General features: G+C 41.2%; 3 protein-coding genes across 9 annotated transcripts in view; all 3 read right to left on the bottom strand.

Moving 5' to 3' along the window:
* Positions 1-33044, bottom strand: part of LOC109906211 (basement membrane-specific heparan sulfate proteoglycan core protein-like) — a 258730-nt gene extending 225686 nt beyond the window's left edge. The window contains exons 1-8 of the mRNA XM_031793088.1: positions 32926-33044; positions 26235-26279; positions 25812-26081; positions 25410-25691; positions 24701-24973; positions 23204-23467; positions 22727-23008; positions 22110-22382 (exon numbers count right to left, since the gene is read on the bottom strand). Coding sequence (XP_031648948.1) covers positions 22110-22382; positions 22727-23008; positions 23204-23467; positions 24701-24973; positions 25410-25691; positions 25812-26081; positions 26235-26279; positions 32926-32956 — 1720 coding nt within the window. The 5' untranslated portion in view covers positions 32957-33044. The remainder of the gene's footprint in view (positions 1-22109; positions 22383-22726; positions 23009-23203; positions 23468-24700; positions 24974-25409; positions 25692-25811; positions 26082-26234; positions 26280-32925) is intronic.
* On the bottom strand, positions 4591-16184 carry LOC109888005 (uncharacterized). 7 transcript variants are annotated; one of them, XM_031791866.1, is made up of 18 exons: positions 16069-16184; positions 15628-15900; positions 15179-15451; positions 14759-15079; positions 14387-14665; positions 13589-13831; positions 11718-11843; positions 11579-11597; positions 11417-11490; positions 11118-11168; positions 10925-11008; positions 9482-9532; positions 9238-9312; positions 6100-6174; positions 5670-5732; positions 5289-5363; positions 5061-5117; positions 4591-4873 (listed from the first exon to the last, which is right to left on the bottom strand). In XM_031791866.1, the coding sequence occupies exons 2-17, from the start codon at positions 15803-15805 to the stop codon at positions 5068-5070; spliced, it is 2037 nt and encodes a 678-aa protein (XP_031647726.1). In that variant the 5' UTR covers positions 15806-15900; positions 16069-16184; the 3' UTR covers positions 4591-4873; positions 5061-5067. The 7 variants fall into 7 exon arrangements, with proteins under 7 accessions (XP_031647726.1, XP_031647727.1, XP_031647724.1 ...); XM_031791867.1 differs by having other exon boundaries at positions 6100-6171; positions 9238-9309; positions 16069-16181; XM_031791864.1 differs by having other exon boundaries at positions 5289-5360; positions 9238-9309; positions 15628-16118.
* An 18863-nt stretch (positions 33045-51907) lies between the features above and the next one.
* Positions 51908-64601, bottom strand: LOC109906402 (uncharacterized). The gene is made up of 5 exons (XM_020504078.2): positions 62929-64601; positions 56420-56716; positions 56032-56277; positions 55733-55878; positions 51908-52779 (listed from the first exon to the last, which is right to left on the bottom strand). The coding sequence occupies exons 1-5, from the start codon at positions 62993-62995 to the stop codon at positions 52417-52419; spliced, it is 1119 nt and encodes a 372-aa protein (XP_020359667.1). The 5' UTR covers positions 62996-64601; the 3' UTR covers positions 51908-52416.
* Positions 64602-72089: the final 7488 nt, after the last annotated feature.

Genomic DNA, 72089 nt, shown 5'->3' with positions numbered 1-72089 from the left:
GTTTGATCAAATAGAAGTTTCGTAATGATGAGGTTGTTACGAGTGTACTGATGGAAGTAGGAGGAATAAACACTATTCAGTAAGAAGGTTCTAGAGCTCAACATGTCTTCTCCATGCAACACATTACTGAGATCTGTTACAGTATCTGACAACAACACCATGACATTGATGCACTGACACACATCTCTCTTTTTGTTGAGTCATGCTAGAATAACACAGTGGGATATAAGGATATTTGTAAAATGTATTGTAGGACATGGTGATACAGTAGTAGTAGTGGTAGTGGTAGAGGTATTAGTAGTTGCATTGTTCATACACACTGGTTGATATTTTGTCATTTTAAAACCATGAAAGAGGATCAAAAGACTAATACCTTATATTACTACACCTCACCACATCATTTACCTGCCTTGGACAACAGGCTGCAGATACAGTATGTAAATATGAGAATAGAGTCACTGTCACCAGTTATATAAATAGATTCAATGAAAACAGATTTCCACAACTGTCAGTATCACCCACAAATCGATGCTGTTATGAAATTAATACACACTGTAACTACAGCGAGCTAGAATCCTACCTACAGTACACATCAGAGGCAGAGCTGTTGTGAGGTCACTCCCACAGACCAGAGACTCAATGAGGAAGACAGTATTCAATCAAAAACTATAACCAGTAACTGGTTTTCGAGGATAAGCCATGAAGCTGAATTGTTCCTGGTCTTTTAGCAACCCCCTCAGAGCTGGGCCTGTAAATACCACATATCCTTACATCCCATGCATTTAGTCATGATCAAATATGTTTTTGTCACTGACATTTCATTGTGTTTGAATGTATGACAAACATATTTATTACTGGATGGGAAGAGTAAAACTGGAAATTGTACTGTAAAATTATTTGATCTTTTTTGGGGTTAATTCATGACAATTAATATACTGTAGTGAATGTCCCCTATTGATCCCTTTCATGATCTCTTTGTTTTGAGGTGTTTCTCACATACTGTGAAAGTGGACACTGAGCACTGAAACATTCTATTTTGTCTAGATGTTTTCAGAAATACTTCATAAAACAGAGGAAATGTCCATTTCAACACCTTTATTTAAAATGAATGATGAAAATCTCAATTGGCAACTAATCTCACGAGGCATTTGCAAGTTATATTCTTTAAGATTCCCAAAGTGTATGTACTAATCACAGATTGTCCCTTGAACTCACACATTGGGAGCCCCAAAACTATTTTAGGCTGAAAGGAAGGCTGAAAGACGGTTGTATGGATGAGTTGACTATAACTGTTTACTTGTGCATTCATGCCCTCTTGTGGATGATTGAAAAGAAAGTGAAATACAAGAGCAAATACAGCGCCTTGCGAAAGTATTCGGCCCCCTTGAACTTTGAAGCCTGAAATGTGGCAAAAGGTCGCAAAGTTCAAGGGGGCCGAATACTTTCGCAAGGCACTGTATATTGTAAAAGTAGTCTTTAAAAAAAAGTGTATAATTCTAATATTCTGTGAAATGTATATACTAATACACTGAATTAAAATATAAACTCAACATGCAACAATTTCAAAGATTTTACTGAGTTACAGTTCATGTAAATTAGTCAATGTATATGTATATTAGATATTAGTCAAATTTAATAAATTCATTAGGCCCTAATCTATGGATTTCCTATGACTGGGAATGCAGATATGCATCTGTTGGTCACAGATACTTTTTAAAAATGTAGGGGCATGGATCAGAAAAGCAGTCAGTATCGGGTGGGACCACAATTTGCCTCATACAGCGCGGCAGTGTTGATCAGGCTGTTGATTGTGGCCTGTGGAATGTTGTCCCACTCCTCTTCAATGGCTGTGCGAAGTTGCTGGATACTGGCAAAAGAAAGCTCAATGGCTGACATGTCTGAGTATGCAGGCCACTGGGACATTTTCAGCTTCCAGGAAATGTGTACAGATCCTTGAGACATAGGGCCATGCATTATCATGCTGAAACATGAGGTGAAGGGGGCGGATTAATGGCATACAATGGGTCTCAGGATCTCAAATTGCCAATAAAAAATGAAATTGTGTTAGTTGTCCATAGCTTATGCCTGCCCCTACCATAACGGTTAGAGTGTGGTAGGGGCTGACAAGGTAAAAACCTGTCATTACGCCCCGGAACAAGGCAGTTAACCCACGGTTCCTAGGCTTTCATTGTAAATTAGAATTTGTTCTTAACTGACTTGCCTAGTTAAATAAATGTATGTAAAGAAACAATAATTAATATACAATTAAAAACACTGCCACCATGGGGCACTCTGTTCACAACGTTGACAAAAGCAAACCGCTCACAAACAGGATGCCATACCCAATACAGTTTTAACCGTTATTAATCTGTGAAGAGCAAACCTCTCCAGCGTGCCATCGAAGGTGAGCATTGCCCTCTGAAGTCCGTTACAACACCAAAGAGCAGTCAGTTCAAGACCCTGGTGAAGACGACGAGCAAACAGATAAGTTTCCCTGAGACAGCTTCTAACACATTTTTTGGTGGAAACCCAGAGTTTCATCAGGTGTCCGGGTGGCTTGTCTCAGACCATCCCACAGGTGAAGAAGCCGGATGTGGAAGTCCTGGGCTGACGTGGTTACACGTAGTTGTGAAGACGGTTCTCTGAAACAACGTTGGAGGTGGCTTATGGTGGAAAAATAAACATTAAATTATCTAGCAACAGCTCAGGTGTACATTCCTGCAGTCAGCATGGCAATTACACGCTCCCTCAAAACTTGAGACATCTATGGCAATGTTGTCATTTTCTTCTTTGTTTTAGTATGGTCAGGGTGTGAGTTGGGGTGGGCAGTCTGTTTGTTTTTCTATGTTGGTTTTTGTGTTCGGCCTAGTATGGTTCTCAATCAGAGGCAGGTGTCGTTAGTTGTCTCTGATCGAGAATCATACTTTAGGTAGCCTAGGTTTCACTTTTGGTTTGTGGGTGTTTGTTTCCGTGTGAGTGTTTGGGCCACACGGTACTGTTTGGGTTTTGTAAATTCACATTGTCATTTGTTTAGTGTTCTGAGTTTTAATTAAACTTCATCATGAACACTTAACACGCTGCGCTTTGGTCCTGACCTCCTTCCACCTACAACGACACTCGTTACAGAAACACTCACTTCTCCGCCTCTCTATTCGCCTCCGGCTCTGCTTTGGAGCGGCGATATTCCCCTGACTGTGCCCAGGGTCCTTTGCCGTCCAGAATCTCCTCCCAAGTCCAGTTGTCCAAATATCGCTGCCTCTCCTGCTGCTGCCCGTTACCATGCTGCCTGGTCCTCTGGTGGTGGGTGTTTCTCTTCCGTGTCAGTGTTTGTCGTCACACGGAACTGTTTTGTTCATTTCACATTTATTGTTTTGTATTTCGTAGTGTTCAGTTTATGTTTTAAAATAAACATTATGGACATTTACCACGCTGTGTTTTGGTCCTCCGATCCTTCTCGCTTATCCTCCTCAGAAGAGGAGGACGAGATCCCTTACAATAGTGTTGTGTGACAAAACAGCACAGTTTAGAGTGGTATTTTACTGTCCCCAGCACAAGCACCACCTGTGTAATGATCATGCTGTCAGGTATACGGATTATATTGGCAAAGGAGAAATGTTCACTAACAGGGATGTAAACACATTTTCCCAAAACATTTTTGAGAAAAAGCTTTTTGTGTGTATGAAACATTTCAGCTCATGAAACGTGGGACCAACACTTTACATGTTGTGTTTTATATTCTTGTTCAGTATATACACTATATGGCCAAAAGTATGAGAACACTTGCTCGTCAACCGTCTAATTTCAAAATCAAGGGCATTAATTTGGAGTTGGTCCCCCTTTTGCTACTATAATAGCCTCCACATTAATGGGATATCTTTCCACTAGATGTTGGAAAATTGCTTCCATTCAGCCACCAGAGCATTAGTGAGGTAGGACAATGATGTTGGGCGATTAGGTCTGGCTCGCAGTCGGCGTTACAAATCATTCCAAAGGTGTTCAGGTAGTGTTCTCCTGCATCCGCAAAACCCAGATTCGTCCGTCTGACTCCCAGATGGTGAAGCGTGATTCATCACTCCAGAGAACACATTTCCAATGTTCCAGAGTCCAATTGTGGCGAGCTTTACACCACTGCAGCTGATGCTTGGCATTGCGCATGGTGATCTTAGGCTTGTGTGCGACTGCTCATCCATAGAAACCCATTTCATGAAGTTCCCGACTAGCAGTTCTTGTGCTGACTTTGCTTTTGTGAGCACGTGTGGCCTACCACTTCGCGGCCGAGCAGTTGTTGCTCCTAGACGTTTCCACTTCCCAATAACAGCACTTGCAGTTGATCAGGGCAGACATTTTAAAGAACGGACTTGTTGAAAAGGTGGCATCCAATAACGGTTCTACGGTGAAAGTGACAGTTCATCAGTACCGGCCATTCTACTGCCAATGGTTGTCTTTGGAGATCGCATTAATACACCCGTCAGCAAGGGGTGTGGCTGTAATAGCAGAATCCACATGTGTGTCCACATACCTTTGCCTGTGTAGTGTAGTATTCTATCATCTGAGTGACTGAAGTAATAAACCAAAGACAATACATGCCAATAGATTTACAACACAACAACTCAATACACAATTTAATACACAATACACTTGCTGTAGCTACAGATAATAATCATAACACCATATCATTGTTTCAAAACCTGTTGCAGTTATACACAGTTAAACCAATATTAAATCAAATATATTTGTTGATATATATATAAATCCTTTATGTGTGTGTATCTGTGGGTGTGCTTGTGTGTCTGTGCGTGCATATGTGAATAATCTATATTCCCAGGTATTTCCTGCTCCTCTGATGATGTGTCCCTCCATCTCCCTCAAGGACCTGTAACATATCATCACACAAAGTTATTTATCCCTACATCTCCTTCAAGGACCTGCATGATGTAAAAGAATCCCCTAAAAATAAAACTGAGATATACTTCAAATGGATTCATTAGAATATGATATCAGAACATTAGTTCCATATTTATATCATTTTAGTATCAATACCATCTGGCTATTAGTCTTACCGGGGCATTAGCGTGGCTTCAATCGAGAATAGATTGTATCTGCCTCGGGTGGGGTTACTGTTTTTGTAGGGGGATAAACATCAGCATAATATAATAGTTATATCCAGAATCATTAACAAAATAATACCCAGACTAATATACAGAATAACATCCATTTATTCAATATGGGGTCAAAGAGATATGAGGTTCTGATAAGGGGAATATGGAGGGAGGGATGTCCAGACTTACCTCTCTTCTTCTTGGCTTTGTTCTTCTTTTGGAGATCAACCTCAGCATAGGTCACATCAACAGGTCTTGCTGCTGCTGACAATGGATATTTCCAGTCAACAAATGGATGGAATTAGCTTAATGCATATTCTGCTTCCCAATTGGCCAGCCAGTATCTTCAGACAATTTAGTTGCAAAATAATATTTGCTTTGAGAGTGCAAATCCAAACGTATGTTAACATCAACACTAGAATCTAACATTTGTCACATGGATGATAAAAATGTAACATGTGATCAGAAACCTTTTCTCACCAGTTTGTCAGGACATACTTAGATATACTCTAATATGAGAGATATAGTGTAGTTTCATACACTATAATAGATTTGCTGATTTAGTCTTACCGGGGACTGTGTATGGCTTCACTAGAGAATAGACCGAATCTGTCTCTGGTGGGGTTGCTGTTTCTGTAGGAGGATAAACATCAGAATAGTACACAGTAATATACAGAAATATACAGAATAATGAACAGAATAATAAACAGTTATATACAGAATAACATCCAGGTGTATACAGAATAATATATAGCTATTCAACACAGGGTCAGAGGTGTGAGGATTCAACCTTGTATTACAGTGTAGAGAAACTTGCAAAACTTTCCGGATGGTTGTACGAGGTTAGTGAGGATTATGAAGGTTGGAATATGGAAGGAGAGATGGCCAGTCTTACCTCTTTTCTTATATTCAGAATAATATATACATTTAACCACTATGGGGTCAAATAGATGGGAGGTTCTGATAAGGGGAATATGGAGGGAGGGATGTTCAGTCTTACCTATCTTCTTCTTGGCTTTGGCCTTTCTTTGGAGGTCAACCTCAGCATAGGTCACATCAACAGATGCAGCTCCTGCTGACGGTGGACATTTACAGTCAACAACCTAAGAAATGAGCTAATCGCATATTCTGTCTCTTTGTCCCAAACATAACAATACCATCAGATCTCAGAGAGGTAATGTAGGTGTAGAGCATAGTAGTGAATTTGAGAGATTCCAGTCCAGCCTTCATCTACAAATTAAATCGTATTTGTCACATGCGCCGAATACAAGTGTAGACCTCACCGTGAAATGCTTACTTACAAGCTCTTAACCAACAATGCGGTTAAAGAAAGAGTTGAAACAATATTTACTAAATAAACTGAAGTAAAACATGTACTAAAAAGTAACGTAATGAAATAACAATAACGAGGCTATATACAGGGGGTACCGAGTCAATGTGCGGGGGTACAGGTTAGTCTAGATAATTTGTACATGTAGGTAAAGTGACTATGTATAGATAATAAACAGCAAGTAGCAGCAGTGTGAAAACAAAGGTCTGGGTGGACTTTTGATTAATTGTGTAGTAGTCTTATGGCTTGGGGTAGAAGCTGTTAAAGAGCCTTTAGGATGTAGACTTGGCTCTCCTGTACTGCTTACTGTGCGGTAGCAGAGAGAACAGTCAATGAATTGGGTGACTGGAGTCTTTGACCATTTTTTGGGCCTTCCTCTGACACCGTCTAGTAAATAGGTCCTGGATGGCAAGAAGCTTGGCCCCAGTGATGTACTGGGCTGTACGCACTACCCTCTGTAGCGCCTTACTGTCAGATGCCGAGCAGTTGCCATACCAGGCGGTGATGCAACCGGTCAGGATGCTCTCGATGGGCCAGCTGTGTAACTTTGAGGATCTGGGGACCCATGCCAAATCTTTTCAGTCTCCTGAGGGGGGAAATGTGTTGTCGTGCCCTCTTCACGACTGTCTTGGTGTGTTTGGACCACGATAGTTTGTTGGTGATGTGGACCAAGGAACTTGAACTCTCAACCTGCTCCACTCCAGCCATGTCAATGTGAATGGGGATGTGTTCAGCCCTCCTTTTCCTGTAGTCCACGATCATCTCCTTCATCTTGCTCAAGTTGAGGGAGAGTTTGTTGTCCTGGCACCACCCTCTGCAACTGGATGTTGGACTTCCTGATGGACCGCCCACTCCAACACCATAATTAAGTTTGCTGATGACACAACAGTGATATGCCTGACCACCGACAATGATGAGACAGCTTATAGGGAGTAGGTCTATTCTCTCATTGAGGTCGGTGATCAGGCATACCACTTGTGTTGTCAGTAAACTTAATGATGGTGTAGGAGTTATGCTTGAGCACACACTCTTGGGTGAACAGGGAGTACAGGAGGGGACAAAGCACACAACCCTGAGGGGCCCTCGTTTTGAGGATCAGTGTGGCAGATGGGTTGTTGCCTACCGTTACCACCTGAGGGCGGTACATCAGGAAGTCCAGGATTCAGTTGCAGAGGGAGGTGTTTAGTACCCGGGGTCCTTAGCATAGTGAGGAGCTTTGTTGGCACTATGGTGTTGAATGCTGAGCTGTAATCAATGAAAGCATTCTCATATACGTGTTCCTTTTGTCCAGGTGGGAAAGGGCATCTGTGGATCTGGGAAACTTGCAGCTGGGTTTCCCATTGTAGTCCATAATTGTTTGCAAGTCCTGCCACATCCATTGAGCGTCAGAGCCGGTGTAGTAGGATTCAATCTCAGTCCTGTATTGATGCTTTGCCTGTTTGATGGTTAGTCTGAGAGCATAGCGGGATTTCTTTTAAGCATACAGATTAGTATCCCAGTCTTTGAAAGCGGCAGCTCTAGCTTTTAGCTCGGTGCAGATGTTGCCTGTAATCCATGGCTTCTGGATGGGATATGTACGTAGGGTGGCTGTGGAGGCGACGTCGATGCACTTATTGATGAAGCCGGTGACTCAGGTGGTAAACTCCTCAATGCCATTGGATGAATCCCGGAACATATTCCAGTCTGTGCTAGCAAAACAGTCCTGCAGAGTAGCATCCGCGTCATCTGACCAGTTAAGTAATTGAGCGAATCACTGGTACTTCTTGCATTAGTTTAATCTGGAGAATAGAATTATGGTCAGATTTGCCAAATGGAGGGCGAAGGAGAGCTTTGTATGTGTCTCTGTGTGTGGCGTAAAGGTGATCTAGACTTCATAGATATAGGACATCGCTCACCAGCTGTTATTCACAAAGACACACACTCCCCCACCCATGTCTTTACAGAGGTAGCTGTTTTGTCCTGCCGATGCACGAAAACCCAGCCAACTGTAAATAATCTGTGTCGTCATTCAGCCACTACTCGGTGAAACATAAGATGATACAGTTTTTATTGTCCTGTAAGTAGGATAGTATGGAATGGAGTATGTCCTTCGCATCGGACTCTTTAAAGAAAAAATCGTCATCCAGTTCAAGGTGAATAATCACTTTTCTGATATCCAGAAGTTATTTTCGGTCATAAGAGACGGTAGCAGCAACATTATGTTCACAATAAGTTAGAAACAATGCGAAAAAACACAAAATAGCACAGTTGGTTAGGAGCCTGTTAAACTGCAACCATTCATCCCCTTTTTCACTGAACATCCGCAATACGGATTGAATCAAGTCCTTAGTCTTACCGAGGGCTGTGCATGGCTTTACTTTAGAATAGACTGAATCTGCCTCAGGTGGCGTTGCTGATTGATAACATCATTGGCATTGTTGAATTTGATTTTCAGAAGCTAGGAGGATGGTTAATTAGCTAAGCTAGCAAGTCTCTGTTTGGTTAGCAAGGCAACTACTGTAGCTATCTAGTAACTTGCTAGCTAGCTACTTCATTGGATCTTGAATACATTTCTACCGGTAAATGAACACATTTTTACTGTGTTAAATTATAGCCGTGGGACAAGCGAGATAATCAACTCAGGGCTCTATGCGTTCTCTGGAAAAAAATGCAACTCTGTGGAAGGTTGGTGAATTTGTTTTCCTGCAACCTTATACGGAGATGCATTATTTATAAAGAACAACCTTTCACACCGTGCATCATTTTCCAAAGAATGCATAGCCCCTCGTTGGTTATCCCTTAGAAATATAGCTATTCAACAATATTTACCTCTCTTCTTCTTGGCTTTGGCCTTGTTTTTGAGGTCCACCTCAGCATAGGTGACATCATCAGGTCCAGCTGCTGCTGACAATGGACATTTTATGAAGACAGCGCCCGGCATACAAACACATGAAAAACATAGTTCAACCAGACAGGTGTGACAAAGTTTATTGCATATTCTGCCAATTCATCTGAAACTACAAAATTGCACATTTTGATTTGAATGACTGCCAACTTGCAGACTGGGTCTTACCTGTCGCTTTGCCTATTTTCACCACAGAGTAGACTGGATCAGCTAGTTTTTCTGAAGAGGAGGAACAAGAGCAGAACATTTGTCAATTAGTAATTTTTTTTTTTATATATATATATATATATATATATATATATATATATATATAATTTTGATACTACAGCTGGGGTGATAAACCAAATATGAGCGACACCAACCACATTGTGGGAATTTCGCTGATATTGTTTATTACGATAAGTAGCTTATACTAGAGAAATGTGAAGTTTAAAATGAAATAGCTTTGCTAAAATGTGTGATTGTTAATTGGACAATAGATGGCTACAACCATCCAACTAGTCATATTAGTTAACCTCTTGGGTAGGTGGCAGTATTTTGACGTCCGGATGAAAAGTGTGCCCAAAGTAAACAGCCTGTTACTCAGGCCCAGAAGCTAGGATATGCATATAATTGGTAAATTTTGATTTTAAAAAACGAAAGTTTCTGAAACTGTTCAAATTATGTCTGTGAGTAGAACAGAACTGATATGGCAGGCGAAACTCAGAGGACAAACCATCCCCCCCAAAATAATTTCAGCCTACAACTATTTTCAATGACTATCACTTTAATTATAAGGCCAAGTCCTCCCAGATTGCAGTTCCTATGGCTTCCACTAGATGTCAGTCTTTAGTTTCAGGCTGGTTTTTGGAAAAATTAACCAGGAATTGTAGTTTTTCTAGATGGCTGCCATTTTGGCTGTAGGGTTTCCAAGTGCGTGGAAGAGAGCGCGTTCTTTGGTATTTTTCTCCGGTAAAGACAATAACGATTCTCCTTCTTAAAATGTATCGTTTATTTACGTATTAGGGTACCTAAGGTTTGATTAGAAACGTTGTTTGACTTGTTTGGAAAGTTTATTAGTAACGTTTGGGATTCATTTTGTATGCATTTTGATGGATGGAAACTGGTGGATTATTGACTGAAGCGCGCCAGCTATGGATATAAAAAAGACCATTATCGAACAAAAGGACCATTTGTGATGTAACTGGTACATCAAAGGTAAGGCATTTTCTATATCACTATTTCAGACTTTGTCACACCTGTCTGGTTGAACTATGTTTTTCATGTGTTTGTATGCCGGGCGCTGTCTTCAGATAATCACATGGTCTGCTTTCGCCGTAAAGCCTTTTTTGAAATCTGACACCGTGGCTGGTTTAACAAGAAGTTAAGCTTTATTTTGATGGATTACACTTGTGATTTTTTGAAAGTTAAATATTTATAATACTGTAGTTTGAATTTCGCGCTCTGCAATTTCACCGGATTTTGGCCCAGAAGATGGTAAACGTACGCAGTACATTTATCATAAGACAGATTTTTTGTCCACATCGCCTGGTTCTTTTTTGTACATAATTTTAACTCTTCCTGGACACACTGCACATTTTTTTAAATAAATGTATGTCACAGTTGAGTCACCTTTCTTTTTGTTGTCCAACTTTTTCAGTTGAATCTGGACGTAAGTCACATGACTTGGTCCAGCAGCAGAAGCACCAGTAACATCTGAGACATAATACACAAACACCTCCACTTAGTCAAACTCTACATGTCATATTAAATGAAGAGCAGCAGACTACTACACATTCATACTGAAAACATTACATTACACTACCATTATCATTGTTGTCTGAGGAATTGATCGTATCGTAGATGTTAGCGTCACCTGTTGGTCAAAGAAGAGAGAGACAGGTTAGTTAGGTTGGTTGCCTTGGGACATGTTATCAGGCTTGGGGTCAGTTCCATTTAAATTCCAGTCAATTCAGGAAGAACAATGCATTTGGTTTACTTTCTGAATTTACCAGAATTAAAATTTTGACCTCAAAGCTGGATGTTATAAAAAGTACATGTTTATGAGTCAGTGTATGAGGTTACATAGAGAGGAGTGGTAGAGGTTTGGGATGAGATACTGACCATGCTGCTGATGTGTATACCCAGATCCTTGGTCCTGTTGGGGGTCATGGTTGGTGCTCTGGGGCTGAGGGGGCCTACAGGGAGAGAGATACTCAGCATAAGAAGCACAAAGACAATGTTATACTTTATGTATCAATATGCTTGAGAGACAGCTGTACTCACCAGAATATTCTGTTGGAACCTGTAATGACAAACACATTGTGTTATGTACTGAAATTTCTTCACCTATTTCTATTTAGACATTTTTGTTCCAAACGTAATAATACATTTTCCATTAAATGAGACATAGTAAAAGTCTCACCTTTGCTGTTTTGATATCTCACCAGCAGGACCAGGAGAATGACCAGTAGGACACCAGCAACAAGCAGACCCACAACCACTCCTACTAGGACTGATGCAGAGGATCCAGGAGATACGACTGGAGAGACTGGAGAGGGAACAGCACAACACCATCAGACTGAGGTAGAACATACATACAGGAATTGAACTACTAAATGTATCTGAGACTGGCGAGACTGGAGAGAGAACAGGACAGACTCAGAGAGGTTATATGGGTTTACAGTATAGAGCATGAAAAGAAAGCAGGCTGGCCGGTCTTTTGACAATCGAGTTAAAATATCATATTTTCTAGGTCTGTAAATCGCAAACTATATTAAACTTCTCATGGTTGGGATCCCGTTAACGGGATCGATATGACAACAGCCAGTGAAAGTGCAGGACGCCAAATTCAAAACAATAGAAATCTCATAATTAAAATTCCTCAGACAAGTATTTTACACCATTTTAAAGATAAATTTGTTGTTAATCCCACACATTGTCCATTTTCAAAAAGGCTTTATGACGAAAGCACAACATATCATTATGTTATGTCAGCACTTATTCACAGAAAAACAGCCATTTTTCCAGCCAAGGAGGAGTAAGAAATAATCAGAAATAGAGATAAAATGAATCACTAACCTTTGATGATCTTCATCAGATGACACTCATAGGACTTCATGTTACACAATACATGTATGTTTTGTTCGATAAAGTTCATATTTATATAAAAAAAAATCTCAGTTTACATTGGCGCGTTATGTTCAGTAATGTTTTGCCTCCAAAACATCCAGTGATTTTGCAGAGAGCCACATCAATTTACAGAAATACTTATAATAAACATTGATAAAAGATACAATTATTACACATGGAACTTTAGATAAACCTCTCCTTAATGCAACCGCTGTGTCAGAATTAAAAAAAACTTTACGGAAAAAGCACACCATGCTATAATCTGAGGACAGCGCTCAGAGCCCAAACAAGCCATGAAGATATCCACCATGTTGTAGAGTCAGATGTCAGAATAGCATTATAAATATTCACTTACTTTTGATGATCTTCATCAGAATTTACTCCCAGGAATCCCAGTTCCACAATAAATATTTGATTTGTTCCATAAAGTTCATCATTTATGTGCAAATACCTCCTTTTTGTTCGCGCATTCAGTACACAATCCAAACTCATGACGAGCGGGCAAGTCCATGCGAAGGTTCGGACGAAAAGTCATATTACAGTTTGTAGAAACATGTCAAACGAAGTATAGAATCAATCTTTAGGATGTTTTTAACATAAATCTTCAATGATGTTCCAACCGGAGAATTCCTTTGTCTTCAGAACGGCAATGGAACGCAAGCCAACTCTCTCACGTGAACGTGCATGGTCAGCTCATGGGACTCTGCCAGACCCATGACTCAAAGAGCCCTCATTCCCCCCTGTATCACAGTAGAAGCATCAAACAAGGTTCTAAAGACTGTTGACATCTAGTGGAAGCCTTAGGAAGTGCAATATGACCAATATCCCACTGTATATTCGATAGGCTATGAGTTGAAAAACTACAAACCTCCTGGTTGGATTTTTTCTCAGGTTTTTGCCTGCCATATGAGTTGTGTTATACTCACAGACATCATTCAAACAGTATTAGAAACTTCAGAGTGTTTTCTATCGAAATCCACTAATAGTATGCATATATTAGCAGCTGGGCCTGAGTAGCAGGCAGTTTACTCTGGGCACCTTATTCATCCAAGCTACATCCAAGCTACTCAATACTGCCCCCAGTTTTAACATCAACACTTAAATCACGTTTTTAACACAGATAATACAAAGGTAACGTAGTTGTGATCATACACATTTTCTCACCTCTCACTGTCACCCAGCTCTCTGGTGATTCTCCTTCACCAGATTTACACTTATAGAATCCTTCATCTGACTTGGATACTGTAGGGATGGTCATCTCTCCTGTGGTCTCATTCTTGATGAGTACTCCGTTTTTGTAGAAATCAGCCTTGAAGTTTGATTTGAGTGTCCAGTATTTACAGCACAGAGTCACAGAGTCTCTTTCAGTCACAGGATGGACAGGGCTCTCAAGGATCACATCACCATCTGTGTAACATAATATTTCAATAATACTGTAAATCTGGAGTCATCACTCACAATACATCAACATCTTATGAGCTTGTATTTTATGATATGCAATCATTCAGTTAAAGAATGTAATGACCTGGCTAGATCATAAATGAACAAATATCTAGACAGAGGATTCAGTTGACGAATTCCCAGTTTATTAACCCAACTCAACACAGGTTACTGTTTGAATGTAGCCCACGCCAAATAAATCAAGGATCACAGTATAAAATAACAGTGACCATCTCTTGTTAAGGCAAAACTTGAGAGAGAACAATGGCTAAGCATGGCCTTCAACACCCATGCCAAACCCTCCCGCCACCCCACAAACCACAAGGATGCCTGGCACTGGAACATTCCAGGCTCGCCCGTGGTTGGCAGATAGCAGGTTGACTGACATGTAGGACCCCGCAAACACTGGGTACTGGTAAGTCCAACACAACAAACAAACAGCATAGCTTATATCACACAGCTGTCTGTGCGGGTCGCTACAATTATGTAAAAATGTTATTGAGTGTTGTACTATAGACATACCATTTACTGTGATGTTGACAGCATTACTGTACTCTCCTGATCCAGACTCACACCAGAACACTCCACTGTACCATGTGTATGTGTAGATGATGGTACATGTAGACCCTGCTATTGATCCCCAGTTAGAGACACACCCCGACTTCACTCTTCTCTCTCTGTAGCTCATCAGTCTCCATCCAGTAGAGTTCCCCTTCTCCTCACAGCTCAGTGAGAGAGACGTTGATGTAAAGTGTTGAGTTGTGTTGGGATTTACTGTAAGAGACACTGAAGGCTGCAGATCTGTAACAAAGAGAGACAGCCAAACCTATAGTTATATAGACACATGAGGGTGACATAAAGATGATTTAATACAGTTTAAATGCAGTTGGTTACCTCCTGACCAGAGAAACTGAGGTTCACTGTAGAGTGTGTCATAGACTGGGTCTCCTCTCCCAGCTCTACACACATATCCTCCTGTGGGAGTAGGACCAGCAGGGATCAGAGTGTAGGAGTCTTCAGTAGTCACATTGTCAGATAGGGGCTGTAGAGAGTAAGACTTGTCTGATAGGGAGGGTAACCCAGCTCTGTAGGGAACAGTCCTGTACCAGGAGAACCTCCAGTCTGTAGAAGTCTTGTCAACTTCACAGCTCAGCATCACTGAGTCTCCAGGGTTCATCCACTGAGGAAAGATACTCAGGACAGCCTTGGGTTGATCTGTGATCAGTCAGAGGACAGGTTTCTGTTTTCTAACTTTCAGTTTTAGCAATAATTGTAGTTACCAATGTAGATGTTTACATGATTAGATATACTTACCAGACACAGTCAGTTGTACAGCATCACTGGTCATGGAGAGCTTGCTTCCCTTTACACCCTCACAGGTATATGAACCACTGTTAGACCAGTAGACAGGACTGATTCTGTACTCAGGCTTTGTGTTAAATAGGATCCCTACCGGACTATTCTTATACCATCTGTAGTTCCAGTCAGTGTCTCCTCCTCCCTGTATGTCACATCTCATAGTAACAGTCTCTCCACTGAATATCTGGGTCCAGTTGGGTTGGAGGGTCAGAACAGCAACAGGCCTCTCTGCATAGACACAACACAGACAACTAACTGAATAAACAGTTGCACATTTTGAAATGTATTTATTTATCAATAGGTCTACTCATGAATATAGCTTCAAGTCATCAGACAAAATATTATACCCTAGATTACTTTCTATCCACAATAACAGCCATTTATCATAAAACTGTTTGACTCACCAGTAATGTTTAACTGGACTGGGTCACTGTACAGGGTGTAGTAGACTGGGTCTCCTCTCCCAGCTCTGCACCAGTACTGTCCTCCATCAGAGACACTGACCCATCTGAGTGTGTAGGAGTATCCAGAGGTTGTGGTTACTGGTGTAGAGTCTGGTCTGTGTTTGTACCAGTAAAACATCCATCCAGGAGACTCTACAGTACAGCTCAGTGTCACTCTGTCTCCTGTGAATACGTCCTCTTTGTCAGAACTCAGTGTGGCAGTCGGACGACTATCTGTTGGAATCAAGAAACGTGTGTGATGCATCTGGAAACCAGGAATCTGATCTGATGCATGATATGTCCTCTTGATGGATAACTGATTAAAATTCAGTGAGGCAGAATAGTCTACAGACACACAGAAAATGTCTACATGACTGACTTGGAGGCAAAAGAAATGCACACCTGTTTAGATGAGGTGCTGGCTAGTGGAGTAAAACACTTGAAAAAGAGTGTCAAAGGGCACACACACAGGTGTCTGTAATTATGGCCGGGTGTGGCTTGATATCATTGGTTAATTTAAAGATATAAATATAAAAACATGAATGAAAGCATATGATCATACAATGTGACTACATGGGCCTACAAACATGTACAATGAATAGAAAAATCACAATAATCACTAGAATGGCTTCAGATCAAAGTCTACATTGAGACTGAAGGCAGCAAGCATCTTGAAATTAAAGATCCAGGCAGCCTCTCATTTGAACAATACATTGTCGCGGTCACCCCCTCTCCTATGGAGGGTGGCGTGTTCGATGCCAATATAACGTAGGGACGAAATTGAGTGGTTCGCTTACAAAACGTCGGCCGCGATTGGATACGTCAAGTTTTTGGACCATCGTATAGAACATTGTCCTCACACAAAATCAGAATTGATTTGACGTGTGGCAGGTTGCATATTAAATCTCAGGTGCTCAGAACAAGAGGTAAGAAAAGCATGGAATGCCTGGAGCTGTGATTGTGAGAGTGATAGAAGAGAGTGATTGTGATTGGCTGCAGGTACAAAATAAGTCTTACTTCTAAAAGGAGTATGTGCAGGTGAGCAGCCTACATGTTCAGTTAAAATACCAAGATTAGGGTTTCTAAAACACTTTAACATGTCTACCTTACTGTAACTCTAAATCGTTGCACTGAGTTGAAGGCACAAAATATGACCGTTAATTAAGCAAGGAGTCTTGGGCAGGGTTCAATATCTTACTTGATAAATTAAACATGATTGACTCAACAACAACAACAGAGTCTATCTGTATGACAACATAACAAAGTAACTCACCTTCTACAGTGAGAGTAATAGCATTACTTGGCTGTGAAGATGTGGGTCTAGACACTCGGTTCCCTTCACACCAGTACTGACCCTGGTCAGACTCAGCAGCTCTACTGATGTGAGAGACTCCAATGTTACTGTAACCAGACTGGGATACTACATTATCATTCCTGTCTTTGTACCACTTATAGCTCCAGATACTGTCAGATCCTACTGAACACGTCAGAGTAACTGTCTCTCCAGGGAACACAGGGTTAGGTTTTACAGTCAGTGTAGCTTTGGGCAGAGCTGAGGAAACAGAGCAGAAATCATGTGGATACCTGCCTGGTAATTCAGCTGATGCTGAAACGTTGTGATAAAAGTATATTTTACATATGTTGACTCCATTCAGTTAGAATTTACAGTGTATATGTCTGTATTTAGATTAAACCTCATTGGCTCTGAATTTACAAAGTTCAGATTGAAGACAGTGAGCTCACCAGTGACAATGATGGGAGAGAAAAGCTGAGATAAGTACTTCTGTCATTTATATAAACTGTCCATTCCATGAGTACAACTGACCCACTCTTATCAGCAGGACGGGTAAGGACTGACATATCAGATTGTTAATCAAGCAAAGATGGTTTTTCATCCTTAGGTAAATTATGTAAAGATATGTACCCACCAGTGATGATGATGATGGGGAGAGCTGAGCTGTAATATGACATCTGGGGCCGATCTCTCCTCCTCCCAACACACCTGTACTGACCAGCCTGGTCAGGGAGAGAGATGGCGATGTTTTTTCTGGTCTGAATGGGAAGCTCTTCATTGTTTCTGAACCAGCGGTACGTCCAGTCTGTGTAGTCTGATATGTCACACTGCAGAGTGACTGTCTCTCCAGGGTAGAGGAGACCCTGTGGAGTGACTATCTTCACTGAGGCCATGGGCAGAGCTGTGGAAACAGTTATATGAAGACAAATGCAGTCAGAGCACCAATCTTTCCAGAGTATGATCTGACTTCAGTAAGTAGTACAGTAACTATTATTTTAGACATATAAACGATATATGCAAAAGTATGTGGACACACTTTCAAATGAGTGGATTCGGCTTTTTCAGCCGCACCCGTTGCTGACATGTGTATAAAATCAAGCACACAGCCATGCAATCTCCATAGACAAACCTTGGCAGTAGAATGGCCTTACTGAAGAGCTCAGTGACTTTCAACGCAACACCGTCATAGGATGCCACCTTTCTAACAAGTCAGTTCGTCAAATTTCTGCCATGCTAGAGCTAACTGTAGTCAACTGTAAGTGTTGTTATTGTGAAGTGGAAACATCTAGGAGCAACAACGGCTCAGCTGCAATGTGGTAGGCCACACAAGCGCACAGAACAGGACTGCCGAATGCTGAAGTGAGGAGCGCGTAAAAATAGTCTGTCCTCGGTTGAAACACTAACTACTGCGTTACAAATTGCCTCTAGAAGCAAACTCCGCACAATAAATGTTTGTTGGGAGCTTCATGATATGGGTTTCCATGGCTGAGAAGCCGCATACAAGCATAAGATAACCATGCTCAATGCCAAGCGTCGGCTGGAGTGGTGTAAAGCTCACAGCCATTGGACGCTGGAGCAGTGGAACAGATTCTCTGGAGTGATGTCCACCGGTCAAATCTGGGTTTGGCTGATGCCAGGGGAAGCTACCCACCCAAATGGATAGTGCCAACTGTAAAGTTTGGTGGAAGTTGAATAATTTCCTGGGGCTGTTTTTCATGGTTTGGGCTAGGTCCCTTAATTCAAGTGAAGGTAAATCTTAATGCTACAGAATACAATGACATTCAGGATGATTCTGTGCTTCAACTTTGTGGCAACAGTGTGGGGAAGGCCCTTTCCTGTTTTAGGATGACAATGCCCCCCCGTACAGAAAGCGAGGTCCATACATAAATGGCTTGTCGAGATCGGTGTGGAAGAACTTGACTGGCCTGCACAGAGCCCTGACCTCTACCCCATCGAACACCTTTGGGATTAATTGGAATGCCGACTGCCAGACAGTTCTACTCACCATTCAGGGTGATAGTGACAAGATCACTGTTGATTGTTGATATGGATCTGGACTGGATCTCTCCCCGACACCAGTAGAGACCCTGGTCAGACTCAGCAACTCTGCTGATGTTGAGGGTGTCTCCTGTTATAGTGTGTCTGACAGACTGGGATAATACATTATAATTCCTGTATTTGTACCACTGATAGTTCCAGATACTGTCAGACCCTACTGAACACGTCAGAGTAACTGTCTCTCCAGGGAACACAGGGTTAGGTTTTACAGTCAGTGTAGCTTTGGGCAGAGCTGAGGAAACAGAGCAGAAATCATGTGGATACCTGCCTGGTAATTCAGCTGATGCTGAAACGTTGTGATAAAAGTATATTTTACATATGTTGACTCCATTCAGTTAGAATTTACAGTGTATATGTCTGTATTTAGATTAACCCTCATTTGCTCTGAATTTACAAAGTCCAGATTGAAGACAAACAGTGAGCTCACCATGGGGAGAGAAAATCTGAGATAGGACTTCTGACACTCACTTATATAAACTGTCCATTCCATGAGTACAAATGACCCACTCTTATCAGCAGGATAGGTAAGGACTGACGTATCAGATTGTTTTTCATCCATAGATAAATTATGTAAAGATATGTACTCACCAGTGATGATGATGGGGAGAGCTGAGCTGTGATTTGACATCTGGGGCCGACTTCTCCTCATCCCAACACACCTGTACTGACCAGCCTTGTCAGGGAGAGAGATGGTGATGGTTTTACTGGTCGGACTGCGAAGCAGTTGGTTGTCTATAAACCAGTAGTACTCCCAGTCTGTGTAGTCTGATATGTCACACTGCAGAGTGACTGTATCTCCAGGGTAGAGGACAAACTGAGGAGAGATACTCACTGATGCTCTGGGTAGAGCTGTGGAAACACAGTTAAATATGAAGACAAATGTAGTCAGAGCACCAACCTTTCCAATGTAGGGTCTTTCTTTAGTAGGTAATATGGTAACTTATATTTTGGATTTACATACACACTGGAAATGTCCCCTATAAACTGTGCGCAGGCGGGCACGGGGAACTACCATGTGCATAAGAAATATCAGCCCAAGCCAAGAAGCATGAGATTGATTTTCCATTTAGCTAACACTATCAGCATGGCGATCTAGTCTGGGGATTGTGATCGAATCAACGCAATGTTAGCCACTTTCAATATGACATACCTAAACAACACGAACTATGCAAGCCATAGTATGCAAAACTAACTGTACAAGAGATTTTCCTGTAGGCAGAGCACACTGGTGTAGGATTGTATTACACTGACAGGCACAACTCAGACCCATACACTACACAGACCGGTGCGCCATAACCTATCAGGGCTGCAGTAGGCCTATTATGTAAATAGAAATTGCCACATAAAATATGGATCTGAGCCATTCAACAATGGGGGACTGGTGGCTTCCTACAAGAGCACAACATGTGTGCATTTCAGTCACCTCCTTGTCTGAAGTACATTAGAGGGAACATTTGCACACAGACCATGTCGACATACACTGAGTGTACAAAACATTAGGAACACCTGCTCTTTCCATGACAGACTGACCAGGTGAAAGCTATGATCCTTTATTGATGTCACTTGTTAAATCCACTTCAATTAGTGTAGATGAAAGGGAGGAGAAAGGTTAAAGAAGGATTTTTAAACCTTGAGACGATTGAGACATGTATTGTGTATGTTTGTCATTCAGAAGGGGACTGGGAAAGACAAACTATTTAAGTGCCTTTGAAAGGGGTCTGGTAGTAGGTTCCAGATGCACCGGTTTGAGTGTGTCAAGAACTGCAACACTACTGGGTTTTTCACGCTTAACAGTTTCTCGTATGAGTCAACATTGGTGCACCACCCAAAGGACATCCAGCCAACTTCACACAACTGTGGGAAGCATTGGAGATAACATGGGCTAGCATCCGTGTGGAACGCTTTGGAAACCTTTAGAGTCCATGCCCCAATGAATTGAGGCTGTTCTGGGGGCAAAAGGGGGTGCAAATCAATATTAGGAAGTTGTTCCTCATGTTTTGTACACTCAGTGTATGTAAAAAACGAAACTATGACAGAAAAACACACTACAAAGTAACTCACCATTCAGGGTGATAGTGACAGAATCACTGATGATTGATGATATGGATCTGGACTGAATCTCTCCCTGACACCAGTAGAGACCATGGTCAGACTCAGCAACACTACTGATGGTGAGGGTGTCTCCTGTTATAGTGTGTCTGACAGACTGGGATACTACATTATCATTCCTGTCTTTGTACCACTTATAGCTCCAGATACTGTCAGACCCTACTGAACACGTCAGAGTAACTGTCTCTCCAGGGAACACAGGGTTTGGCTTCACAGTCAGTGTAGCTTTGGGAAAGGCTGAGGAAACAGAGATTAGACACATTTCATAGTACACTGATATAGTGATACAAGCAATTGTAGGGAACTTACCAGTGACACTTATGGTGACATAATCACTGGGTTGTGACCTCTGGGGATGTACTCTACAGTAGAGTACAGTAGAGTAGGGTACAGTACAGTAGAGTACAGTACAATAGAGTAGTACAATAGAGTAGGGTACAGTTCAGTAGAGCAGGGTACAATACAGTAGAGTAGTATATAGTAGTAGTAGCAGTGTTTTGGTCAAATAGATGTCAATGTTTGGGGTCTTTGAGGGTTGGAACCCCCCTGTTGTCTATACATCTCAATACCCTACTCTTTTTCCTAAAGTGTCCACTACCCGTATGGTGGTCCTCTGTAACACAGTTGGTAGATCATGGCACATGCAACATTAACATGTAGATGTGCTGCCCGTGTTGTAACAGACACCATAATGTTCCAGATACAAAGATGAAACCTCTATATAAATGTTTTCCTTTATGTTCAAACATGAAGTTTATGAGTCAGTGTTTGGGACAGACTCCTCTCAATAGAAATAGGTGTATAAACAATGACTCTGTACTATACTAAATGAACATGTTTGTTATTGCTTAACAGAACAACAGAACATGTTTCACTGTCCCAATCATTTTAGAGCTCATTGTAATGAATTCTGGCACACAGACCCTGATTGACTCAATATAAATAGTCAGCAACATCAATAAAGCACAACAAAGTAACTCACCTTTTACAGTGAGAGTGACAGGATCACTTGGTAGTGAAGATGTGGGTCTAGACACTCTGTTCCCTTCACACCAGTACTGACCAGCCTGGCCAGTCTGAGTGATGGGGATGGTGATATATATGACTTTACTGGTCTCATCAGGAAGGTGTTGGTTGTTTTTGTACCAGTAGTACCTCCAGTCTGTGTAGGCTGGTATGACACACTGCAGACTGACTGTCTCTCCAGAGTAGAGGAGACCCTGAGAAGAGACACTCACTGAGGCCACAGGCAGAGCTGTAGAAAGACATATTAAGTTAGTTGTATCATACATAGAATCTGATCTATCATGATTAAATGTAGTTAGTTGTTTCATACAAAGAATCTGATCTATCATGATTAAATGTAGTTAGTTGATTCATACATAGAATCTGATCTATCATGTTTAAATGTAGTTAGTTGTTTCATACATAGAATCTGATCTATCATGATTAAATGTAGTTAGAGCACCAATCTTTCCAAAGTATGAACACCACACTTCTTTAATGAAATAAGTCTTTGTTTTTCTATCATATCTATGAATACTGACACACAGATCATGCTTGACTTAATATAAATAGTGTCTGTATGACACTACTCACCATTGACAGTGATAGTGACAGGGTCACTGATGGATGAAGAAGTGGGTCTGGAGTCTCTCTCTCCCTGACACCAGTAGGGACCCTCATTCACTGTTGCTCCATTGATGGTGAGAGTGTCTCCTGTTATAGTGTGTCTGCCAGACTGGGATACTACATTATCATTCCTGTCTTTGTACCACTTATAGCTCCAGATACTGTAAGACCTCACTGAACACTTCAGAGTGACTTTCTCTCCAGTGAATGCAGGGTTTGGCTCTATAGTCAGAGTAGTTTTGGGAAGAGCTGTGAAAATAATGCACAAAACATCTGGATACCTGCCTGGTAATTCAGCTGATGCTGTAACATTGTGATAAAAGTATATTTTACATATGTTGACTCCATTCAGTTAGAATTTACAGTGTATATGTCTGTATTTAGATTAACTCTTATTGGCTCTGAATTTACAAAGTCCAGATTGAAGACAAACAGTGACCTCACCAGTGATGATGATGGGGAGAGCTGAGCTGCGATATGACTTCTGGGGCCGATCTCTCCTCCTCCCAACACACCTGTACTGACCAGCCTGGTCAGGGAGAGAGATGGTGATGGTTTTTCTGGTCTGAATGGGAAGCTCTTCATTGTTTCTGAACCAGCGGTACGTCCAGTCTGTGTAGTCTGATATGTCACACCGCAGAGTGACTGTCTCTCCAGGGTAGAGGAGACCCTGTGGAGTGACTATCTTCACTAAGGCTGTAGGCAGAGCTGTGGAAACAGTTATATGAAGACAAATGCAGTCAGAGCAACAATCTTTCCAAAGTAGGATCTGACTTCAGGAAGTAGTACGGTAACTATTATTTTAGATATATAAACTATATATGCAAAAGTATGTAGACACCCCTTCAAATCAGTGGATTCGGCTTTTTCAGCCGCACCCGTTTCTGGCGTGTATAAAATCAAGCACACAGCCATGCAATCTCCATAGACAAACATTGGCAGTAGAATGGCCTTACTGAAGAGCTCAAGTGACTTTCAACGTGACACCGTCATAGGATGCCACCTTTCTAACAAGTCAGTTTGTCAAATATCTACCATGATAGAGCTAACCCAGTCAACTGTAAGTGCTGTTATTGTGAAGTGGAAACGTCTAGGAGCAACAACGGCTGCAATATGGTAGGCCACACAAGCGTACAGAACGGGATCGTCGAGTGCTGATGTGCGGAGCTCATAAAATGGTCTGTTCTCGGTTGAAACACTAAGTACTGCATTCCAAACTGCCTCTAGAAGCAAACTCAGCACAATAAATGTTTGTCGGGACATTCATGATATGTGTTTCCATGGCCGAGAACCCGCACACAAGCGTAATTTAACCAATACAATAGAGCAGGGTACAGTTCAGTAGAACACAGCACAGTAGATTAGTTTACAGTACAGTACAATAGAGTAGGGTAGAGTACAGTAGAACACAGTACAGTAGAGTAATTTATAGTTGTAGTAGTTTTTTGGTCAAATAGATGTCAATGTTTGGGGTCTTTGAGGGTTGGAACCCCCCCCCCCCCGCCTGTTTGTTTATACATTTCAATACTCTACTCTTTTTCCTGAAGTGTCCACTACCCACATGGTGGTCCTTTGTATCACAGTTGGTAGATTATGGCACATGCAACATTAACATGTAGATGTGCTGCCCGTGTTGTAACAGACACCATAATGTTCCAGATACAAAGATGAAACCTCTATATAAATGTTTTCCTTTATGTTCAAACATGAAGTTTATGAGTCAGTGTTTGGGACAGACTCCTCTCAATAGAAATAGGTGTATAAACAATGACTCTGTACTATACTAAATGAACATGTTTGTTATTGCTTAACAGAACAACAGAACATGTTTCACTGTCCCAATCATTTTAGAGCTCATTGTAATGAATTCTGGCACACAGACCCTGATTGACTCAATATAAATAGTCAGCAACATCAATAAAGCACAACAAAGTAACTCACCTTTTACAGTGAGAGTGACAGGATCACTTGGTAGTGAAGATGTGGGTCTAGACACTCTGTTCCCTTCACACCTGTACTGACCAGCCTGACCAGTCTGAGTGCTGGGGATGGTGATATCTATGACTTTACTGGTCTCATCAGGAAGGTGTTGGTTGTTTTTGTACCAGTAGTACCTCCAGTCTGTGTAGCCTGGTATGACACACTGCAGACTGACTGTCTCTCCAGAGTAGAGGAGACCCTGAGAAGAGACACTCACTGAGGCCACAGGCAGAGCTGTAGAAAGACACATTAAGCTAGTTGTATCATACATAGAATCTGATCTATCATGATTAAATGTAGTTAGTTGATTCATACATAGAATCTGCTCCATCATGATTAAATGTAGTTAGTTGTGTCATACATAGAATCTGCTCCATCATGATTAAATGTAGTTAGATCAGATTCTATGTATGAATCAACTATCATGTTTAAATGTAGTTAGTTGTTTCATACATAGAATCTGATCTATCATGATTAAATGGAGTTAGTTGATTCATACATAGAATCTGTCCTATCATGATTAAATGTAGTTAGAGCACCAATCTTTCCAAAGTATGAACACCACACTTCTTTAATGAAATAAGTCTTTGTTTTTCTATCATATCTATGAATACTGACACACAGATCATGCTTGACTTAATATAAATAGTGTCTGTATGACACTACTCACCATTGACAGTGATAGTGACAGGGTCACTGATGGATGAAGAAGTGGGTCTGGAGTCTCTCTCTCCCTGACACCAGTAGGGACCCTCATTCACTGTTGCTCCATTGATGGTGAGAGTGTCTCCTGTTATAGTGTGTCTGCCAGATTGGGATACTACATTATCATTCCTGTCTTTGTACCACTGATAGTTCCAGATACTGTCAGACTCTACTGAACACGTCAGAGTAACTGTCTCTCCAGGGAACACAGGATTTGGTTCTACAGTCAGTGTAGCTTTGGGCAGACCTACAGAAACACAAAACATACATTTTTAAAACAACTAAACAGCATCCTTAAAATGGTGCCCAAATTCAAGTGGTTATAAGAATGGAGGCACAGGTGTGAATGAGAGATAAGATGACGTACGTGTCACTGTCAGTCTGACTACATCACTCCATTTAGAATCCTGCTGCTGATGTGAACCCAGACATCTGTAGTCACCACTGTCGGAAATCTTAGCAGCACTGACCTCATGTTCCTTCTTCTTACTGGAGGAGTCAGAATGACCATTCTTGCGCCATGTGTATTTCCAGTCAGTGACTCCTCCCCCCTGTATGACACATTTGAGAGTGACAGACTCTCCACTGAATATCTGGGAGCTGTTGGGGTGTATGGTCAGAACAGCCTTCGCCACTCCTGCACAAAATCAAACCAGCATGATACACATGTTATTTCGAGACACTAAAAACAAAAAATATGTCCAGCCAAAAACAACTTTAAAAATCACAAATAAAGAAATAGGATGAAGCATTAAGAGATGGAGGCTTGATGAAGTGAACAAATATCTACCATCATCATCTTCAGAGTGTCCAGAGTTGATGTGTGTATTCAGCACTACAACAAAGAAAGTCACATTGCACCAATATTATCTCTAAATAAATAACAACATGCCATATTCATGTTACTGATCACCACATACTTTATACTTCCTGTACTTTATTTTAAAGGTGCAATCTGCAATTTACACAGATTTTAGCACTTTTAAATGAATAATAGTCTTTCATTCTGAAAGAGTATAACTTTTAATTGCCTCATTAGGAAAAAACACATGATTCCACATCAAATCAAATGTTTTGGAACAGTACACATATCAAATCAAATTGTATTTGTCACAGGCACCGAATACAACAGGTTTAGACCTTTCAGTGAAATACTTACTTACAAGCCCTTAACTAACAATGCAGTTCAAGAAATAGTTAAGAAAATATTTACTCAATGAACTAAAGTAATAAATAGTCAAATTAAAAGAAAAAGAGCAGGCACCACACTGCCAGGTCTCTGACCTCCTCCCTATACGCTTTGCCTATTTGATGGTTCGTCTGAGGGCATAGTGAGATTTCTTATAAGTGTCCGGATTAGTGTACCGCTTAATGAAAGCTGCAGCTCTAGCCTTTAGCTCAGTGTGGATGTTCTCTGTAATCCATGTCTTCAGGTTGGGATATGTACGTATGGTCACTGTGGGGACGACGTCGTCAATGCACTTATTGATGAAGATGGCGACTATTTATTGATGAAGATGGTGACTGAGGTGGTATACCCCTCAATGTCATTGGTCATCTAACCACTTCTGTATTGAGCGAGTCACTGGTACTTCCTGCTTTAGTTTTTGCATGCAAGCAGGAGTCGGGAGGATAGAATTATTGTCAGATTTGTCAAATGGAGGCCGAGGGAGTGCTTTGTATGCATCTCTGTGTGTGGAGTAAAGGTGGTCTAGAGTTTTTTTTCTCTCAGGTTGCACATGCAACATGCTGGTAGAAATCTGGTAAAACTGATTTAAGTTTGCCTGCATTAAAGTCCCCGGCCACTAGGGACACCGCTTCTGGATGCACGTTGTCTTGTTTGTTTATTGCCTTATACAGGTCGTTGAGGTTTGTGGTGGTAAATAGATGGCTATGAATGATATAGATGAGAACTCTCTTGGTAGATAGTGTGGTCTACAGATTATCCTGAGGTACTCTACCTCAGGTGAGCAAAACCTTGAGACTTCTTTAATATTAGAAATCGTGCACCAGCTGTTATTTACAAACGGACACACACCCCCGCCTCTCGTCCTACCAGACATAGCTTCTCTGTCCTGCCAATCCTCACATATGCATCCTCTTCTCCAGGTGGTTGAGAGCTGTGTACGTGGTTCCTCACATATGATCACATAACCTTTCACATGTGGAATTAACAAAAACCATTTGGTTTTGGAACACTTCACATGTGATGATATTTCATGTGAAGTTTCAGATGTGGATATTTTTAACATTACATTTCACAGGTGATGCCCTAAAATGTGTCGTTAGGATGTCCCCGGAACGTCACACAGTCAGTGTTTTCAACTTTCTTATTTGACTCACTTTGACATGATTACATTGTGATTGTTTATTTATACTATAATTATTATTCAAGATATCCACTTGATCAAGAAAGAGATAGTAACTTAACTAAATGACTACTGACCCATTGCACTCAATTCCATCATTATGAAATACTTTGAGGGGCTTGTCAAAGACTACATCACATCCTCCCTCCCCGACACACACGACCCTCTCCATTTCCCCTACTGCCCCGACAGATCCACGGACAACACAATCGCCATTTCACTGCAAGCAGCCCTCACCCACCCGGACAAGAGGAATGCATGTCTGAGGTTGCTGTTCATAGACTACAGCTCGGCCGTCAATACCATAGTGCCCTCTAAGCTCACCAGAAAACTCACAGCCCTGGGACTGAACTCTTCCTTATGCAACTGGGTCCTGGACTTCCTGATGGGCAGCCCTCAGGTGGTGAAGATACGCAACATTACCTCATCCAAACGGATTCTCAACACAGGGGCCCCACAAGGGTGCATCCTCGGTCATCTGCTGTACTCCCTGTATACCCACGACTGCATGGCCTCAAACAGTTCCATCATCAAGTTCACTGGCGACACAACAGTAGTAGGCCTGATTACCAACAGCGGCGAGACGCCATACACGGAGGAGGTAGGCACTTTGCCGATGTAGTGCCAGGTAAACAACCACTCCCTCACCTTCAGCAAAACAAAAGAGCTGATTGCGGACCTCAGGAGGAACCAGGTTGGACACGCCCCCATCCTCATCAATGGGGTTGCCGTGGAGATGGTCAAAACCTTAAAGTTTCTTGGTGTACATATGTTAGAGGAGCTGAAATGGTCAAACCACACGGACACCAAGGTGAGGAGGGCTCGACAGCAACTCTTTAACCTCAGGAGGCTGATGAAATTCGGCCTTTTCCCAAGGGGCCTCACAGTATTCACAGCATTACAGCCTAGTATGTCAACTGCATCACAGCCCGATACCGACAATTACCCTGCCCACACCTTAATGGACATTTATATTTTTCATTGTCACAGTTGTAAATAGGTATATATTATTTTTTATGTTTTTATTATTGTTTCATTTACACCTGAACTGTTGGATCTCAGAGTTTAAAGTATTTCACTGTACACTGCAATTACATCTGACCTTATGCATGTGACTAAATAAACAACTAATCTAAATGCAACATGTCCTCACAAGCATTTCGCCAAACCCGCAATTACATCTGCTAAATATATGTATGTGACCAATAAAATGTGATTTGATTGAAACTCACAATCTCTTGGTTCATGGCATTCCAATCTTCCACGGCACCGTTTGTGTGTCAATAACTGATTTCACCTGTATTCCTAAACGTTGAACTTTACTGTAAATCTCAGCTTTGTTTAAAATACATTCAATAAAACCTATTATATTTATCAAAGTGATTCAGGAGTAACATTAAAACAGAATAATATGCCCCACCAACATTAGACAAATATACAGAAAACCTTTAAATTACTGAATCCAGGAAACTAAATCAATGATGACAGAATAGTCAGATTAACTGAGAACTAAAACAGCAGTGCAGATGGCATTATTTTGCAAAGTGCGTAGCTGTATACGAACAATTCATCTGTGGGGGACTTCTGAGAATGCGACTGTACAGACTTTTTAGTGCAGCAGAAAGATCAGCGTACCCCAAATTTAGAGGTTCTGAGTTTCAAATCCCAGGTGGGGTCATATTGAAGTGATCATGTCAAATGTAGAGCATGTCACTCACCTTAAAAGTCCTACACCTTTAATTACATCCCTTGCGCTTTCACATTAAAATTGCATTTCCACATGTGAAACAACTGTTTTCACATGTTGAGCTGACATTTTCACATGTGAAAACAAGAGACATGAGGTAAATCTTGAAACCATATGTTCACATGTATTAAATTCATATTAACACCACCTTTTCACGAGAGAATAATTACATTTCCACCTCACATGTGAATTGCAACAATTTCACGTGTGAAAAACTTTCACATGGGAAAACCTAACTCTGTAGAATTGTATTTTCACGTGAAAAAATGGTAAATTAGACATTTTTTATTTGCTGTTTTAGTTGTGAAAATGTTATCACGTTTAGTTTCATGGTATCACATTGAAATTCTGTAACCCCATGTCTCATTTATTTCACAAGATCATGTTTTCATGTGCTAAAATATTTGTAGTTTAATGACATGTGTAGTTTGTTATCACATGTCACTTTACATGTTGTCACTTTACATGTTGTCACTTTACATGTTGTCACTTTACATGTTGCCACCTACAGTACCAGCAGCATACCACCCTTCATCCCACTGCTGGCTTGCTTCTAAAGCTAAGCAGGGTCGGGCCTTGTCTGTCTCTGGATGGGCGACTGCTGGAAGTGGTTTTGGAGGGTCAGTAGGGGCCACTCTTCCCTCTGGTTTAAGGAGATCCCAGGGCAGTCTAGGTGACATTTCCCTACTTAGTGTTCTGTCTTTTTGATAGGAAGTTAAATGGTTGTCCTGACTCTGTGGTTATTAAAAATCCCATGTCACTTATTGTAAGACTAGGGATGTTAACCCTGGTGTCATGGCAACATTCCCAACCTGGCCCCCTTCCATCACAGCCACCTAATCATCCCCCCATTACTAGTTGGCATAATACAGTGTCTTCAGAAAGTATTCACACCCCTTGACTTTTTCCACATGTTGTTGTGTTGCAGCCTGAATTTCAAATGGATTAGATTGAGATGCTTTGCCCTGGCCTACACACAATACCCCATAGATTATTACAAATGAAAAGCAGACATTTCAGTATTCAATAAGTATTCAACCCCTTTGTTTTGGCAACTTAAGGCAAGTCACATAATATGTTTCAAGGACTCACTATCTGCAATGACAGTGTTTAACATGATTTTTGAATGACAACCTCATCTCTGTACCCCACACAGACTATTAGTTCTAAGGTCCCTCAGTTGAGAAGTGAATTTCGAACACAGATTCAACCACAAGACCAGGTTTTCCAATATCTCTTAAAGAGGGCCACTATTGGTAGATGGGACAATTTTTTAAAAGGCAGACTTGAATATCCATTTGAACATGGTGAAAATGGTAATTACAATTTGGATGGTGTATCAATACACCCAGTCACTAGAAAGAAACAGGTGTCCTTCCTCACTAACTTGCCAGAGAGGAAGGAAACTACTCAGGGATTTCACCATGAGGCCAATGGTGACTTTTTAAAACAGTTAGAGTTAAATGGATGTGATACGAGAAAACTGAGGATCGATCAACAACATTGTAGTTACTCCACAATACTAACCTAATTGACAGAGTGAAAAGAAGGAAGCCTGTACAGAATACAAATAGCCCACAACATGCATCCTGTTTGCAACAACATACTAAAGTAATTCCGCAAAAAATGTGGCAAAGCAATACTGTTTTTTTGTGCTGAATACAGAGTGTTATTGGTTGGAGCAAATACAATGCATGTAAAGGATTTCCTCCTCTTCTTCCGAAGAGGAGAGGCGAGAAGGATCGGAGGACCAATATGCAGCGTGGTTAAAGTTCATGGTTCTTTCATCAGAGAAACTTTACATGAACAGAATACAAAACAAGAAACGTGAAAACCCGAAAACAGTCCCGTGTGGCACTAACACAGGAGACAACCACCCACAAAATACCCAAAGAATATGGCTGCCTAAATATGGTTCCCAATCAGAAACAACGATAAACACCTGCCTCTGATTGAGAACCACTCTAGGCAACCATAGACTTACCTAGACAACTACACTGAACACAACCCCATAAATCGAATAAACCCCTAGACAAGACGAAACACAATAAATCACCCATGTCACACCCTGGCCTAACCAAAATAACAAAACACAGATAACTAAGGCCAGGGCGTGACAATACATTAATAATGAGTACCCCTCTTCATATTTTCAAGTGGGGACTGCATCATGTTATGGGTATGCTTGCAATCGAGGACTGGGGAATTTTTCAGGATAAAAAATAGAGTTAAGCACAGGTAAAATCCTAGAGAAAAACTGGTTGTCTGTTTTCCACCAGACCCAGGACATGAATTCACCTTTCAGCAGGACAGTAACCTAAAACACAAGGCCAAATCTACATTGGAGTTGCTTACCACGAGGATAGTCAATGTTCTTGAGTGGCTGAGATACAGTTTTCACGTTACTTGAAAATCTATGGCAAGACCTGAAAATGGTTGTCTAGCAATGATCAACAACCAATTTGACAGAGCTTGAATCATTTTAAAAAGAGTAATCGCCAAATATTGCACAGTCCATGTGTGGAAAGCTCTTAGAGACTTACCCAGAAAAACTCACAGCTGTAATCGCTATCAAAGTTGATTCTATAAAGTAATGACTCAGGGGTGTGAATAATTATGTAAGATATTTCTGTATTTCATTTTCAATAGATTTGCAAACATTTCTAAAAACATGTTTCACTTTGTCATTATGGGTATTGTGTGTAGATGGGTGAGAAAAGTAAACTATTTAATACATGTTGAATTCAGGCTGTAAACACAACAAAATGTGAAATTAGTCAAGGGGTATGAATACTTTCTGAAGGCACTCTCTCCTCACCTCTCCACCTAATAGCTGATGTGTGGTGAGAGTTCTGACACACAAATGGTTGTCTTGCATCACCCAGGTGGGTGCAACACATTGCTGGTGGAAGAGGTGAGTTTCCCCCTACTATGTAAAGTGCTTTGAGTACCTCAGTTGGTTAAAAAGCGCTATATAAATTCAAAATATAACACAGAATATACTGTTATTTTATGACAATGTTTGTTAACAATATCAGTGTAAACAAATATTGTACATGAATGAATTCCCCTAGCAACATTCCTCAACTGTACACCACAACAAGTGGCAGGGTGGCCGTTTTGTGGTAGTTTCAATTACGGACTGCAGCTTTAAAAGGCCAGAGACTTACCATGTCCAGCAATCCCATTTTGGTATAATTTACTAATAAGCATTTGCACTGTTTAATCAACAAGGAATAAAACCAAAAAGCTAAAAACATAAAACTGTCTAAATTTACATGATTGTCTTATTCCTTTTTTCCATCAAAGGTTTAGTAAATCAGGTAATTAGTGTTCATACACAAACACACTCACTCAGTACTTACAGAGTAACACACAGATCAAGGTGGACTCCATTCTGTCCTGCTGGAACTCTGAACTACAGTTCTTCTGACGAACCCCTCTACTTCCTATATGATGACAGACGGATTAGTTCACGTCTCTTTACCGTCACACAGAGAAATAGAGAGAGAGAAGCTTTCTACAGAAATGTACAAAGACTGAGAGAAAAGAAGAGTAGCGGTAAAAGCCGTGTTTATTTTTTGACAAACTTCTGCTTATGGTTAGCTCCATTGCCTCACTGGTTCCTTCCTCATTATTGGCAGAAAGGAGGATGGAACGAAAATAGAGACCTGAGATGAGTTGAGAACTTGTGGTTTGATATAAGAATGTGGAGACGTTTGTTACATTTGCATAGATAGCTAGATAGTTAGATAGATCTACCAGTTGCAGCCACCCCTCCCTTCACACACACACACACAGCTGTTTAGTAGTAACATGTGTTTTAATTTGTTTGTTTATGTGATCAGTCTAGTTGATCATGAATTGTGCACGTGTGTGTGTGTATGGTTTGTGTGTGTGTGGTTTGTGTGTATATGTGTGTGGTCTGTGTGTATGTGGGTGTGTGTGTGCGTGTGTGTGGTTTGTGTGTATGTGTGTGGTCTGTGTGTATGGTTTGTGTGTGTGTGGTTTGTGTGTGTGTGGTCTGTGTGTATGTGGGTGTGTGATGTGTGTATGTGGTTTGTGTGTACTGTATGTACTGTATGTGCGTGTGTACATCAGGAGGAGCTGTGGGGAGTTCATTACAACAGACCAGAGAGGTGTTTCAAAGCTGTGACTAGCTGTGACCAGGATAAAGTGTTAAGTTTAATTTTCATTCATTTGGTATTTCCAGGTAAACATCTGGGGTTTCTTATCGCCCCCTTCAGGGACAGGCCTGTAACTACACATTCTAGTGGATCACAATATTGACACTAATATGGTCGTTGGTCACATAGCAACAGCATAAGCCCTCAGTGTACCGGGTCTGCCATATTCCTTCCTCTCTCTATCTCATCATAATAGTACAGACATGGAACACTTCTGTATGGGTTCATATCAGTAGAAGTCAATCTGAATGTGGTTTACAACACAACTTCTCCATTTTAAGTTCCATGGTGGAACACTCATCTGGCCCCTATAACAACTACTGAAAACATTTTACAAAAGACTTGAATGTTGAAAACTGATTCCTGCTGGAAAACTTTATTTTTGTAAAATACTTAGACAGTATTTCTAAATTAATATAAGACAAAAGTGGAGATTAAAGGTAGACTCGGCGATTTAACGTAGATGTAGAAAGTAAACTGCATAGTGGTTCAATTTCCACAACAACTAAGAACGTTGAAGCATGAGACTCAACTTCCCCGCTGTTTTGGTCTGGTGTCTACCAGACTGTGAACATGAAATGAACCCGTGCATATGTGCAGATACTGTGTGTGACTGTGTGAGAGTGAAGTCTTGCATTTCCCTAATCTCAACATCTACGGTGCTACTCATGGTAACATCATTTCTACCTTTGATATAAAAATAAGCATTATGTAAATATACACAATACCGTTCAAAAGTTTGGGATCACTTAGAAATGTCCTTGTTTTTGAAAGAAAACCACATTTTTTGTCCATTAAAATAACATCAAATTGATCAGAAATACAGTGTAGACATTGTCAATGTAGTAAATTACTATTGTAGCTGGAAACGGCAGATCTACATAGGCGTACAGAGGCTCATTATCAGCAACCATCACTCCTGTGTTCCAATGGCACAATGTGTTAGCTAATCCAAGTTTATCATTTTGACAGGCTAATTGATCATTAGAAAACCCCTTTGCAAGTATGTTAGCACAGCTGAAAACTGTTGTTCTTATTAAAGAAGCAATAAAACTGGCCTTTTTTTTTTTTTTTTTACTAGTTGAGTATCTGGATCATCAGCATTTGTGGGTAGAGGCTCAAATTGGCCAGAAACAAAGACCTTTCTTCTGAAACTTGTCAGTCTATTCTTGTTCTGAGAAATGAAGGCTATTCCATGTGAAAAATTGCCAAGAAACTGAAAATCTCGTACAACGCTGTGTACTACTCCCTTCACAGAACAGCGCAAACTGGCTCCAACCAGAATAGAAAGAGGAGTGAGTTCAGAGTTCCTCTGTCCAGTGTCTGTGTTATTTTGCCCATCTTAATATTTTCTTTTTATTGGCCAGTCTGAGATATGGCTTTTTCTTTGCAACTCTGCATAGAAGGCCAGCATCCCGGAGTCACATCTTCACTGTTGACATTGTGACTGGTGTTTTGCAGGTACTATTTAATGAAGCTGCCAGTTGAACACCTGTGAGGCATACGTTTGTGTACTACTAGTGTGTGTGTGTGTGTGTCTGTCTGTGTGTGTATGCACACTTGCATGCACATGTGATTGCGTGAGTGTTTATGGGATTTGAATGAGTATGTGTGATGTTGAGGGCCTTCTTCCTCTTCTGGTCTCCACTCTGAAAGAGGACTTAAAGTAGTGATAATGTCTGGTGTAATTGTCAACTCAACTCCGATGTTACATTCAATCAGAATCAGAACCAAGATACTGGAGTAGAAAGTGAAGTTTCTAAAGGTGAGTCTCTGCTATTCTTTATTCTCTCTCATTTATATAGTTTAATACGCTTTCAAACATACGTTTACAATACAACATTTAATCATTTTGGGAGATGGGGGGGGGGTGGAGATTATATTTCAATAAGAATATGTAACAGAAGAAGGCTGAATACACTGAGTGTATAAAACATGACGAACACTTGCTCTTTCCATGACGTAGAATGACCTAATCCAGGTGAACGCTATGATCAATTATTGATGTAAATTGTTAAATCCACTTCATTCAGTGTAGATGAAGGGTAGGAAACAGGTTAAAGAAGGATTTTTATACCTTGAGACAATTGAGGCATGGATTGTGTATGTGTGCCATTCAGAGGCTGAATTGACAAGACAAAATATTTGAACTTCGGAATGGTATTAAGTGACATGCGCACCGGTTTGTGTCAAGAACTGCAACGCTGCTGGGTTTTTCCACGCTCAAAATGTTCACGTGTGTATCAACAATGGTCCACCACCCAAAAGACATCCAGTCAACTTTTAAAACATGTGGGAAGCATTAGAGTCAACATGGGCCAGCATCCCTGTTTAACCCTTTTGACACCTTGCAAGACCCCTATATGTATAAACATATTATAATAATATCATCAAACATTGAATTTGCTCTTTACTACTATAGCCCATAGAAATGCAATGAATAACACATTCATAAATGCCAAAAAAGACAGTCCAAGAACAAATCATAACGAATAAGGTTTGAAGTGTATGTCCTACAGTTTATCTAGGACACATATTTATCCCCGTTTTTGCCACAAAACTACCTCCATACTTCCATTAGTTTTTATAGGTTACTTTCAGAAGAGTCCCGTGACACTTCTGGGGGTCATAGAGCAAGACAGAGAACACCATTGTGTTCTTGATAGTCTCCCATTTCCATAGTGGGGTCACATTAGTTTGTAGGCATTAGTTTGTAGTCCAAACTGTGAAGACGGTACAGACAGACGTTGGCACATCGGTGGTACAGCCGTTTTCGCGAGAAGACCGATTTCTGTGATGTCTCCTGGCCTGAGAAACAGCGCTGTCCCTCTGCCACTTTCCACCACCGATGCGGAAGGTCGACATAAGCGGATTGAGACGTAACCCATGATAAAAAACAGATATCTCTATCTTAAACTGAGAGACTTTATAGGGATGTTTTATTATGTAAATTAGAAAGACTCAAGGAATATTGTTTACTGGCTATAATGATGATTTACTTTGTGGTTGTGTCACAAATAATAAATGTGTAAACCCAGGGGCTATAGGGAAAAGACGACAGTATCTTATAACTTTCAGTCAATTTCCTTTTGAATATATTTCATAGGGCCTCAACAATGGTTCTCCACAGAGAATCCTATTTTGAAAGATATGTGCAGTATTAGTGCAATACTGTAGACAGACAGAGACAGACAGAGCATCAACCTGTTACATTTAGTTTATGGCCAAAGTGTTTCTTAATTTCTCATGACAATATGTCAGTTTCCCTCAGATATGTTGAATTAGAATATTAGATATTGTATATTTTGGTTAGTGACCCTAACAGTTAATAGTGATTTGCATGTTGGATCTTCCATTCAAGGGACTGTAACCAAGTAGAGCTCAAAATAAATAATGCGGAGATAGTGGATTGTTAAAGAGGAACTAGAATGGTACATTTCTAATAGAATGTTGATATAGTGGATTGTCAGAGAGGTACTAGAGTGATATCTTTCTAATAGAATGTTGAGATTGTGGATTGTCAGAGAGGTACTAGAGTGATATCTTTCTAATAGAAAGTTGATATAGTGGATTGTCAGAGAGGTACTAGAGGGATATCTTTCTAATAGAATGTTGAGATAGTGGATTGTCAGAGAGGTACTAGAATGGTACATTTCTAATAGAATGTTGAGATAGTGGATTGTCAGAGAGGAACTAGAGTGATATCTTTCTAATAGAATGTTGAGATAGTGGATTGTCAGAGAGGTAGTAGAATGGTACATTTCTAATAGAATGTTGAGATAGTGGATTGTCAGAGAGGTAGTAGAATGGTACATTTCTAATAGAATGTTGAGATAGTGGATTGTCAGAGAGGAACTATACTGAACAAACATATAAATGCAACATGCTGGTTAAGGGCGCTGTACTGCAGCGCCAGCTGTGCCATCAGAGTCCCTGGGTTCGCGCCCAGGCTCTGTCGTAACCGGCCGCGACCGGGAGGTCCGTGGGGCGACGCACAATTGGCCTAGCGTCGCCCGGGTTAGGGAGGGCTTAGTCGGTAGGGGTGTCCTTGTCTCATCGCGCACCAGCGACTCCTGTGGCGGGCTGGGCGCAGTGTGCGCTAACCAAGGTGGCCGGGTGCACGGTGTTTCCTCCGGCGCATTGGTGCTGCTGGCTTCCGGGTTGGATGCACGCTGTGTTAAGAAGGAGTGCGGCTTGGTTGCGTTGTGTATCGGAGGACTCATGACTTTCAACCTTCATCTCTCCCGAGCCCGTACGGGAGTTGTAGCGATGAGACAAGATCGTAGCTACTACAACAATTGGATACCACGAAATTGGGGAGAAAAAGGGGTAAAAAATTCAATAAATAAAATAAATAAATAAATGCAACATGCAACAATTTAAAAGGTTTAACTGAGATACAGTTCCTACGAGTAAATCAGTCAATTGAAATCAATTCATTAGGCTCTAATCTATGGATTTCATATGACTGGGAATACAGATATGCATCTGTTGGTCACAGATACCAAAAAAATGGGCCTCACAATGGGCCTCAGGATCTCGGTACGGTATTTTTATTAATTCAAATTGCCAATCAATAAAATGCAATTGTGTTCGTTGTCCGTAGCATATGACTGCCCAAACCATAACCCCACCCCCATCATGGGGCACTCTGTTCACAACATTGACATCAGCAAACTGCTCGCCAACACGACACCATACACAATTCTCTAAAATGACGTATGAGGCGGCTTATGGTAGAGAAATTAACATTCAATTATCTGGCAACAGCTCTAGTGGACATTCCTGCAGTCAGAATGCCAACTGCATGCTCCCTCAACTTCAGACATCTATGGCACTTCAGAGTGACCTTTTATTGTCATCAGCACAAGGTGCACCTGTGTAATGAGGCCCTCTTTGCCCAGATGAAAGGGAATCTAACAGGTGAGAATATCAATGATGCAGAGATCTTCACCATGATCAACACCTTATATAAATGTTGGAGAGAATCCGTCATATAAATCATTAAGATGCAGTTTATCAATGGGGGACTGGCTCAGATTAAAATACTGCAGTTTCACTGTAATAGACCATATTTTATTTTAATAGGACTATGGTTAGATAATAGGTCATTCTAGATAGGACAAGGTTTACTTACTTACTTTATGGTTAGATATGTAAATAATTCATGTTATTCCTCTATATTATTTGCACTTTCATAACAGGGAAACTGCGTGAACTGCAAAAGCGACTACAGAATGAGACCCACAACATAACAGTTAGGTCTAGAACAGGACTCAACTGACATGGGACTGATTGGCTGCTGTTCTCCTATTCATATCAGAATATTGTTATAACATATCTGTAATTATTGAAGTGCTTTGAAAGGCTGGTCATGACACACATCAACACCATCATCCCAGACAGCCAATTCACATAAACTACAGATCCACAGATGACACAGTGTCAAATGCACTTCACACTGCCCTCTCCCACCTGGACAAGACGTGAAATAACTATGTGAGAATGCTGTACATAGACTATAGCTCAGAGTTCAACTCCAACGTCCCCTCCAAGATTATCACCAAGCAAAGACCCTGGGACTGAACACCCCCCTCTGCATCTGGATCCTAGACTTCCTGACAGGCCGGCTCCAGGTGGTGATGGTAGGCAACTACACCTTCGCCACGCTGACCCTCAACACGAAGGCCCATCAGGGGTGTGTACTTAGTCCCCTCCTGTATTCCCTGTTCACCCTCGACTGCGGAGCCATGCATATGTTCAACATCATCATCGGGTTTGCTGATGAAACGACAGTGGTAGGCCTGATCAGAGACATGGCAGTGTGGTGCCAGGACAATAATCTCTCCCTCAACGTCAGTAAGACCATGGAGCTGATCGTAGACTATATGAGAAAAAGGGGAGACCACGCCCCCATCAACATCGAGAGGACTGTTGTGGAGTTGAACAAACAGAGGGTGGTGCGGGCAGCCCTGTCCATCACTGGGCTGCCCGCACGATGTCAGAGAAAGGCCCGAAAAAATTTCCTGCACTAACTATATCTTGCACTGACCTTACACACACTCACAAGACTATAAATACAAACCATATACACACTCACTAGACTACCCCTGTCCGAGGGTATCATCGGATGGGGCCACAGTGTCTCCTGACCCCTCCTGTCTCAGCCTCCAGTATTTATGCTGCAGTAGTTTATGTGTCGGGGGGCTAGGGTCAGTCTGTTATATCTGGAGTATTTATCCTGTCTTATCCGGTGTCCTGTGTGAATTTAAGTATGCTCTCACTAATTCTCTTTCTCTCTTTCTTTCTCTCTCTCTCTCGGAGGACCTGAGCCCTAGGACCATGCCCCAGGACTACCTGGTATGATGACTCCTTGCTGTCCCCAGTCCACCTGGCCGTGCTGCTGCTCCAGTTTCAACTGTTCTGCCTGTGATTATTATTACTTGACCATGCTGGTCATTTATGAACATTTGAACATCTTGGCCATGTTCTGTTATAATCTCCACCCGGGACACAGCCAGAAGAGGACTGGCCACACCACATAGCCTGGTTCCTCTCTAGGTTTTTTCCTGGGTTTTGGCCTTTCTAGGGAGTTTTTCCTAGCCACCATGCTTCTGCACCTGCATTGCTTGCTGTTTGGGGTTTTAGGCTGGGTTTCTGTACAGCACTTTGAGATATCAGCTGATGTACGAAGGGCTATATAAATGAATTTGATTTGATATACAGACCGTATACACACACACTCACACACACTACAATGACACTCCCACACAAAACCCCCACACATTCACATAAACTACAACGGGTTCATGATTTTACTCTTGTTATTATCAATCCCTATGCCTAGTCACTTTATCCTTCCTTCATGTACATATCTACCTCAAATACCTCGTACCTCTGCACATTGATCTGGTACTGGTACTCCCTGTATATAGCCTCACATTGATCTGGTACTGGTACTCCCTGTATATAGCCTCATATTGATCTGGTACTGGTACTCCCTGTATATAGCCTCACATTGATCTGGTACTGGTACTCCCTGTATATAGCCTCACATTGATCTGGTACTGGTACTCCCTGTATATAGCCTCACATTGATCTGGTACTCCCTGTATATAGCCTCACATTGATCTGGTACTGGTACTCCCTGTATATAGCCTCACATTGATCTGGTACTGGTACTCCCTGTATATAGCCTCACATTGATCTGGTACTGGTACTCCCTGTATATAGCCTCACATTGATCTGGTACTGGTACTCCCTGTATATAGCCTCACATTGATCTGGTACTGGTACTCCCTGTATATAGCCTCACATTGATCTGGTACTGGTACTCCCTGTATATAGCCTCACATTGATCTGGTACTGGTACTCCCTGTATATAGCCTCACATTGATCTGGTACTGGTACTCCCTGTATATAGCCTCACATTGATCTGGTACTGGTACTCCCTGTATATAGCCTCACATTGATCTGGTACGGGTACTCCCTGTATATAGCCTCACATTGATCTGGTACTGGTTCTCCCTGTATATAGCCTCACATTGATCTGGTACTGGTACTCCCTGTATATAGCCTCACATTGATCTGGTACTGGTTCTCCCTGTATATAGCCTCACATTGATCTGCTACTGGTTCTCCCTGTATATAGCCTCACATTGATCTGCTACTGGTTCTCCCTGTATATAGCCTCACATTGATCTGGTACTGGTACTCCCTGTATATAGCCTCACATTGATCTGGTACTGGTTCTCCCTGTATATAGCCTCACATTGATCTGCTACTGGTTCTCCCTGTATATAGCCTCACATTGATCTGGTACTGGTTCTCCCTGTATATAGCCTCACATTGATCTGCTACTGGTTCTCCCTGTATATAGCCTCACATTGATCTGGTACTGGTACTCCCTGTATATAGCCTCACATTGATCTGGTACTGGTTCTCCCTGTATATAGCCTCACATTGATCTGCTACTGGTTCTCCCTGTATATAGCCTCACATTGATCTGCTACTGGTTCTCCCTGTATATAGCCTCACATTGATCTGCTACTGGTTCTCCCTGTATATAGCCTCACATTGATCTGCTACTAGTTTTCCCTGTATATAGCCTCACATTGATCTGCTACTGGTTCTCCCTGTATATAGCCTCACATTGATCTGCTACTGGTTCTCCCTGTATATAGCCTCACATTGATCTGCTACTGGTTCTCCCTGTATATAGCCTCACATTGATCTGCTACTGGTTCTCCCTGTATATAGCCTCACATTGATCTGGTACTGGTTCTCCCTGTATATAGCCTCACATTGATCTGCTACTGGTTCTCCCTGTATATAGCCTCACATTGATCTGGTACTGGTTCTCCCTGTATATAGCCTCACATTGATCTGCTACTGGTTCTCCCTGTATATAGCCTCACATTGATCTGCTACTGGTTCTCCCTGTATATAGCCTCACATTGATCTGCTACTGGTTCTCCCTGTATATAGCCTCACATTGATCTGCTACTGGTTCTCCCTGTATATAGCCTCACATTGATCTGCTACTGGTTCTCCCTGTATATAGCCTCACATTGATCTGCTACTGGTTCTCCCTGTATATAGCCTCACATTGATCTGCTACTGGTTCTCCCTGTATATAGCCTCACATTGATCTGGTACTCGTTCTCCCTGTATATAGCCTCACATTGATCTGGTACTGGTACTCCCTGTATATAGCCTCACATTGATCTGCTACTTGTTCTCCCTGTATATAGCCTCACATTGATCTGCTACTTGTTCTCCCTGTATATAGCCTCACATTGATCTGCTACTGGTGCCCCCTGTATATAGCCTCACATTGATCTGCTACTGGTTCTCCCTGTATATAGCCTCACATTGATCTGCTACTGGTTCTCCCTGTATATAGCCTCACATTGATCTGCTACTGGTTCTCCCTGTATATAGCCTCACATTGATCTGCTACTGGTTCTCCCTGTATATAGCCTCACATTGATCTGCTACTGGTTCTCCCTGTATATAGCCTCACATTGATCTGCTACTGGTTCTCCCTGTATATAGCCTCACATTGATCTGCTACTGGTTCTCCCTGTATATAGCCTCACATTGATCTGCTACTGGTTCTCCCTGTATATAGCCTCACATTGATCTGGTACTGGTACTCCCTGTATATAGCCTCACATTGATCTGGTACTGGTACTCCCTGTATATAGCCTCACATTGATCTGGAACTGGTACTCCTTGTATATAGCCTCACATTGATCTGGTACTGGTACTCCCTGTATATAGCCTCACATTGATCTGCTACTGGTTCTCCCTGTATATAGCCTCACATTGATCTGGTACTGGTACTCCCTGTATATAGCCTCACATTGATCTGGTACTGGTACTCCCTGTATATAGCCTCACATTGATCTGCTACTGGTTCTCCCTGTATATAGCCTCACATTGATCTGCTACTGGTTCTCCCTGTATATAGCCTCACATTGATCTGGTACTGGTACTCCCTGTATATAGCCTCACATTGATCTGCTACTGGTACTCCCTGTATATTGCTCCATTCTTGTGTATTAGATTTTTTTCCTCTTGTGTTACTATTTTAAACTCTGCATTTTGAATCCACTGCTTTTGACCAATCAGATCATCTCTTTTGCTGATAATTAGGCAACAATTCAGAATTTGACTGCCTGTGTAAATGCAGCCAGTCTGAGGAATATGTGAACCCTGGGCTCATTTATTCACATTTTGTCTCTAACGCTGTGTTTACACAGGCAGCCCAATTCTGATCTTTTGCCCAATTATTGTCAAAAGATCTGATCTGATTGTGCAAAAGAGCAATAATTGGGCAATAGATCAGAATTAGGCTGACTGTCTAAACACAGTATGTCATTGTTTGTCATTCCAGATATCTCCTTTCTCTTTCTGGTTATCTCTCCCTTAGTCCATAACACTTGGAATCTCTTAAGGGGCACACACATATTTAACAAGAACATCAAATCAAAATCAAAATCAAATCAAATGTATTTGTCACATACACATGGTTAGCAGATGTTAATGCAAGTGTAGCGAAATGCTTGTGCTTCTAGTTCCGACAATGCAGTAATAACCAACGAGTAATCTAACCTAACAATTCCAAAGCTACTACCTTATACACACAAGTGTAAAGGGATAAAGAATATGTACATAAAGATATATGAATGAGTGATGGTACAGAACGGCATAGGCAAGATGCAGTAGATGGTATCGAGTACAGTATATACATATGAGATGAGTAATGTAGGGTATGTAAACAAAGTGGCATAGTTTAAAGTGTCTAGTGATACATGTATTACATAAAGATGCAGTAGATGATATAGAGTACAGTGTATCCATATACATATGAGATGAGTAATGTAGGGTATGTAAACATTATATTAAGTAGCATTGTTTAAAGTGGCTAGTGATATATTTGACATCAATTTCCATCAATTCCCATTATTAAAGTGGCTGGAGTTGAGTCAGTCTGTTGGCAGCAGCCACTCAATGTTAGTGGTAGCTGTTTAACAGTCTGATGGCCTTGAGATAGAAGCTGTTTTTCAGTCTCTCGGTCCCTGCTTTGATGCACCTGTACTGACCTCGCCTTCTGGATGTCTCAGCCTCCAGTATTTATGCTGCATTTGTTTATGTGTCGGGGGGCTGGGGTCAGTTTGTTATATCTGGAGTACTTCTCCTGTCCTATTCGGTGTCCTGTGTGAATCTAAGTGTGCGTTCTCTAATTCTCTCCTTCTCTCTCTCGGAGGACCTGAGCCCTAGGACCATGCCCCAGGATGACCTGACATGATGACTCCTTGCTGTCCCCAGTCCACCTGGCCGTGCTGTTGCTCCAGACCTGAGCCCTAGGACCATGCCCCAGGACTACCTGACATGATGACTCCTTGCTGTCCCCAGTCCATCTGACCGTGCTGCTGCTCCAGTTTCAACTGTTCTGCCTTATTATTATATAACCATGCTGGTCATTTATGAACATTTGAACATCTTGGCCATGTTCTGTTATAATCACCTTCCGGCACAGCCAGAAGAGGACTGGCCACCCCACATAGCCTGGTTCCTCTCTAGGTTTCTTCCTAGGTTTTGGCCTTTCTAGGGAGTTTTTCCTAGCCACCGTGCTTCTACACCTGCATTGCTTGCTGTTTGGGGTTTTAGGCTGGGTTTCTGTACAGCACTTTGAGATATCAGCTGATGTACGAAGGGCTATATAAATACATTTGATTTGATTTGATAGCGGGGTGAACAGGCAGTGGCTCGGGTGGTTGTTATCCTTGATGATCTTTATGGCCTTCCTGTGACATCGAGTGGTGTAACTGTCCTGGAGGGCAGGTAGTTTGCCCCCGGTGATGCGTTGTGCAGACCTCACTACCCTCTGGAGAGCCTTACGGTTGTGGGCGGAGCAGTTGCCGTACCAGGCGGTGATACAGCCCGACAGGATGCTCTCGATTGTGCATCTGTAGAAGTTTGTGAGTGCTTTTGGTGACAAGCCGAATTTCTTCAGCCTCCTGAGGTTGAAGAGGCGCTGCTGTGCCTTCTTCACGATGCTGTCTGTGTGGGTGGACCAATTCAGTTTGTCTGTGATGTGTACGCTGAGGAACTTAAAACTTACTACCCTCTCCCCTACTGTCCCATCAATGTGGATAGGGGGGTGCTCCCTCTGCTGTTTCCTGACGTCCACAATCATCTCCTTAGTTTTGTTGACGTTGAGTGTGAGGTTATTTTCCTGACACCACACTCCGAGGGTCCTCACCTCCTCCCTGTAGGCCGTCTTGTCGTTGTTGGTAATCAAGCCTACCACTGTAGTGTCGTCTGCAAACTTGATGATTGAGTTGGAGGCGTGCGTGGCCACGCAGTCGTGGGTGGACAGGGAGTATAGGAGAGGGCTCAGAACGCACCCTAGTGGGGCCCCAGTGTTGAGGATCAGCGGGGTGGAGATGTTGTTACCTACCCTCACCACCTGGGGGCGGCCAGTCAGGAAGTCCAGTACCCAGTTGCACAGGGCGGGGTCGAGACCCAGGGTCTCGAGCTTGATGACGGGTTTGGGGGGTACTATAGTGTTAAATGTTGAGCTGTAGTCGATGAACAACATTCTCACATAGGTATTCCTCTTGTCCAGATGGGTTAGGGCAGTGTGCAGTGTGGTTGAGATTGCATCGTCTGTGGACCTATTTGGGCGGTAAGCAAATTGGAGTGGGTCTAGGGTGTCAGGTAGGGTGGAGGTGATATGGTCCTTGACTAGTCTCTCAAAGCACTTCATGATGACGGAAGTGAGTGCTAGGGGGCGGTAGTCATTTAGCTCAGTTACCTTGGCTTTCTTGGGAACAGGAACAATGGTGTCCCTCTTGAAGCATGTGGGAACAGCAGACTGGGATAAGGATTGATTGAATAGGTCCGTAAACACACCAGCCAGCTGGTCTGCGCATGCTCTGAGGACACGGCTGGGGATGCCGTCTGGGCCTGCAGCCTTGCGAGGGTTAACACGTTTAAATGTTTTCCTCACGCCGGCTGCAGTGAAGGAGAGTCCGCATGTTTTGGTTGCGGTCTGTATCAGTGGCACTGTATTGTCCTCAAAGCGGGCAAAAAAGTTTCTTAGTCTGCCTGGGAGCAAGACATCCTGGTCTGTGACTGGGCTGGTTTTCTTTTTGTAATCCGTGATTGACTAGACCCTGCCACATACCTCTTGTGTCTGAGCCTACTTTGTCTCTATACTGAAGCTTAGCTTGTTTGATTGCCTTGCGGAGGGAATAGCTACACTGTTTGAATTCGGTCATGTTTCCGGTCCCCTTGCCCTGGTTTAAAGCAGTGGTTCGTGCTTTCAGTTTCACGGAATGCTGCCATCAATCCACGGTTTCTGGTTTGGGAATGTTTTAATTGTTGCTATGGGAATGACATCTTCAATGCACTTTCTAATGAACTCGCTCACCGAATCAGCGTATTCGTCAATGTTGTTGTTGGACACAGTGTGGAACATAACCCAGTCCACGTGATGGAAGCAGTCTTGGAGCGTGGAATCAGATTGGTCGGACCAGCGTTGAACAGACCTGAGCTCGGGAGCTTCTTGTTTTAGCTTCTGTCTGTAGGCAGGGAGCCACAAAATGGAGTTGTGGTCAGCTTTTCCGAAAGGAGGGCGGGGGAGGGCCTTATATGCGTCGCGGAAGTTAGAATAGCAATGATCCAAGGTTTTACCAGCCCTGGTTGGGCAATCGATATGCTGATACAATTTAGGGAGTCTTGTTTTCAGATTAGCCTTGTTAAAATCCCCAGCTACAATGAATGCATCCTCAGGATATGTGGTTTCCAGTTTGAATAGAGCCAAATAAAGTTTGTTCAAGGCCATCGATGTGTCTGCTTGGGGGGGAATATATACGGCTGTGATTATAATCGAGGAGAATTCCCTTGGTAGATAATGCGGTCGACATTTGATTGTGAGGAATTCTAAATCAGGTGAACAGAAGGACTTGAGTTCCTGTATGTTGTTGTGACCACACCACGTCTCGTTAACCATAAGGCATACACCCCCGCCCCTCTTCTTACCAGAAAGATGTTTGTTTCTGTCGGCGTGATGCGTGAAGAAACCAGCTGGCTGCACCGACTCCGCTATCGTCTCTCGAGTGAGCCATGTTTCCGTGAAGCAAAGAACGTTACAGACTCTGACGTCCCTCTGGAATGCTACCCTTGCTCGGATTTAATCAACCTTGTTGTCAAGAGACTGGAGGTGTAGTACACCAGATATACACAAGTACATGGACACCCCTTCAAGTCAGACAATTTGTCTATTTCAGCCACACCCGTTGCTGACAGGTGAATGAAATTGATTACACAGCCATGCAACCTCCATAGACAAACATTGGCAGTTGAATGGCCTTACTGAGCTCAGTGACTTTAACGTGGCACCGTCATAGGATGCCACCTTTCCAACAAGTCAGTTCCATTTTTGCCCTGCTAAGGCTGCCCTGGTCAACTGTGACTGCTGTTATTGTGAAGTGGAGATTTCTAGGAGGAACAGCGGCTCAGCAGCGAAGTGGTTGGTCACACAAGCTCAAAGAACGGAACCGCAGAGTGCTGAAGTGTGTAGCAGTCCGGACAAATCTGCGTTTGGTGGATGCCAGGAGAGCACTACCTGCCCCAATTTTACAGTGCCAACTGTCAAATCTGGAGGAGTTTTTCATGGTTCGGGGCTAGGCCCCTTAGTTCCAGTGAAGGGAAATCTTAAAGCTACAGAATACAATGAAATTCTAAACTATTTTGTGCTTCCAACTTTGTGGCTACAGTTTGGGGCTCGTTCCTGTTTCAGCATGTCAATGCCCCCATGCACAAATGTCCGTACAGAAATGGAATCTCGAGATCGGTGTGGAAGAACTTGACGGGCTTGCTCAGAGCCCTGACCTCAACCCCATCGAACACCTTTGGGATGAATAGGAATGTCGACTGCGAGCCAGGCCTAATCGCCCAACATCAGTGCCCTACCTCAATAAGGCTCGTGGCTTAATGGAAGTAAGTCGTCCCCATAGCAATGTTCCAACATCTAGTGGAAAACCTTTCAAGATGAGTGGAGGCTGTTATAGAAGCAAAGGTGGGACCAACTCCATATTAATGCCCATGATTTTGGAATGAGATGTTTGACGAAAAGTTGTCCACTTACTTTTGGTCATTTAGTGTAATTTATTGTTACATGACTTTCAGATATAAGTGCAGACTTCACATTAGGATACATCCTTTTTTCAGTCTCTGTGTTTTGCATGTCGGTCTCAATTGGTTGACTTGAGTGGAAAACATACATGGCTCTCACTCTTCAAGTTAAAAAATATACTTCATTTAGAATAGTATAAAAAAAAATGTTCAGCCATCAAGGCTTTATCAGGATGAGAACCGTTGTGTTGTTTTTATAAAACAGAGAGTGGTAACACTGGGAATTGATCCTTATGATCACAGCCCCTGGATGGGACTGACAGATGAGAAGCAAGAGGGATTGTGGGTCTGGATGGACAATACAACTCTTAATGAGAACATCAAGTCAGGATGTTTTTAAGGCATAAATTCACACATCCACACACACACACACACACACACTGCTAATCAACATTTTGCTGGAGAACAATAATAATAACTATGACGTTAAAACCTTGTTTATATATAAATAGATTTGTATAATGATAGATGGATAGAAGGTATACAGAGAAGGTAGAAACTAGTAAATTGGACTGACATGTGTCCTCCATGCGTTGTGATTTGGTCTCTGCGCTGACACGATTGTTAACGATACACTGGATGAATCTATTACCACTGGAAACAGTGATGTTGACCTCAGAGACTGACAGAGAATCCTGGTACAGTGGACACTGACCTCCATCACAGACAGAAAACATCCAGCCTGAACAATTCACTGTGATGTTACAAAGTCCTGTACTTAAGTTGTAGTATGTCACCTGCATTGCTGGAATGGGAACAGCTTCTACAACAACCAACACAGTTCAGAAAGATACATTTGACATGTATGACTGGTGAAGACACAAAAAAAGGAGATTCGCTATTTTAAGCAAAACAGAAACACATAGCAGGCTACCAAAACACAACAACAAAAAAATCACAAAATACAGGTGCACCATTTAGTAAATCTGTCCATATTTAGTAAATCTGTCCATATTTAGTAAATCTGTCCGTTTTCTATAATATCAGCCAGCATTTTTTTAAAGCAGTGTTCCAAAACTGGTCCCTGAATCTGTAAATGTTTCTCTATTCATAAGATTGGTTACCAATCCAATTGATGTGATACGAATCTAATTCACACAATAAGTTCAAATACATGTATACATGTTACTTGTGAGGATGAGTAGAAACCACAAAATGTTCATTTTAGAAGTGTGAGAGATACAGTCTGTCGTTCCTTGATCCCTGTAAAGATGAGTGACACAAAAACAATTAAAGGACTGTAGTATTACTCATCTCTCACCTTCCTCAATTGTGTTTTTCTTTTGAGTCACCCCATATACAGCGCTTTGGGAAAGTGTTCAGACCCCTTTACTTTTTCCACATTTTGTTGTGTTACAGCCTTATTCTAAAACGGATTCAATCGTTTCTCCCCCCCCCCCCCCCCCCTGATCAATCTACACAAAATAACCCATAATGACAAAGCAAAAACAGTTTTTTTGATTTTTCTGAAAAATATAACATTTACATAAGCATTTAGACCCTTTACTCAGTACTTTGTTGAAACACCTTTGGCAGCGATTACAGACTCAAGTCTTCATGGGTATTACGCTACAAGCTTGGCACAGCTGTATTTGGGGAGTTTCTACCATTCGTCTCTGCAGATCCTCTCAAGCTCTGTCAGGTTGGATGGGGAGCATCGCTACAAAACAATTTTCAGGTCTCTCCAAATATGTTCAATCGGGTTCAAGTCCGCGTTTTGCTTGGCCACTTAAGGACATTCAAAGACTTGTCTCGAAGCCACTCTTGCGTTGTCTTGGCTGTGTGCTTACAGTCGTTGTCCTGTTGGAAGGGGAACCTTCACCCCAGTCTGAGGTCCTGAGCACTCTGGAGCAGGTGTTCATCAATAATCTCTCTGTACTTTGCTCCGTTCATCTTTCCCTCGATCCTGACTAGTCTCCCAGCCCCTGCCACTGAAAAACATCCCAACAGCATGATGCTGCCACCACCATGCTTCACCATATGGATACTACCAGGTTTCCTCCAGACGTGACGCTTGGCATTCAGGGCAAAGTGTTATATCTTGGTTCCATCCGACCAGAGAATGTTGTTTCTAATGGTCTGAGAGTCCTATAGGTGCCTTTTGGCAAACTCCAAGCGGGATGTCATGTGCCTTTTACTGAGGAGTGCCTTCCATCTGGCCAATCTACCATAAAGGCCTGATTGGTGGAGTGCTGCAGAAATGGTTGTCCTCCTGGAAGTTTCTCCCATCTCCATAAAGAAACTCTGGAGCTCTGTCAGAGTGACTATTGGGTTCTTGGTCACCTCCCTGACCAAGACCTTTCCCCCTGATTGCTCAGTATGGCCAGTCGGCCAGCTCAAGGAAGAGTCTTGGTGGTTCCAAACTTCTCCCTCTTAAGAATGAATGAGTCCACTGTGTTCTTGGGGACCTTTAATGCTGCAGAAATTGGTTTGTATCCTTCCCCGGTTCGTGCCTCGACACAATCTTTTCTCTGAACTCTATGGACAATTACTTTGACCTCATGGCTTGGTTTTTACTGTGACATGTGCTGTCAACTATGGGACCTTAAATTGACAGGTGTGTACCTTTCCAAATCATGTCCAATCAATTGATTTTCCACAGGTGGACTCCAATCAAGTTGTAGAAACATCTCAAGGATGATCAAGGAAACAGGATGCACCTGAGCTCAATTTCAAGTCTCATAGCAAATGATCTGAATACTTAGAGGCGATGTCAAAACCTAAACTATACTGAAACTAATTTCACAAATAGAGTAAGCCTATAGACACGACTAAATTGACATAAATATGATGAGTGACCAAATTAGGCGTATCAGTCAGGGAAAGCAGCATCACTTTATCAAATCCTCCTTCAGAGTCACATGCAGGTACAATATTTTATCTATATGTTTTTACACACACACATTATTTCTATGTAGCTGCTGTTCACACTCAACCTCCCTCCACGTTTCTCTCTTTACTCACCATCCTCTGAAACATGATGATGTGGCCAAAGTCTCTGCCTCATTAGAACGAACATTCAAGGCCTTAATGAAGGTTAGAACCTTCTCTGTTTTAATGGCAATTGCAGTTGCACAAGCAGGACGCAGTCTCCACACATTGCATTGGAGCAAAAACAATATGCGTTGTATGTGATGATGTAGGCTAATGGCAGTGGAGAGCTGAGCAGCAGATCTGTAGGCAGCAAAGTAGGCAGCCTCTAAATACATGTATAAAACGATTATCGGGTTTACAGAAAATGCAGAACTGCAGCCAATCCGATATGTGAGCTTTTGTCCACAGGACAAATGCTTTTAGTCAGAATTGACTGCCATATCTGTAGTTCCTCCACATAACCAGCTGGATGTGACAGATACCTTTTATAGTTATATTTGTAAATATGAATTCACATCGTATAAAATAATTAGACATACAGTATGTATGAAAAACAACATTATTACATAGTCGGTAGGTTGTTGCTTGATTTATTTATTCATTGAATGATTGGTTTATGTATATATTTATTGATTGGTCGATTTGATTGATTGATTGAATGGATGGGCTTCCCATTTTCAAACCGCTGCTTTGTGTATAAACACTTTTTTAAAGCATGTATAGGGCTACTGTATTCATCTGCATGTTTCCATTTTCGTTTACAGAAAATAAGACTGTTTTACATACTTTCTATCGCTAAAGGGGAAATCTGCAGTCTAAATAATAACAACGCGGGTACCCTGCCACCAATTGTTTGTACAAATACAGTTTTAACAAACAATGGAATTAAACAAGCATATGTTGTATTCTGCATGGATTAATAGTTGTATACAATTCAATTAAAAGTACGTATGAATTGCAGATTGCCACTTTAAATATGGATGAAATTAGACGGAAATGTTAAAAACCCATTATCATGATTCTCTCCTTCATAATTTCCCCTGTGTTTGCATTCGGTACCTGAGTCTATGGGTACAATCTTAATCAAAGCAACATCCGTGGGTCTCTGAGAAGGATGGAGGGGCAATCTCCTATTGTGCAGTACACCGTGTCTGGTTTCTTTAGATTATTTCCTTTGCCCACTGGGTGGCGCTGTGCTGCAGCTGGTATCTGTAGGGTGCTGTAGAATGTCTCTGCCTGTGGGGGGGACTGTCGTTCTATCCTCTCTTCTGGTGAAGTGTACTCCTTGTCCCCTGGATGCCCCTCTTCTCCTTCTGCTGATGCTGGTACTGCTCCTGGTCTGCCTGCAGTAACGTAGATAGATGTCACCTCAGATCCAGGGGTGTTCTGTGGTTCTGGTCTTCCTGGTATAGCGTTCACTGGGTTGTCAACTTCTGGAACAACGGCCTGTTAGGAGATGAGTAATCATAACATGCAAATTATCATTGTTTAAAATTCTCTAGACTCTAAGACATTGGATGGTGGGGGAATTGCTTTAACATGGTCATACAATGCATCATTTAGATATTTGATATTACATTTGTAAATGTTTTGATAAAATATTAAATTTGGCTTTAGTCCCAAATCCCATAGAAATGCATTGAATAACACATTCATAAATGTGACAGTTAAAAATAAGGAGTACGGTTTTGAAGAGTCTGTCCTATATCTAGGAGATACATCTCAGGAAATATTTTAGCTTCCCCCCCCCCCCCCCCCCCCCCCACACATATTTAACTATACCTCCATACTTCCATTATTTTTTTTAACCAGTACCGGTTACCTTCAAACAGGTCATAGAGCAAAATCCCCTTTCCACTGTGGGGTCACATTAGTTTGTAGCCCAAACCATTCAGACGCTACAGATGTTTTCCTGAGACAACGGATTTCAGGGATGTCTCGTGTTCTGACGAACATCACTGTAGCATGGGTTGCATCTCAATCTACTGCATCCTCCTATTGCAGCCCATGCAAAAAAAATGGATACAGTGGGGAGAACAAGTATTTGAAACACTGACGATTTTGCAGGTTTTCCTACTTACAAAGCATGTAGAGGTCTGTTTTTATCATAGGTACACTTCAACTGTGAGAGACGGAATCTAAAACAAAAATCCAGAAAATCACATTGTATGATTTTTAAGTAATTCATTTGCATTTTATTGCATGAAATAAGTATTTGATCACCTACCAACCAGTAAGAATTCTGGCTCTCACAGACCTGTTAGTTTTTCTTTAAGAATCCCTCCTGTTCTCCACTCATTACCTGTATTAACTGCATCTGTTTGAACTCGTTACCTGTATAAGAGACACCTGTCCACACACTCAATCAAACAGACTCCAACCTCTCCACAATGGCCAAGACCAGAGAGCTGTGTAAGGACATCAGGGCTAAAATTGTACAAGGCTGGGATGGTGTTAATGTAATTTCATAATTCCAATATGTTTTCATTAATTGAATTCACTTAGTCTATTTTATGAGAATGTTTAAGATTCTGATTTGCATAAAATAGACAGAGACCAGTCTTATCAAAATTAGATAATAGTATTTATTCTCGGAGCGCGCTGCCATGAAACCACGAACAACAGTTTATATACAAAATATGACGTCATAGGTTATAAAATGTCCTTCCTCCCATCGACAAGGGCAGAACAGGTTAAAAAGTTTATTCCAACCCCCTCGCTCGCTCACTCCAGACACACACTTATCAAGATTAACTTCTGAAATCTCACCTTCATCTATCACTATTCAGAAGACAGCTCCAGATAATGGAAAACCTAGGAAAACACTCACTGCCTTATCTAAACATCCCAGAGCTAAGTTGAGTCGGTTCAACCATAGGTTAACAATTCTTTCTGCTTACTTAAAACCCACAATCTAGTCCTCCCCAACCTAGCTGGAATGGTATTTATTTAATTTAATTACCCCCTGTTTCATGCTCCACAATCCCTTCCTTATGAATTAATATTATTAATCAGATATAATAAAACAGAGCATAGTTTTAATTAGTTATAGTTCTATTTAAAATGTAGATATTGTTTAGTCATTATTCATAAAATTCCTAACAGATGGGATACAGGACAATAGGCAAGCAGCTTGGTGAGAAGGCAACAACTGTTTGCGCAATTATTAGAAAATGGAAGAAGTTCAAGATGACGGTCAATCACCCTCGGTCTGGGGCTCCATGCAAGATCTCACCTCGTGGGGCATCAATGATCATGAGGAAGGTGAGGGATCAGCCCAGAACTACACGGCAGGACCTGGTCAATGACCTGAAGAGAGCTGGGATCACAGTCTCAAAGAAAACCATTAGTAACACACTACGCCGTCATGGATAAAAATCCTGCAGCTCACGCAAGGTCCCCCTGCTCAAGCCAGCACATGTCCAGGCCCATCTGAAGTTTGCCAATGACCATCTGGATGATCCAGAGGAGGAATGGGAGAAGGTCATGTGGTCTGATGAGACAAAAATAGAGCTTTTTGGTCTAAACTCCACTCGCCGTGTTTGGAGGAAGAAGAAGGATGAGTACAACCCCAAGAACACCATCCCAACCGTAGAGCATGGAGGTGTAAACATCATTCTTTGGGGATGCTTTTCGGCAAAGGGGACAGGATGACTGCACCGTATTGAGGGGAGGATGGGAGGGGCCATGTATCGCGAGATCTTGGCCAACAACCTCCTTCCCTCAGTAAGAGCATTAAAGATGGGTCGTGGCTGGGTCTTCCAGCATGACATCGACCCGAAACACACAGCCAGGGCAACTAAGGAGTGACTCCGTAAGAAGCATCTCAAGGTCCTGGAGTGGCCTAGCCAATCTCCAGACCTGAACCCAATAGAAAATCTTTGGAGGGAGCTGAAAGTCCGTATTGCCCAGCGACAGCCCCGAAACCTGAAGGATCTGGAGAAGGTCTGTATGGAAGAGTGGGCCAAAATCCCTGCTGCAGTGTGTGCAAACCTGATCAAGAACTACAGGAAACGTATGATCAATTCAATGTAATTGCAAACAAATGTTTCTGTACCAAATATTAAGTTCTGCTTTTCTGATATATCAAATACTTATGTCATGCAATAAAATGTAAATGAATTACTTAAAAATCATACAATGTTATTTTCTGGATTTTTGTTTTAGATTCCGTCTCTCACAGTTAAAGTGTACCTATGATAAAAATTATAGACCTCTACATGCTTTGTAAGTAGGAAAACCTGCAAAATCGGCAGTGTATCAAATAATTGTTCTCCCCACTGTATCTCTAGCTTAACCTGACAGATTTGTACCTGGATGTTATTATTTTACATATATTTACTCAATGGTGCGTCAATAGACTCTACAATTGTTTAAACATAGATTAATGAGAGGGTACCTTCAGAAGCAGTATTTCTTTAGGGGATCGCCATCTTCTGGTTGATATGATGCATCCTACACCAACTAAGAGTAATCCACCAGTAACAATGCCCACAATGATGCCAACTAGTGATGCTGCAGCGATCCCCTTCTTCTCAGCAATACCTGAGACGTCACACACACACACACATATACACACAAAAAGAGCATTATCAAAAAAATTTGCTGGAGAAGAATATAACTGCAATGATATTACAACTTTGTTGATTTTTTTTTACAATGCTAGAGGAAATCACAGAAAGTGGAAGTTAGACTTACATATGTCATTCATGCGTTGTGATTTGGTCTCTGTGCTGACACGATTGTTGACGATACACTTAATGAATCCATTACCACTGGAAACAGTGATGTTGACCTCAGAGACTGACAGAGAATCCTTGTACAGTGGGCACTGACCTCCATCACAGACAGAAAACATCCAGCCTGAACAATTCACTGTGATGTTACAAAGTCCTGTACTTGAGTTGTAGTATGTCACCTGCATTGCTGGAATGGGAACAGCTTCTACAACAACCAACACAGTTCAGAAAGATACATTTGACATGTATGACTGGTGAAGACACAAAAAAAGGAGATTCGCTATTTTAAGCAAAACAGAAACACATATCAGGCTACCAAATCACGAAAAAAAAAAATCAAAACTCACCCAACACCTTAAGTTTGTATGAAGACGTTGAATCTGTCCAATCTATTTTCTTTGCATTTGCAATGTAAATTCCACTGTCTGTGTCTGTCAGATTCTTAATGCACAGAGTGTGGTTCACTGGGTTATAATCTACCTTCTTCTTGTATTTAGGAGATATGTCTTTATCATCCACTATTACATCCTTTCGGAACTTCCATGTAATTCCTTTGAGTTGATCAGGGGGTTCTGCAACAGCCACACACACCGAACCTCCCTTCAAGCCATACTGGTCTATTGGAGGGACATCAGCCCAGGTCCCTAAAGAGAGAACAAGAGGTTCGCCGGGCGCAGAGTTTGTTCCTGTTTATTCAGATAGGGATCATCTTAATAAGTGTTAATCTAGAAATACATGTTTTTACTGAGTTACAGTTAATTTAAGGAAAACAGTCATTTAACATTTAAATATATTTTATTACAGAGAGAAATACTCCTCAGCACCGGATGTGGAGGTCTTGGGCTGCGGTTGTGAGACCATTTGGTCTTACTGAAAAATGATCTAAAACGATGTTGGAGGTGGTTTATGGTACAGAAATGAACATTACAGTTTCTGGCAACAACTCTGGTGAACATTCCTGCAGTCAGCATGCCAATTGCACCCTCCCTCAAAACTTAAGTCATCTGTGGCATTGTGAACTGCACATTTTAAAGTGGCCTTGTATTGTCACCAGCATAAGATAAACCTGTGTAATGATCATGCTGTTTAATCAGCTTTTTGATTTGCCACATCTGTCAAGTGGATAGATTATCTAGGCAAAGGAGAAATGCTCACTAACAGGGATGTAAACAAATTTGTGTACATATTTTGAGAGAAATAAACTTTTTGTGCACATGGAACATTTCTGGAATCTTTTATTTCAGGACCAACACTTTACATGTTGTGCTTTTATTTCTGTTCAGTATAAAAGCTTTCCACAACGCAATTCTCACATTGCTTTCAATATGATTGTCTTCTCATTTGTATTTTTGATGAAGTGTTGAGCTATGATGAGGATGATGTGTTGTATGATGTGTCTAATCAGCTTGATACATTCAATTCTGAGGTAGAGCCTATACTTTTTGAAGATAGCATCAGTAAGGACATGGATCACGATATAGATCTTCAAGATAGGTTTCTCACAGCCTTTTACAGGGCTCTAAAAGCCAGATAAGTCCAGCTACACACACGTATGGTTGCTTTACTAAGACGGCAGTACAGCCAAGATCTATTCTTCTGGAAGAAAACCATGCCACGCTTGATAAGCACCAATCTGATTAAAAAATGCCCAAACAAACGATAAAATATGTATGTAACATGGATACTTCTAGAATACCACCAGAACTTATCTCTTTAATTAACCAAATGAATGAGCTCACCCCTCCTTCAACACCACACCCCACACAACACCCCAAATCATGCAAATTATGACATATTATCACAGGTACCCACAAAACTTATCTCCTTAATTAACCTAATTAACAAGAGGGGCCCAACCCCTACACATACATTCACAACTGCTATAACTCCTACACATAATCACACATTATCACAGGTACCCCCAGAACTGATCTCCTTAATTAACCAAATGAACGAGCTAAACCCTCTTTCAACAATACCCCCCACACATAAACACATGGCACCTACAAGCCCTGCAGGTTATGAAGACAATGAGCAACCACATGATGATTTTGATGAATTGGAATATTGTGTAATACATAAGATGGGGGACGGTATTGATTGAAGTGTCCGTGTTTTGTACCGCAATACATTTAACAATACAGAGATTCGTCAGTTATTTTAATTTCACATGTAGGAATCAGAGCCATGATTATGCAGTTTTTTATGTGATGATTTTGAATACTCTAGGATAACTTTTAGAACGGGCTACAGATTTTGCCACAACTCATGAAATATGAGTTGAAATATGTGGTGATCGTCTGCAAAACACAGTATATCCTGTTTTACCAAATGGTGAAGCAGATCTTGAACAATTTACTGCCCTGTTGGAACGTCTTGTTCTATCTAATGTATCCATCATAGCTGATAGGACCTTAGAACTTGTTGTACAAATAGTCCGCCAACCCTTAGGCAGAGGGGGTCAGAGAAGGAAACATGATAGTCTCATGCAATCAGAAATCATAAAAAATAAGAAGGGCTATCTCATAAAAGTTAACAATCCTGGTAATCAGTTATGTTTTGCAGAAGTTCTATAACATTTACTCATTCCTGTATGTACTGATCTAGATGCTTTACAAAAGGCCAGTGGCCTGTCCGATGCAGCCGTTACACCTAACACCATGTGAGGATTGTCATCGTACATGTCGTTCCTCCGACTGCTACGGAAAAATGTCCAAAATGTCCAAACCTTAAAATAGACAATCCCCAACATGTGGTATCCTACACCTTCATTTAACTAGGCAAGTCAGTTTAAGAACAAATTCTTACTTTCAATGATGGCCTAGTGCCTTTTTCAGGGGAAGAACAACAGATTTTTACTTTGTCAGTTCGGGGATTTGATCTTGCAACCTTCCAGTTACTAGTCCAATGCTCTAACCACTAGGCTAGCTGCCACCCAAATGTTAAGGGCATTTGAAAAGCAGAGACACTGAAGTGGTTCAAGAAGTGGAACATGAGTGCTACATTCAACCATTGACTAGAGATGAACATTCAGAGAAAAATGTGTTTTATGACTTCGAGAGAAATCAGAAATCAGGGGTTCATCTGCCTATTTTCGTATCTACGATGACTTTCAGGGTTGAAAAGACTATTCTTTCTAAAACATTTCAGAAATCCCCAGTACAAAAACTTCTCTTTTTTAGCTCACAATTCTAGTGCCTATGATTCCTATCTTCTTTTGAACCCCCTTTATACAACAAGGCGTTGCACCCAGTGTCATATCCCAAGGTAGTAAAATCTTGTGTTGTGTAGACCCCGCCTTCAACCAGAGAAACATTAACAGTTGAAGTTTCTTCACATCTGAGGAGAACCTACATTATATTGGATCTTATCCCAGTCCTGAAATGTACAGGTGTGATCGAATGTCTCCCAAAGAGAGAGAGAGATTCATGACTTGGTCTGAGACTGTACATCATAATACCTTTGATTTCCATGAATAGATGGAATTATACTGTGACAATGCTGTGGTTATACTGCATGACGGATGCTTCAGATTCAGAGAAGAGGTAATCAAAGATGCCTACATTGACCCCTTGAGTTGTACGACTATTGCATTAGCATGCATGAAAACCTATCATACACACTTTTTACTTCCAGCATCTATAGCTATTCCATCGCCTGACTACTACCGCCGACAATTCAAGTCATACTCTAGCGGTTCCATTCAATGGTTGAGATCGCTAGTTGGGGCTACCCATAAAGAACGTAAGGCCATCTTGGGTCATTATTCTTCAGATCTCATATTATCACTATGTGAGATTACTTTGAATCTTCTCAAAGGATGCATTCTGCTCACCCTGACCCAATTAACAAAATTAAAGAGACAAAAGACAGCGATCAAACTCGTTGCCAATAAAAGGGCCAGTCTTCAAAAGAAAAGATAACTTTGTAATCCATTACCCACTTGATCAACATAGTATGATACATACAAGATGGTGGTTGTGTACCATAACCATTTAAATGTATTTTTGTTTTTTATTATGTTTATATAAAAAATATATGTAATATATATAATTATAATAATATTTTAGATATGTAGAGAAGATTTGACAGGTCTAAAGTTGAGTTTTACAATCACTTTACAGTAAAATCTATATTTTAGTGCTGCTCCGTTTTAAGCTCAACCTGAATGTTTTCAATATATTTCTTGCTTACAGGTACATAGTGTGGCTTGTCATAGTTAAGACGCTACCCATCCCGTTAGCGGGATCATTTTAGTCAGCAACCGCTGAATAGCATAGCGCCACAGTCAAATAATATTAGTAAAAAATATTAATATTCATGAAATAACAAGTGCAATATTGCAAAACTCATCGTAGCCTTTTGTTAATCCACCTGTCGTCTCAGATTTTGAAATAATGCTTTACAGCGAAAGCAATCCAAGCATTTGTGTAAATTTATCGATAGCATAGCATAGCATAACATTATGTACACTAAGCATTAAGTAGCTAGGTCACGAAAATCAGAAAAGCTATCAAATTAATAGTTTACAATCCTAATCGTTTACAAAGACCTTTGATGATCTTCGGATGTATTCACTCACGACACTCCCAGTTACACAACAAATGTTCCTTTTGTTCCATAAAGATGATTTTGATACCCAAAATAACTCTGTTTGTTTGTCGTGTTATGTTCAGAAATCCACAGGAAAGAGCGGTCACGACAACGCAGACATATATTCCAAATAATATCCATTGTAACGGTGTTCTTCGTTTGTTGAAAGAGAGTCGGACCGAAATGCAGCGTAATGGTTACTCATGTCTTTAATGAAAAAGGTGACACATGAAATAAGTTATAAATACAAAAAAAAAAAAAAACGGAACGTGAAACCTAATTACAGCCTATCTGGTGAAACTACACAGAGACAGGAACAATCACCCACGAAATACAAAGTGAAACTCAGGCTACCTAAATACGGTTCCCCATCAGAGACAACAAGAATCACCTGACTCTGATCGAGAACCGCCTCAGGCAGCCAAGCCTACACTCGACACACCCCTAATCAACCACAATCCCAATGCCTACAAAACCCCCCAATACGACAACACAATAACCCATGTCACACCCTGGCCTGAACAAATAATTAAAGAAAACACAAAATACTAAGACCAAGGCGTGACATCCATAATGTCCACAGAAACATGTCAATCCTCAAGTTGTTTTAAAAATATATATTCGATAATATATCAACCGGGTGTGTAGGTTTTTCAATAACACCGGGAGAAGCAATGGCCGCTTTACTCTGTAGCGCAAAACTCACTCTCCCCCACCTATCCACTTACGCAATGTGATCTTTCACACTCATATTTCAAAATAAAATCCTGAAACTATGACTAAAGACTGTTGACACCTTAGGGAAGCCATGGAAAAAGGAATCTGGTTGATATCCCTTTAAATGGAGGATAGGCATGCATAGGAACAGAGAGGTTTCAAAATAAGAGGCACTTCCTGATTGGATTTTCCTCAGGTTTTCGCCTGCAATATCAGTTCTGTTATACTCACAGACAATATTTTTACAGTTTTGGAAACTTCAGTGTTTTCTATCCGGCCGTGACCGGGAGGTCCGTGGGGCGACGCACAATTGGCCTAGCGTCGTCCGGGTTAGGGAGGGGTTGGCCGGTATACAAATCCTTGTCTCATCGCGCACCAGCGACTCCTGTGGCGGGCCGGGCGCAGTGCGCGCTAACCAAGGTTGCCAGGTGCATGGTGTTTCCCCCAACACATTGGTGCGTCTGGCTTCCGGGTTGGATGCGCACTGTGTTAAGAAGCAGTGCGGCTTGGTTGGGTTGTGTATCGGAGGACGCATGACTTTCAACCTTTGTCTCTCCCGAGCCCGTACGGGAGTTGTAGCGATGAGACAAGATAGTAGCTACTAAAACAATTGGATACCACGAAATTGGGGAACGGGGTAAAATAAAATAATACATTTTTAAGTATAGAGTTTCACTCTACAGGCAGGGTAATCAAGCATATACCCCCATAGTTGTCCATTAGACATCAACACTTGATCTTTCAGTACAGTTACGGGAGGAATTTGGGTTCTATACGCATTTTCTGGCGCATCATATATTGCTGATTTATACTCATCCCTTTCTTTATGTTTAGCCGTTGTCCTACTTCCGATGTTAAGGTCGTCACGGGCGTGTCAGTACTTAACAGATCCATGTTTGATTTATTTCTTCTTTAGAGTGTTCTGTGGTGTATCTCTCTTGAGGTGTCTTGTCGCTCGTAGTGTTCACAGCTCTTACTTATACTCAGGCATACCTACCCTTGAAATTACTTTTTCATATACATGCTCCCTAAACAGCAGATCCATAAGTTTACTACAACATTTCCCAACTGTTTCACATTTTCTTTCTGTTCAACAAGGTAACAAGGCTGTAATGTAAGAAAATGTGGAAAAGTCAAGGGGTCTGAATACCGAATGCACTGTATATACATACATGGGAAACGGTGATTGTTACATGGCAGTCTACAACCATATACTGTATTATAGGTTATCAATAAGATGCAGAAGTTTTAATTGGCCTGCAGGGGGACGTTTACAATCATATGGTACAGGGTCATAAGATATCTTGCTTCTGGAAGCATTACAAAAAGCTGCTGACCCAACTACACCAATGACACTCGCATCAAATATATGTGAATTTGTTTCATTAAAAACGAATTGTATCAATATACCTTAGGAGAAACTGCAAAAAACTAACAAGGAAGTTAGCGAAAGCTAACTGTATTATTAAATTTAACATACAAGCAAGCACATTTAATAGATACAAAACATGAGCCGCAGAAAGTAAAGATTCCATACAATACTAACCATAATGGAGGATAGAGAGTAGGAGTATTCCCTGTTTGGAGAAGGAGGAGAGGGGACCACCAGACATCTCTGTTAGGAGTTATATGTCTGTTTCCTCTGGCTGTACGTCCTCACTATCTCTCTGTGACTGACTGGTAGCTAGCTCGACCCACAAACACACACTGAGAAGAGTAGAGAAGAGAGAAAGAGACTTCCTTTGATGAGGGCTGCTGTTCTAGAAAATAATCCCTGTATGTTAGTTGGAAAGGAAGTCACAATCTATAGTTGTTCTCTGAAAATACCCCTTCACTCAGCTGGAGAGTTAGACCATCAGGAGTGGGTGTGTTTGGGGTCTGTTACTGTGCTGATCAGACTGATGGTATCAGAACAGTGTGTGTGTATTTTCATGTAGGTGTTGCATGCCTGCAGAAGGGTTTGTATGAGTTATTTTCCATGCCCATTTCTCAGTGTGGCTGAGGTACATGAAAAACCCGCCCACTTGTGTGTTTTCAGGAGGAAGTGGGTCCTAGCTTACTGACAATGGCCTCATTCTATGTTTCAGGTAACATCTTGTGGTGATGTCTCTTCCTGTGTCTATTGATCTCCGTGGCAACCTGCTTCTGTTTCTTTGGTGAAGTGACACAATGACCTCACTACTGTCTGTCTGTCTGACAAAACAACTATTTCAGCAGATTTCGTAAGTTTTTGTGAGACTTAATTCGTAGGAAAGACACATTTCTATGCAGCTTAATTCCTAGGAAAAGACACACATTTTTATGCGACTTCATAGGTTGGCAGTGAAATACTTATAATATAACAGTAGCTTTATGTTTTTTGTGTTTTTATTAATGCCAATGCTGTTTTCTATGCTTGGTTTCGCTTAATATTTTGGGATACTGGTGCTATGTCAGATTTGATGAGGGGTTGCCAGATTGGCGTAAAAAGCTGTATTTGTCTGTTTTTTTTGTGGTATTGAAGAAGGTATTGGTTTGGGGAATGGGGATACATTTTCATGATGGGAAATTAATTAATCAATAAATGTGGGAAACAGAAGACCTGAAAATCTGTTTGGTTTGGTAAGCTGATAATACTTGGATAATACTTGTATCATTATTATAGGGCTGTGAAACCCATAGCTGAATGGCTACAGACTCAGCATTTACATTTACATTTACAGCAGTATGTTGATTAATTATTGCTTTCTTCAGTGGAAATGCAGAATATGTATAAAAATGCAAAATATACTTAAAGCTAAATTAAGCATAGATTTACGACTTTTTAAACATGTTAATCATTAATGAAACATGCAAACTACATTCATTTAACCAGTTAAAGATAATGAATGATTGACAACAAGATACAACTATTTTATAAAAAATAATTCATACAAAAGTCAAGAGCTGGCTATAACATGAGTACAAACAGAGTGTGTGTGTATATGTGTGTAAGTTTGTGTGTGTATATTATGGTGTGTATAATTTCCCATCATACAATGTATCCCCATTCTGCAATCAAATACCTTCATCAATACCATATACCTATTTTTGTCCAATCTGGCAACCCTCATAAAATTCAACATAGCTTTGTATAAAATTAATTATGGAAGAAATGGTGTAATGTACACGAAAAGTGGAGCCTTGTATTCAATTCATTTTGAAGAAAATGTTGTAATGTAAGCTCCACGAAATATTAAATGTGTTATGAAGAAAATTGTGTGTGCACCAGTATTCCAAAGTTAAGTAAAAACATAGAAAACAGTATTGGCATTAATACATTTAAAAAACTATCTAAGACTACTATTATATTATAATTATTTAGAATGTTTAATTATTTAGTGACAATTTAACCTCTGTAGGCTAGGGGGTGGTATTTTCACATCCAGATGAAAAGCGTGCCCAAAGTAAACTACCTGCTACTCTGGCCCAGAAGCTGGGATATGCATATTATTAGTAGATTTGGATAGAAAACACTCTGAAGTTTCTAAAGCTGTTTGAATGATGTCTGTAAGTATAACAGAACTTATTTGGAAGATCGAAACCTTGAGGTCAAACCATCCAGGATTTTTTTTGTTAAGGTCACTCTCTTTTCAATAAAATTTCAATGGGGATCTAGATTTCTAAGGCACTTGGCTTGCAGTTCCTTTAGCTTCCACTGGATGTCAACAGTCTTTAGAAATTGGTTGATGTTTTTCCTTTGTGTGAAGACGTAGGGCAGTTCAGAATGAGGCTCGAGTCTAGTGTACTGTTTGTTAGAGGCGCGTGACCTGAAAGCTCGCTCCACTTTGTTTTTATCCGCTTTGAACAGAGTTTATCCCGTCTTATATTGTATTGATTATTTACGTTAAAAAATACCTACATTTGTATTAGGAAAATTGTTTGAAATGTTTGTACAAAGAGTACAGGTAACTTATTAGATATTTTGTAGTCATGTTGCGTGAGTTGGAACCGGTGTTTTTCTGGATCAAACGCGCCAAATAAATGGACATTTTGGATATATAACGACGGAATTTATCGAACAAAAGGACCATTTGTGATGTTTATGGGACATATTGGAGTGCCAACAAAAGAAGATCTTCAAAGGTAAGGCATGAATTAAGTTGCACAAAAATGTGTGTCTTTTCACACTAATTAAGCTACGTTTTTTTTGCTGAAATACCTTTTGTACATATTTGCATGAACTGAGTGTGAGATTGTATTGGATAAAAACACAGACACATAAACCCCCTAACTGGAAGAGTGGCCTTACCAACCAAGCAGGGTTGTTACCTTTTCTGTATGATGGTGAGGCTATGAGCAAGACCTAGTCAGGTAGTTTACACATGGAATGTAACACAGTAATTAAAATATTGAATACTCTTTCAATGTAAATACCACACCCTGTCTTATGAGTCTGACCTTGCTTTCTTGGAAGATTCCTTTGCAAACATAGGCGTGCACGTCCACATTTCAACATTAAAAACACACAAGGCATTTGCGTGTGATGGTTTTAGAACTAAAGTAGTTTAATGTTAGTGAGAGCTCCTTGCTACACTCTTAGAAAAATAGCTAGAACCTCAAAGGGATCTTTGGCTGTCCCCATAGGAGAACCCTTTGTAAAAAACCTTTTCGATTCTAGGTAAAAAACTTTTGGTTCCATGCAGAGCCCTTTCCACAGAGGGTTCTACATGGAACTTAAAACAGTTCTATCTGGAACACAAAAGGGTTCTACCTGCAACCAAAAATGTTTCTACAAAGGGTTTTCCTATGGTGACAGCCGAAGAACTCCTTTGGACCCCTTTTTTCTGAGTGTATCTTAGATGGGGGGGGGGGGGGTTATAAAATGTTGCAAAGATTGCACATCACTATTTGTATTAGAGAAGGGATGTTGCGTCTCAAGATCATGATATGTATTTCTGTTAGTATTTCCTGATGTTGCAACTGAACTATAACTGATCACCAAAAGTTAAATGTATTGTATTGTATTCTATTTAAGGCACACCCTCACTAAAAAGTAATTAGGAGCATCTCAATGGGTCTTCAATACATCGTTTGACATGTTTTTACTGACTGTTACGGAACTTTTTGACATTTCCTCAGCTTTTAGTGAATGCGCTTTCTGACTTTGGATTTGTTTACCAAACACGCTAACAAAAATAGCTATTTGGACATAAATGATGGACATTATCGAACAAAACAAACATTTGTTGTGGAAGTGGGAGTCCTGGTAGTGCAGTCCGACGAAGATCAGCAAAGGTAAGTGAAGATTTCTAATGCTTGAGTATGAGTTTTGTTGACTGCACAATTTGGCGGGTAACTGTATGGCTTACTTTTGTGGCTGAACGCTGTTCTCAGATTATTGAATATTGTGCTTTTGCTTTTTGAAATCTGACACAGCGGTTGCATTAAGAACAAGTGTATCTTTAATTCTATGTAAAACATGTATCTTTCATCAAAGTTTATATAATATTTATGTTATTTGACGTGGTTCTCTGCAATTTCTCCAGATATTTTGTAGGCATTTCTGAACATGGCACCAATGTAAACTGAGGTTTTTGGATATAAATATGAGCTTTATCGAACAAAACATATATGTATTGTGTAACATGAAGTCCTATGAGTGTCATCTGATGAAGATCATCAAAGGTTAGTGATTCATTTTATCTCCATTTCTGCTTTTTGTGACTCCTGTCTTTGGCTGGAATAATGACTGTGTTTTTCTGTGATTTTGTGGTGACCTAACATAATCGTTTGTGGTGCTTTCGCTGTACAGCCTATTTGAAATCGGACACTTTGGTGGGATTAACAACAAGATTTCCTTTAAAATGGTATAAGATACATGTATGTTTGAGGAATTTTAATTATGAGTTTTCTGTTTGAATTTGGCGCCCTGCACTTTCACTGGCTGTTGTCATATCATCCCGTTAACGGGATTGCAGCCCTAAGAAGTTTTAATGAGTTATGTTCTTTCAAAATAAATAGGTATAAATAGTTCATTTAAAATTCCCAAAAATGTATGAACCATTGGGGAAGTGAATACTAGGCTGAAAGGAGGGCTGACCGAAGTAGCTTGTATGGAAGAGTTGACTATGACATCATCCATTTAAAATAATAATAATAAACACTGATGCCATCTGATGGATGAAAAAAATCATCATGAATTACATAAATAATTAATCAAAAATTATACATTTCAAACATTTAGAATGTACTTTACATTTTTTATTGCCATGATGGCACCTTATTTGGTTGTTTTTAAAGGTCTAATGCAGCTGATTTGATCTCAAAATCAAATCATTTATGGGTAACAATTAAGTACCTTACTGTGATTATTTCAATTAAAATTGTCATCAACAATCAAAAATAGCTTCTTAGCAAAAAGCGATTTCTCAAGTTAAATTGTTGCTAGGACTGACTGTGGTCTGAGTGGGGAGAGGAAAACTGAAAACTAGCTGTTATTGGCAGAGAGGTTTGGAACTATTTTTCCTATTGGTCTATTAACCGATGTACCCCCTCGTGATATTACCAGGTAGGTCAAAACGTCATCCCACCAAAACAAGCTGAAATTTCAGGCGTTCTTTTCATACAGCTCTTACACTAAAACCTATTACTGGGCTTTAAAGTGCATAATTGGTCATCCTGAACTAGGTTTAGGTTGAATTTGCTAACTAGTGTAACATGCTATTCTGGAGACTGTTTGGGTGTGAATGGACTAGAATGCCACAACACTGGTTTGGAGAGAAGCAGAAGAAGTGAGAGGACTGCATGAGGAGATGGCTGGGACTAGTGGATAAGCTATCCGGACTGCTAATGTTGTCCTTCTAGCACCTTTATGGCAGCATAATAGCATCACCCAAGTGGGTGCTACATAAAGTTAGTGAAGAAGAGTGGCTAGCCAGCTAAGCTAACTATCACCAGCCCAGATCACAGAGGACATGAGGGGACAGCATGGTGCCCTGCTGAGGCTACAGATGCTGACTGTCTTTCTCCCCTGACCAGCTCCCTCCTCCACTCATAGTATCACAAGTCTATCAGTGGTTCCTCAGATCTCAATGACATCAGATCTGCTTCTCTGATCATCCATTATCTTTTCCAGTTCCATTACTCTCAGAATTAAAATTTTGTTTTGCTCCCATTTATGCAACCAAACTAGGGCAACATGTAGCATAGTGGTTAGGAGTAACCAAAAGGTTGCTGGTTCAAATCCCCGAACCGACTAAGATTTTTTTTTAAACTGTTTGTGCTTTGAGCAAGGCACTTAACCCTTAATTGCTCCTGTAAATCATTCTGGATTAGAGCTGCTGATATATTACTAAAATGTCAAAACTAAAAAATGAATGAACCAACAAACAATACAATACACAATACAATGGAGATACAATTGTTGTAGCTGCAGATAGTATAAGATACATCATATTACACCATATCATTGTTCAAAAATATGTTACAAATCATATAAAAATTATTTATATAGCCCTTCTTACATCAGCTGATATCTCAAAGTGCTGTACAGAAACCCAGCCTAAAACCCCAAACAGCAAGCAATGCCGGTGTAGAAGCACGGTGGCTAGGAAAAACTCCCTAGAAAGGCCCAAACCTAGGAAGAAACCTAGAGAGAAACCAGGCTATGAGGGGTGGCCAGTCCTCTTCTGGCTGTCCCGGGTGGAGATTATAACAGAACATGGCCAAGATGTTCAAATGTTCATAAATTACCAGCATGGTCAAATAATAATAATCACAGTAGTTGTCGAGGGTGCAGCAAGTCAGCACCTCAGGAGTAAATATCAGTTGGCTTTTCATAGCCGATCATTAAGAGTATCTCTACCGCTCCTGCAGTCGCTAGAGAGTTGAAAACAGCAGGTCTGGGACAGGTAGCACATCCAGTAAACAGGTCAGGGTTCCATAGCCGCAGGCAGAACAGTTGAAACTGGAGCAGCAGCACGGCCAGGTGGACTGGGGACAGCAAGGAGTCATCATGCCAGGTAGTCCTGAGGCATGGTCCTAGGACTCAGGTCCTCCGAGAGAGAGAAAGAGAGAAAGAGAGAATTAGAGAGAGCATACTTAAATTCACACAGGACACCAGATAAGACAGGAGAAGTACTCCAGATATAACAAACTGACCCAAGCTCCCGACACAAACTACTGCAGCATAAATACTGGAGGCTGAGACAGGAGGGGTCAGGAGACTCTGTGGCCCCATCCGATGATACCCCTGGACAGGGCCAAACAGGAAGGATATAATCCCACCCACTTTGCCAAAGCACAGCCCCCACACCACTAAAGGGATATCTTCAACCACCAACTTACCATCCTGAGACAAGGCCGAGTATAGCCCTACAGTAATACACAATTAAACCATGTTTCAATAAAAAATATATATTTTTATAAAAAATACTATATAAAAATCCTTCATGTACAATGTGTTATTGTGTGTGTGTTTGTTTGTCAGTGTTTTTGTGTGTGTGTGTGTGTGTGTGTGCATGCCTGCATATGTGTGTGTGCATGTAATTGTGTGTGTGTGTGGGAGCCTGCATAATCCATGTTCCCAGGTTTCTCCTTCTCCTCCTCTGATGTTGTGTCCCTCCATCTCCCTCAAGGACCTGTAACATATCACCACACAAAGTTAATTATCCCTCCATCTCCTTCAAGGACCTGCAACAGATCACCACAAAGTTATTTATCCCTCCATCAAGGACCTGTAACATATCACCACACAAAGTTATTTATCCCTCCATCTCCCTCAAGGACCTGTAACATATCACCACAAAGTTATTTATCCCTCCATCAAGGACCTGTAACATATCACCACACAAAGTTATTTATCCCTCCATCTCCCTCAAGGACCTGCAACAGATCACCGCACAACGATTTTTAGAGGTATACTTTAAAAAGGTACAGTATACTTTGATATCAGAGCATTAGATAAATAAGTATAATACAGGTGTAGCGTCTTCATTTGATCACCGTGTGTTTAAAGGAAATGTCCTGCAATGCAGGAAATGCAAACGTTTAGTGTTTTAAATTTCCACTTTAGATCTTCAGAATTGATTTTCCCTAACTACCCATATATCAAGCCCTAATTATAATTCACACAATAATTAACATTTCCTTTTGTTGCAAGATGGTGATCCTACTGTGAGAAACTGTTCAAATGTAGATCCTACACCTGTATTAGTGTCAATAGCATATGGCTATTAGTCTTACCTGTGGCTGTGCGTGGCTTCACATGACAATAGACTTAATCTGCCTCTGTTTCTGTAGGAGGATAAACATCAGCATAAAATAATAGTTATATCCACAATAATAGCCAAAATAATATCAAGAATAATGTACAGAATAATATACAGCAGCTTTTCAATATGGGGTCAAAGAGGTGTGAGGTTCTTGACTTTGGCCCTCTTTTCTAGGTCAACCTCATCATACAGTAGGTCACATCAACAGGTCCAGCTGCTGCTGACAATGGACATTTCCAGTCAACAAATGCAGGAATGAGCTTATTGCATTCTGCCTCTTCATTGGAAACAGAAAAACACCATCAGGCTCAGAGAGGTGTAGAGCAGGGTGGGAAAATTATGTTTGACAAAATAAAATAAAACGTTTGCCCGGAGAATAGAGAATAAAAATAAAATTGTGACGTAGAGATTCCAATTTGCGAGCCTGAATTTGTTATGGGAGTGCAAATCCAAACGTATGTTAAACAGTGAGGGACCATCACCAAAATGGCATTCTGAAATCAACACAAAAAATGGCATCACCATAGTCTCCAGACCGAGCCGAGTTCAACGAGACGCCCACTTGACCATAGCTCGCTCTGAGTGCAGCAACCGTAAAAAAAGCAGGCTCAAAATAAAGCCTGGCTCTAAATTTCAGGGGCTTTTGGGTGACAGCGCCGGAACCGTTAGGTTTAGATGTCACGTTTCTTCAAAATCGAACCCAGAAGCAGACCAGGACAAGGAGAGTAGGAAGAAGGTGAGTATTTATTTACAAGTGAATGTGAGTGGGTAGATACATCCAGGTGGCGTAGCGGGCAGCGGTGGTGAGTTGATGGGAGTAAATAGGTGGATTCAATGGGGAAGTGGAATCCTCCGATGACCAGGCGGGAATGGGGTAAATGATCCGGGTGAGTAACTGAAGACAGAACAAATGGAGGTAAGTTGAAGGCAAGCAAGACGTACAAAACAACAAAACAAATTCTATCCAACTTGAGGCTGATACTATGGCACAACATACTGTTCATGGCTAACGATCCGGCAGGGAATGGATGTCAGGTCAGAGCTTTTGAAGGGGAGAGGTGATGATCAGGACAGGTGTGCAGATTACTGATGGGATACAGGTGCGGGTGAACATGATCTCCCAACAAGCTAATCTGCCCGGCAACCAGACAGGGTGCGTTCCAGGACACCGGAAACACACTCCAGGACAGAAACACAGGCAAACACAGACTCAGGAAGCGGGGTTCGTGACATTAGAAGGACAATTCAACCACAGGAATGTTCCTAAGGTCCTCCCGATCTGTGCAAGCCTAACTTTGACCGTGTGGCATTAACCCCGACATCACGCCACACGTACCTCTAGGGGTACCATCCCCCCCTGCTCAACTGACACAGTGACGCACAGAACGCAAAGATATTCTTAGAAATATTTAACCTCCACACATTAACAAGTCCAATAGCTCAAATGAAAGATAAACACCTTGTTCATCTAGCC

This window comes from Oncorhynchus kisutch, linkage group LG16, assembly GCF_002021735.2.
Source record: "Oncorhynchus kisutch isolate 150728-3 linkage group LG16, Okis_V2, whole genome shotgun sequence".
NCBI lineage: Eukaryota > Metazoa > Chordata > Actinopteri > Salmoniformes > Salmonidae > Oncorhynchus > Oncorhynchus kisutch.
The sequence above is the reverse complement of the archived record's forward strand: the minus strand, read 5'-3'. Positions and strand labels throughout refer to the sequence as shown.

Bases quoted from the DNA above. Each gene is read 5' to 3' on its own strand.
- LOC109888005 (XM_031791860.1), bottom strand. From the start codon at position 15,931: ATGCATCACACACGTTTCTTGATTCCAACAGATAGTCGTCCGACTGCC. The intron at 14,666-14,758 runs GTAACCAACTGC...TCTTTGTTACAG, and splicing joins TCAGTTTCTCTGGTCAGGAG to ATCTGCAGCCTTCAGTGTCT. The intron at 9,313-9,481 runs GTAAGACCCAGT...GTCCATTGTCAG, and splicing joins GAAAATAGGCAAAGCGACAG to CAGCAGCTGGACCTGATGAT.
- LOC109906402 (XM_020504078.2), bottom strand. From the start codon at position 62,995: ATGTCTGGTGGTCCCCTCTCCTCCTTCTCCAAACAGGGAATACTCCTA. The intron at 55,879-56,031 runs GTAAGTCTAACT...GTGACGTCTCAG, and splicing joins ACAACGCATGAATGACATAT to GTATTGCTGAGAAGAAGGGG. The intron at 52,780-55,732 runs GTACCCTCTCAT...ATCTCCTAACAG, and splicing joins AAGAAATACTGCTTCTGAAG to GCCGTTGTTCCAGAAGTTGA.